Below are 72,089 nucleotides of genomic sequence, written 5' to 3' on the forward strand. Positions count from 1 at the left end.
AGGAAATAGATTTTGAGAGATTTGGGAGCTATATTAAATAAGATTTGGCAACTTATTAGATATAAGTAGTAAGGATGAGATTAAAGAGTAAAGGATGTTCCCGGGTTATTTATACCTTCTGAATCCAATTTTCCCTGTGCAACAAGAGAACTGTTCGGTTCTAGGATATACTATAACCTATTTAACATGTAAAGGACTGCTTGCCATCTGAGGGAGGGGGTGGAGCGAGGGAGGGGAAAAATAGGAACAGAAGTGAATGCAAGGGATAATGCTGTAAAAAATTACCCTGGCATGGGTTCTGTCAATAAAAAGTTATTAAAAAAAAAAAGAGTAAAGGATGGAAAATTTGTATGAATTAATATAGAGTAAAGTGAGCAGAAAAAAGGAGACCAATTTATCCCATAACAGGATATTATACAGACAAAAAGCTTTGAAAGATGTAGTAACTCTGTTCAACACAATGAAATTCCAAAGGATTCAAGATGAAACATGATACCAGTCTCCTGACAGAGAACTAATGGATTCAGAGTACAGACTGAAACTTGTTTTTAGCATGGTCAATGTGAGGAATTTATTTTGCTTGATTATGTCTGCTTGTAACAAAAGTTTTGTTTTTCTTACTTTTTCAATCTGGGAAGGGAGATAGGAAGAAAATGAAGATCTGAAAATAAAATAAATTTATTTAAAGAAGGATTTTGAAATTGAAGACTCACGTTTTTTGGAGAATAGTGATACTTCAAAAGAGACAGGGGAAATGGGAGCACACAAAGGGGTGGGAAGAAGGAAAGTGGGAAGGAGGGAAGAATAATTTGAAAAGAAAACAAAATTTAATTAGATTTTTTAAAAAAGAATTATAAAAGGCAATTTCAAGATGGAAGATCTAGATGTCTGGGAAAATAGAGAGGCTGTCAATAGAAATAAGGAAACTGAGGAAACAGGTGGGATGGGGGAGGAAGAAAAATAGTTCTGCTTTGGACATGTTATTTTAGGATGCTTAAAGGACATATAATTCATAGCTGATTGGCAGCTGGTGGTGGTGCCAGGCTCATGGAGTTCAGGAAAGGCTCGGGCCGAAAACAAGTCTATACGAGCACCGCATATAGTACTTATGCGTAGTTGCACATAATACATGTGGATTCAGCTCGAGTCTTTCCTGAACTCCATGAGTCCGGCACCACCAGCACCTAATTGCATGTCATCTCTGCACAGAGGTAACTGGTGAGCTCGGAGAGCTGATGAGTTTACCAAGAGGCAGTGTAGAGAAATGCAGAACAGTATCGTGTCTATGACAGGTGAGTCATCAGTACTGGCCGAATGAATGAACGGTCTCCCCTTTCGGGGGAGCAAACAAGACAGCTTGATTCTGGTGTCTATCTATTCCCACACTTGGCTGGATGACGTTGAGAGGATCGCTTAGCCTCTCTGTGCTTCGAACGCTATAGGATCGAAGCCCACTACCAAGGAGCGTCTAGAACACCTGAGAGCAGAGGTCTATAGCAGCCTCGCCAGTTCGGTGCAGCCACACCTCCGCTGCCCTCCCGGCAGCCCTGGCTCCGTAGCCCCACCCCCGCTCAGGATTGGCTGCGCCTGGCTTCGCTTCTCGCTCAGTGATTGGTCGTGGTGACCGTCGGTCTGGCGAGCTGGGCCCCGGCGGCGGCTGCTGAAGACGGAGCCATGAGCGGAAGGGCCTGAGCTCCGTTCCCAGCTTCAAGCTTGTACCCACTGCGGCGGTGGCGGCGGCGGCCCGGGAGCTGGGGCTGAGCCCTGAGCGCCGCCCGCCCGCCAGCCCGGACAGCCGCAGGGAGGACAGGTGAGGTGGCGGGGAGTAGCTTGGCCGGGGCACGAGAGCAGGCGGAGAGCCGGGGACCGCGGCTGGAGGGGTGGGGGATGAGGCGGAGGGTTCTTCTGTAAGAGGGGGAGGGGATGAAGCAGGGCATGAGCTAGCGGCTGGGCCCGGGGGGCTACGCCGGCCGGGGCAGCACCAGGGCGGCTGCGGGCCTCGGGAGGCCGGCTGCTCCTGGCACCGTGCCCCGCTCCTCCTCCCCGCCCGGAGAGTGCCGCATTCTGTCTGTCAGAGGCGCCGGAGGGACCCATGCTTGTGCCAGCGCCGCGGAGCCGGGCCAGGGCCGGGTCCGGGGCGCAGCATCGCGAGGCGGGTCCCCAGAACCGCCCCTCCCGTTCCGTCTGCCTGTGTGACCTTGGGCCAGCCCCTGCCGGCCCCTCGCTTAGCTTCTGTATGATGAGGGGGTTTGCCCTCGAAGATCCCAGGGCCCCTGTAGCACCAGATCTTGGCAACCCAGCCCCCTCAGGACTCCCCTGCTGGGGCGGCTGGACATCCAGGTACTTTTATGTCCCACCCTGGTGCCTCCCTTCCCAGCTGTCACTCGTGGGCTCTCTCCTTCCCTCCCCCTCCCCATCTGGAGCCTCTTTGGGGACTGATGCCTCCCACTCCAGACTCTTGTACTTCATCTTGGAAAAAACAAGCCCTTGTGCTTTTCATCCCTTACTCATACTCGTTCTTTGAAAAGGTGAAATGAGAAAAACATTGTTATTACCTGAATTAAAATCACCTAGATTTAAGTCTCTTTTCCCAAATTCTTCAATTTTTGAAACATGGCATAAAAATTTCAGATTCCGTTATTATTGGTGATAATTCTCATTATCGTATAGCTGTGTGAAGTGCTTTCCTCGCAACAACCTTGGGAAATACGTAGTGTAGATATTATTATTCTCAATTTATAGAGTAGGGAACTTTGAGATTTTAAATGAAATGGCCTAAGTCACACACTTTAGTAGGAAGCAGAGTGGAGAATCAAATTTTGATCAAACCATATTGACATCTCCTAGCTTCAGTTTTCTCAGAAAAACTGCTGAACAGGACTTGGAGATATCTGAAATGAGAGAGTGACACTTTGTAGAGTGTCTTAAGAGAGGCCTTAGGCAAAGTTGTGCCTTCCTAGATTTTGAGCATCTTGAATTAGGTATGTTGCCAGTCTCTTCTTAGGGAACCTGGCAGACCATTTTAGTGAATGAGGCAAAAAATGTCTTCCATGAAGAATCTTGTTTGTTAATTATAGGCAGAGACTTTTGGGATTGTTTAAGAAGAGAAATGGTTTAGCCCTTTTTAAAAATATCTTATTTGAGGCCATCTTTTTTATGGATTTGTTAGTAACTTGTAAGTTTTTCCCCCTTGTTCTGGCTCTTTGAGGCTCTTCAGCACAGTGAAATTCATTTTAATTTGTTGCTATTTTTTAGATCTTGATACATTTCCTTTTGTTGGTAAATTTCCAGAACCAGCAGTAAGATGAATGTTAGCATTGACAATCTTTTAGCTGTAATTTACTACAGTGCAAAAAGGGCATTTAATCCTGATTCAGTCAGAGTTCTTTCTTTTTTTTTCTATGCAGTCTCTCTCCACCCCCCTCCTTTTCAGAGGGCTCATTATAAGTTTAAAATCCCATTTTTAGCATTGTCTTCCCTAAGGAAATCATGATTCTCTTGTTCTCAAACTGTTGCTAATTTAAAAAAAAAAAAGTTGTCAGACATGTAAATATGAGATACATTTAATCTTTGAAAAATTCATATATTTGTCTCAATAGTAACTCAAATCATATTTCTTCCATTTCATAGCATCAGAAATTCATTGTCCCAGATGTTAAATATGGAGCATTTATCAATTCTACAAAAGTTTCCAAAGCTAAGAACAATTCAGATTTAAATTCCAACTTTTTTTCCCCTTTATAACAATTGCTGATCTAACAGTTGTGAAGCCTGTTTTTCTAAGCATATGGGGACTAAGATGATATATATATATATCATAAGTGAATGGTAATAGTACATAGATACAGGTTCTTCTGTGTTTTCACCTGTACTAAGAATATTTTTTAAAATGTCTAAATTCTTGTGAAATTTTCCCATGTTTTAAGGTGGGGATGGAGGAGGAAATCATGCAGATATTTTCCCCCAGAGTTTTCTATTACTAATTGAGTTTGAAAAGTCAAATCCCATGCGATTGAATTATTTTTGAAAATATCAATTTTCTTAACACTTAAAAAAATTAAATATTGAACATTAAAGTAACATTTGATGTACATTTGACTTTATTTTAAATATTTCTTTAGCAATCCAGATTTTTTCACATATTTTTAAAAATTATTTATATCTGACATATTTTATTTTGATAGGATGAATTACTCAAAACTCTATCTACCTCCATAGTTCCCTATAAAAAGTTAAGCAACACTTCCTAAGATAGTCATCGCAATTGGCAGTATGTATCATTTTCCATTTTTGTGTTTTGTGTAACAAAAATTAAGGTTGTATGCTTTGACTTTAATAATATAAAATCAACATTATCTAGTGTATTTAACTTTAATTTTGCCACGACTTAAGATAAAAGTATTATCTTTTTTTTTTTTCTTTTAGGTGAGGCCATTGAGGTTAAGTGACTTGCCCAGAATCACACAGCTAGGAAGTATTAAGTGTCAGACCACATTTGAACTCGGGTCCTCCTAACTTAAGGGCTTATGCTCTATCCACTGTGCTAGGTACCCCAGTATTATCTTTAAGATACACAATGACTTAGGATCATACATTTAGAGTTGGAAGAGGCTTCAGAGGCCATCACATCCACTTCTTTCATTTTACAAATTTCTTAAATATTTGAGAGGAGTTTGGCTTTCTTGACTAAAGATCTTTCTATATTTCACTGAATTTTTCATATTTTCTGTTCCCTCTGGTGTACTATCTCATACACTACACCACATTTCTTTCAGTCATTCCTTAGTCATTAGGCTCAAAGCATGTAAATGGCAATTGTTTCTGTTTTTCAGAAATCCAAGGGTCTTCCCCACCCAGTTTGACTTGTGTATATGTATCTATGCATGCTTGTATACTTTTTTAAAAAACAAAAACTAGGTAAGAAACCTTTCCCTGCCGTCTGGGCGTTTTTTCAAACTGACCTCTTAAAGACTTTAGCTTTAAAAGGCTAAGATCTCCCACTATATCCAGGCCTATCTTCAGTTATCTTGATCTATATTTTTCCACTGGACCCAGATGGTTCTGGAGGAGAAAGTGAGACTAGCGACTTTGTACAGCCCTCTCTTACTTAAATCAAATTCAGTTGTATATCATGGCATCATTTCCCTGATGTCATGGTCCTCAAATCCAATTCACTTGGACGTCATAGCATCATCTTCCTGATGTTATTAAGGTCCTCTTCAAGAATGAAAGACACAGAAGTCATTGGGCACATAGTTTCTTTCCCTTTTTGACTTAAAAATATTATGACTATGGCTATTTTAATGCATTCACGTCCTTTCTTTTATTGATTTCCTTGGAAAATACATCCAGTATTAAAATTTCTGGGTAAAAAGCTATAAATGGTTTATCTTCATTTCTTGAATAATTCCATCCTGTTTACCAAATGTGTTGGACTAATTCATACCTTAAGCAGTGAAGTAGGGTGCTTTGTCTCTCTTTATCTCTCCAGCATATTTTCATTATTTCATAAGGAAAGATTTTTGAGAAAATGTAAAAAAGCAAGTATTAATTTTCCTGGAGCAATATAGGAGAAGAAGACCAGGACTTGGAATTGGGATTTTGATATTGTTGCCTAGCTTTGGATATTGCCCATGGACAAATTACTTAATGTTTCAACTTTACTGGGTATATCTGTAAAATGGAAATAATATCTATATTACTTTAGATATTATTTCCATTTTGCAGATTAAAAAACTAAGGTAAAGTGAATTTATACAGCTGATTCTGAAATGCAACCAGTTGTGACTTCTACAGTATTTTACCCCATTGAAGGTTGGGTTGGGGAAAGGATATTAATCTATAGTTCTATAATTGAATTTTGATTCATGTCATCTGTTATAAAACAAAGGCAAATGAATCATGCTGAATGACCTTGGGTAGGTAATTTTAAATCTCTGGCCATAAGTCACTCAAATAAAGGAGTGAGTAAGACTAGCTGATGTTCCTTCTAATGTTAAAACTTGATATAGTAATCATTTTCTTTAGTCTTAACAAATCATCTAGAATTAAAATTTTAGAGTTGAAACGGATCTTAAAATTTTAGTTCTACTACAGCTATTAAATGACTTGTCTTGGATTGGACTAGTGGATGGGTAGAGAATAAAGCTCAAGATTACTGCCCTTGGCCATCTTCTTGTTTCTCCTGCCTTCTTATTTAAGAACATCCTAGATTACAAAAATGTACTTTTAGATTTTTAAAAAAATCTTGTTTATTGTTTCGCAGAGTTGTTCATTCTATTAGTTCATATACTCCTTTTGTTAGATTTTGCATAGAATAGTATAAATATGTATGCTATTTAGTGCATTTTCACTAAAGTCCTTCTTGAATATCTCATCAATGTATGGAGATGACTGTATTCTGTAGAGATATTTCACCAAAATGAAAACTCCAGTAAGTCCTACTAAACTAGAATGGATTTATTAGTCCAGCAACACAATTTCTGCCTATTGACTGAGGAGTGTTCTACCAAATTTAGAAAAGTTCATCATTAGAAATTTGGCTACCATATGGTTGGGATGTGTTGTTTATTTTGTTTTTGTCACAGCAACTCATAAAACATCCATTGAGACATGAAAGAGTAGAGGATCCATTTTGGAGCCAATCCCCAAATTTTGCAGTCACAGTTCCTTGCAATATTGAACTAATTAATAATATATTTGTAAAAGAAACAGATGGTCATTATAGTTTCAAAGTTATCCATTGCAGTTATCCAGTGGAACAGTAAACATATTTTAGGTCACAAAAATGTTATTGTGCTAAAGATATTTTTGGACCTATTTGCCATTATTTAGTAAATGAATTTTAGCTGCTCTTTGGGGATAAGGTATTATTGATTCCTGGCCTCTTTCCCCTATACTGTTCCAGAAAAATTAATACTTGATTTTTTATATTTCCTCAGCCTTGTTTGCCTTTTTCTCAAATATCTTTATGAAGCAATGAAAATGTGCTGGAGGGATGAAGAGAGACAAAGTACCCTACTTCATAGTATAAAAGAATCCAACATAATAAAAGCATAGAAATCAGAGAGCAGTAATGGAGAAGAAAGGAGAGGGTGTGTTTTCGTGTATGTATGTGTGCACGCCCACATGCATGAGTGTATGTATGCACATGCATGTTCATGTCATCCTCACAAATGTTATAAAACCCAAATAAAACTAGATTCAACCAATGCTATAGTTTGTGTGGAGTGAAGCAAGTCACAGAATTAAGTTCATACCAAGGATTTACTCTTACCCCATCCTACCCTAGAATAGGGGATCAACTAGGATGAGTCTAGATTTAACTCAAACATCTATAGTTTCTATGTCCAAATTAGTCCATATCAATATTTAGTTTAATAATTAGTCCAGATTAATAATCAAGATTTTAAAATTGTAAGTTCCTTGATCAAAGATTTAGGAAAGTAATTTCATGTCATCCTCACAAATGTGATAAAACACATCTGCAGCAGAATGAAGATAATATATGTAAAGCACTTATTATAGCGTTCTCAGGCACTTTGTATTATCACATTTTACATTTTATTTTCTATAGTAAAGAAATTGAGACATGTACACAGGACATGATGATTTTGTAGTGTCTACTATGTGTTAGTAAATGCCAGAGACTGCTTTTGAACTCAGGAAGAGGATTTCTTATTAGGATAAAACCACAAAAAATTGAATAGAGGTAAATATGAAACCCACACTTTTTGAATAATCAGTTGTATAAGTATAGAATGAGAAAGGTAAGGTTTCTCAGCAGTAGGTGTTTACATAAGAACAGAGACTAAGGAAGAAAATTAGGATTTTAGTTTGAGCCAAAGTTCTATATGAGTCAGTGTAATATGATTTCAAAAGAAACTTAAATCATCAACTGCCTTAGCAGGAAAATTTCTATTTTGCTGACAATCCAACTATATTCTGATATGATAGAAGACATCATGTTTCTTTCAGAACCATATTTTAAGGGCGACATTGACAGATCAGCATGTACTCAGAGGAAGGATACAGAATGATGAAGAAACCATGCCCGTTGACTAAGAGTTAAAAGAATAAGCTATGTTAGGAATAAGCTTAGAGAAGAGAAGATAAAGAACTGTTGTGGTAGTTAAATCCAAACATTTGAAGGATTGTTACATACATGAAGAATTAGGCTAATTCTTCATTTCTTGAAATTTCTAAGCATTTGATGTTACAGAATATAATTTTGGCTCTCGCCATATAAAGATCTTTAGAATCTATAAAGTTCTCTAACATACTGCAAAAGGGTTTCTTCTTGAGGCTGAAGGTTTTACTACATTATATTTAAGGCTCCTTCTAATGCTAACATTGTGTCATTCTGATGGGAATAAAGAAGAATGGTAAAGAAAGGTCTTAGTGTAGCTCTAGATAGATAAGAGCTATTGAATTTGAAGTCTGTCTTCTAAATATTTCCCCAAGTCCTTTTTGTCTAGCATAGGCCCGGCTGGGCATCAAGATATAGTAGGTAGAAAGTCAATCTTAAAACCAGAGAAATTTGAATTTGGCCCTGCCTGACACACATTACTAGCTATTTGTTCCTGAGCATGTCACTTAACTTCTCAGTGTTGTAAGTAGTTCTGTAAGATTATAAATTGAAAAAGTGTTGATCTTCCTTGGTAGAGGAAGTTTACTTAAATTGAAGTTCTTTATACTATTGAAATTATAGGGTCAGCCCCTATTTCCTATTCTATAATTTTTGGCTGATTTTTAATTTGCTGCTTTGAAGTTTTACTTTGTTATGGTTCTTTCTGATATGGGTAGACTACCTACCTACCTTGAAGACACTTATTCCTTATGAAAATTACTATGTAGTTATAACTAATTGTTAGAGTTGAGCAATAAATCAGAGGCAAATTAATTTGAAAAACTGTGTCCCACTCCTGACCTAAATAGTTGATAGTTGTTTCTGTATTTCTATTTGCTGTTAATAGCTGAAGCTGGTACATTCTGCTCCAAGTTCTGGCTCTCAATCTGGAAGAAAAAAAAAATTAGATCAAATCCCATAATTTTTTGTTAGATAAAGTAGAAAAATATCCAAGCTTCAGCCAGTGTTCTTCATTTTAGCTGAATAGAGCAATGTTTGTGTTAGCTGATATGTCCATTTTTTAAGCACCATTTTGTAGGTATTTTCTGTGATGCTCATGAAGCAGCCAGAATTGAAAATATTGTCATATAAACATGGACTAGAAGTTGGAAAATCTGGGTTCGAGTTCCACAATTGTATGACCTTAAACAAGTTATTTTACCTCTTTAGTCTTTTTCCTTTCCTGAGGTCAGTAGGTGTCATAGTAGATAAAAGACTGGACTTGGAATCAGGAAGACCTGGCTTTGTCCCTTTCCTCAGATACTTTTAACTGCATAATGCTGGGCAAGTCAGCCCCTATTTGCCTGCGTTTCCTCCTTTATAAAATAGGAATAATAATAGCACTTACCTTCCAAGTTTGTTATGAGGATCAAATGAAATGATGATATGTAAATTGCCATGCAAACTTTAATGTGCTAGCTTAAAGACACTAGCTATTAAATATCAGACATTTTTAAAATGGATAGTGCATTATCTGCATAGTAATATTTTGCAGAAAGCACCTTTTAAACCACACAATGTAGTATTTTGTACATTTATTACTATTATTATTTGTTGATGGTGAGAATGGCTAGACCAGAGAACATCTGGAGTCTAGAAATTATAAAGCCACAGTACCTCTACATTGACATAGTTCAGAAAATCAAGGGAAATGCTGGACTCAGATGCAGCACAAGGTGCAGAGGCATTCAGCAATGTTCACCTTCTCTACACGATATTTCAATGAGACAATCCTTAAATTTAGGGGGAGCTGTACCACATCAAGTTTAGTCATATCAGTGTGCTGATGCATTTCATAGATTTTCCTGTTAGCTATTTCTGCCTATATAGTTATCCCTTCTCCAATACTTTCTATACTCTTCTAATTTAAGTGCTAATTCCTATTCCTTTATCATCTAGAAACATCTGCCTTCTGCTTTTTAGCATAACTTTTATCTGGTCAACTGAGGTAAGCGAGCTAACTTGTCGACAAGTATTACTTTCTTCATTTTTATTTAGTCATTCAAGAACAGGAAGAGTAAGAGCCAAACCACTTCACAGTTTTTCCAGCAATTTTTGTCAGATAATGAGTTATTTTCTTAAAAGCTTGGATCTTTGGGTTTATCAAACATTCTATTACTGTAGTTACTTAGTTCTGTTTATTGTATACCTAATCTAATCTACTGATCCACTACTCTGTTTCTTAGCCAGTAACAGATTGTTTTCATGATTGCTGCTTTATAATAAATTTTGTAATAAATTTAGGCTACCTTCCTTCATTTTTTTTCATTTATTCCATTGATATTCATAACTTTTTTCTTTTTTAAAAATTTTCAATAGTATTTTATTTTCAAAATACATGTAAAGATAGTTTCCAACATTTGTTTTTATAAGATTTGGGGTTCCAAATTTTTTTCTTTCCCTCCCTTACTTCCTTCTCCCCAAGACAGCAAGTAATTAATGTGTGTATATATATATATATGTATGTATATATATATATATATATATATGTATATAGTCTTTTTTAAAAAATACAATTTTTTTTTTTTACTAGCTCTATAAAATAAGTTCTTGGTTGTTTGCTTGATATGATACTGAATAAATTAGTTTAGGCAGAATTGTTATTTTTTAAATAGTGATTCAGTCTACCCTAAGCAATTAGTATTTTTCTAATTATTCAGATATGACTTTGTTAGTATGAAAAGTGTTCTGTAATTGCATTATAAAGTTCCTGGGTTGTTTTGGCAAATAGGTTTCTGAGTGTTTTCTATTTTCTACACATACTTCCCTATTTCAATATAAGTCACCACTATTCTTCACAGGGTTATTTTTTGGTTGCATTTTGACTTCCAACCCTTTCAACTCCACATTATAGAAGGCCAGCATTTGACATACACATATATATGTGGAGCTATGCAATCCATAATTTTATATAACAATTCTTTCTCTGGAGATCGGTAACATTTTCCTTTGTAAGTCCTTCATTTGATTTCAATATTCAAGTTACTCAGGATAGTTTAATTTTTTTACAGTTATTCTTTGAACAATATTACTGCACAATTTATTCAGCCATACCCTAATTGATGGGCAGCCCCTTAATTTCCAGTTTTTTGCCACCACAAAGAGAACTGTAATAAATATTTTAGAACATATAGATTCTTTTCTGTTTTCCCTGATCACCTTGGAAAACAGACCTGACTGGTGTTGCTGGATCAGAGGTACAGTTTTTTTTTCTTTTCTTTGTTTTTTTATTATAACTTTTTTATTGACAGAACATATGCCTGGGTAATTTTTTACATTATCCCTTGCACTCAGTTCTGTTCCCATTTTTCCCCTCCCCCAGATGGCAAGCAGTCTTATACGTGTTAAATATGTTATAGTATATCCTAGGCACAATATATGTGTGCAGAACCGAACAGTTCTCTTGTTGCACAGGGAGAAATGGATTCAGAAGGTAAAAATAACCTGGGAAGAAAAACAAAAATGCAAAAAAAAAAAAAACATTCATTTCCCAGTGTTCTTTTTCTGGGTGTAGCTGCTTCTGTCCATCACTGGTCAATTGGAACTGAGTTAGATGATCTCTTTGTCGAAGATATCCGCTTCTATCAGAATACATCCTCATACAGTATCATTGTTGAAGTATATAATGATCTCCTGGTTCTGCTCATATCACTCAGCATCAGTTCATGAAAGCCACTCCAAGTCTCTCTGTTTTCATCCTGCTGGTCATTTCTTATAGAACAATAATATTCCATAACATTTATATACCACAATTTACCCAATCATTCTCCAATTGAGGGGCAGCCATTCAATTTCCAGTTTCTAGCCACTACAAAGAGGGCTGCCACAAACATTTCGGCACATACAGGTCCCTTTCCCTTCTTTAGTATTTCTTTGGGATATGGCCCAGTAGAAACATTGCTGGATCAAAGGGTATTCACAGTTTGATAACTTTTGAGGCATAATTCCAGATTGCTCTCCAGAATGGTTGGATTCATTCATATCTCCACCAACAATGCGTCAAGGTACATATAGTTTTAAAAATCTTTGGGCAAGATGATTGGATCAGTTCACAATTCCACCAGCAGTATGTTAGTATCCTAGTTTTTTCATATCCCCTCCAACATTTATCATTTTTCCCTTCTATCAATTTTAGTCAGTCTCATAGATATGAAGTGGTACCACAGAATTGTTTTAATTCACATTTCTTTAATTGATGACGATTTAGAGCATTTTTTTCACATGATTGTAAATAACTTTGATTTCTTCCAAAAACTGCTGTTCATATCCTTTGACCATTTACCAATTGGGTAATGGTTCATACTATAAATTTAATTCAGTTATCTATGTATTTGAGACATGCCTCAAATTCCTTTATCCTAGAAACTATCAGTACAATATTTTTTTTTTTTTTGCCAATTTCTTGCCTTCTGAACTTGGTTACATTGGTTTTATTTGTAAAAAGCCTTTTCATTTAATGCATATTTTGGTAAATGATGTAAGATATAAGATATTAGCCCATACCTAGTTTCTGCCAGATTGCTTTCCAGTTTCCTAGCAGTTTTTCAAATAATGAGTTGTTATTCCAAAAGCTTAGATCTTTACATTTGTCAAATGATTGTATTATCTTTTAATTGCTACTATGAGGCTTTATCAAAAGCTTGTATGTGTATACACACATACATAAACACATATGAAGTTAATAATTGCTTCTTGGAGGCAGCTGATGACACAGTAGATAGAGCACTGGGCTTGGAATCAGGAAGATCTGAGTTCATATCTGGACTCAAACAAGTCAGTTAACCTCTGTTTCAGTTTTCTCAGCTGTAGAATGGGAATAATAATGGTACCTACTTTGCAGTGTTATTTTTGAGGAGCAGATGAGAGGGAGAGATTTGTAAGAAGCATTTAGCACAGTGTCTGACATATCAAGTGGGTGCTATATAAATGTTTATTCTCTTCCCTTCCCTTTCCTTTTCTTACTTAGCAGAAGACTCCTAAGTAAGAATTAGGTACACCTTGGGAAAGGATATATTCCTTCTCTTGTTAGGAAGTGTAAGAATGGGAGCTATTGAAAATTACATTATTCGTCTAGAAGATGTGGGTAGTGATGCTATTAAAAGACATGGAAGAGCAACATTTTCCTTGTCTTTTAGATAATTCTAAAAATAACAGTTATGGGTAATGAATTAGTAATAGAAAGGATAGAATTTTATTAACTTGAAGTAGGTTCACTGTTTGGATTTACTGTTTGACTCCTCTCCAAAAAATGAAAGTTTGAAAATTATTACAATTAAAGCAAATAAATCATTATCCTTTGGGGGCTAGGATGGAACTATACTTTCTTATGTAAGGAATCATAATCCAGATCATTCTGGGTTCAGTGATTGGTAGGTAGATAATGAGTCCCAACCCAAGCTTCAGTTGATCATTGTTGGGGTTTTGTTGGCTCAGAGAAAGTATAAATAGCAGTCATTTCCAGGCTGGAAATCCTGAGAGTTTCCCCTCCCAGATTTTTTTTTTATTAAAGTAGGTAAAAGAGGCCATTCTTTGTCACATTTCTTACCTAGCCTTAATCATTGAATGGTGGTTGTCTCAGATAATCAGAGACCTGGGAAAGATCTTAGCTTAAAAAGGCCAAAGTCTCCCACTGCGTCATTCTGAATGTGTGTCTTGCCATTGGACTCAAATGGCTCTGGAGAAGAGACTGAGGCTGGTGTCTTATTAAATTCAATTCACTTGCAAGTTAAGACATCACTTTTCTGATGTCATTGGTTCTCTTCAAGAATGAAGAAAAAACAATAGCAACAGAATAAACAAGGATAATTCCTGCTATGGTCAACCTGGATAACATATGAGATTCTTGGACAATAGGTAAACATTCTTTCATTGGTCCTTTTTTATGTAAAGCTTAGTTGTCTTGATTGGAATATTAATCTATATACTTCTGTCTCTGAATGTTTGAGCACCCAGGGTCATTGCTGTTAGACTTAATGAAGTCAATCTCGTATCACTTCCCCAAAACACTCAACACAAAGAAGCAGCATTAGGAGGCAATCTGGTTTCTGTTGAAAGAATTTGGAGTTTTAAAAAGTGGGTTTTAATCCCATCTTTCCCAAAATCCTATCCTCTTGATGCTAATACCTCCTTTTCAAGATTATCTTCAATTTATCCTGTGTATATTTGTGTTTGTGGATAGTTTGCATGTAGTCTTTCTCATTAGACTGTGAATTTGAGAGTGAGAACTGGAGGAAGTTGGAGGTACCTTATTTTTTTCCCCAGTTCTAAACTTATGATTTGTATAGTTCATTAAATGGTGATTTAGAAAGTGTCTTCCACCTCCAATTGAAACAGAAGATCAGTTGATTATATAAGGAAACTAATAACAAGAAAATAATAATCCCATATAATCCCATTATGGTAGTACTAACAGTGCTAATAATAATGTGTCCCTTGTTTCTCCAAAGGTAGTTTCTTGAATTCCAGTTTATTAAAGTTCTACAGGAAAAGAATTACTTTCATTTCATAATGAAGGGATTTATTCATGAACCGTCAAAATTTCTTAAAGCAGGTCTCAGTATTAGTATGTTTCTTAAGCTTTTCAGTAAAGCTTATCACATTGTTTTATGTTGTCTAGTTACATACATATAGGTAAACCTCAATTCTGAAGTGGATTATATTCTAAAAGTTCCTTGTGTGGCTAGAAAGTAATTTCATATAAATAATATTTATGTAAATTAGGCTCAAGGCCTACTTTATAAAAATGATAGCATATGCACCTGCTTCTTTCAATTTTAAACCATTGTAGTATTGCCCACTTATATTCTGGAATAGTTATTGACAAGGTACAGATCTCATAATTTGGTATCAGACAGTGGAGGTTAGAGCTGATTGAGGTGGCACACCAATGGAGAGGCAGCCAATTGAACCTCCTACTCCTCCTTCCTTCTTCCATAGATCTGGAGTTCATTCAATTCTAGACAATAGAAAAGTAACTGGGATAGGATTTTTCTTTAGATATGAGGAACGGAAATAGATGTTTCAAGGATTTAGAGAAAGAAAGTATAGAGTCTAAGATTATCTCCAAGACTCCTATCCTTTCTATATATTGCTTCTGACCAAGATCCCTCTCTTCTCTTTGGCTGTTAATGTCTGAAAGAAGGACTTCTTTTGTGATAACATTTGTGATTTTATGTTTTTGAGGGCCAGAAGATACCCTAATTTCCATCTTCATTGAAAATTAATTCTCATAAGTAGTTTTTAAAAATAGAAAAATACTAAAATAGATAAGAATAAATCATAAATTAATAAGAATAAATATTTATTTTAGTAAGAATCCATGTATATTTTGCTTTTCTTAAAGGAATTCAAACGGTACCAGATCTTTGGAAAACTACGTGGCTCTGCATCATGAGTGACAATAAATGTGATAGTCATTTTTATAGTGTGCAAGTTGCAGATTCAACTTTCACAGTACTGAAACGTTACCAGCAATTAAAACCAATAGGATCTGGAGCTCAGGGAATTGTTTGGTAAGTAATAAACTTTGCTATCATGAAATGATTGGGGTTCAATAAAAGGTAAAGCTGACTTGCCAGAATTTAAAATGCTTAATATTGTAACGCTCTATTTTCTTACTACAGGATTATGAGCTAAATTGAACCTACTTCTTGCTGTAATTAAACATAGTGAAATTATTTGCAGGATACAAACTTCAGTTCTTAGACCTCTACATAAATTATAATAGGTGGTAATTTTTCATTTCTTATTTCCTTTTTGTTTTGTTATTTTCCCCTATTAGTTATAATAGTAAAATATATGATTTAACAGTGAGTTGGTGAGAGTTTCTGGGGTTTGCTCATTTCTTCATCATGGCCACCTTTTTTTCCCCCTTACCCCATTTTATTCCCAATCACTCCTATCCATTTCTAGGAGCCATCAATGCAGTGCCTTGCCAGTAACTGGCAGGATGAGGCAAGTCAGTATCATTATCACTCCATGGAATAACCAGGAAGGGATGCTGTGTGAGGGGTTGGGCTGGCCGTCTCCTCTTTGGTGTGTTACCTCAACTATGTCCAGTCTCTACTGTCTGATCCTGAACCTTAGTCTCTTGCTTGGTAAGACAATGAGCTGCCACTACATCATTGGGCCAGCTAAAGGTAAAGTTTTTCAAATTTTTTCTAGTCTACAGCTACCAGCAATTCCAAAACACTCTTTTTGTCCCATATTTTACTGGGCAACAAGTTCTTTTTCCTCCTCCCTAAAGGCAAGAATGGTCTTCACCATTTTTAAACAAAAATAAAATTAAATACAAACTGGTAACATAAACCTAAGGTGAAGAAGAAAGCAAATTAGTTGAGTTCTAGTTTGAGTTTGTACCCTGAGGCAGTGGTTAAAGAAGAGCCCTTTGGACATTTTAACTGGGGGTGTTGAGTTTGATTCTTTTGACTGATTATTTAATAAGAAGTATATTTAGCTTTTTTTCATCTGTTGTAGTTCCTGGGTGATCAGGAAAAAAATATTTGGAAGAGATACAATTTACAATCCATAATTTAAACAGTTTATAAGAAAAAGGGACAGATCTTTGGGAGTCGTTCATTGGTGGTTTCTAAAATGATAGTTTTAACTTTCAAATGGTATCATTTTGTATCAAACTTTTTGTATCCAATGTGTTATGGAAGAGTTACCAGGGAATTCATGAACTTAAGAAAATTTTCTTATTCTTAGTGTGACTTTGTTTGAGATGAAGCAAACTTTTGGTTTATAGTCCATCTTATTTTTTAGAGCCAAGCCATTTATTTGACTCACAGATGTATTTTCCTGAGAATAATCTTGAGGTCATTTAAAAATATTTATGGCCTGACATCTATAAAAGGATTTTTAAGTGTTTAACTATGGTGTTAACTATAAACTAGTTAAAGGCAAAATCAGTATTTAATTGTCATAGTGAAAGCTTTATACTTTTATAAAAGAGAAAGTGAAAAAGAACTACCTTATTAGAACAGTGGTATTCATCACTAATAAATCATACTAAACTAACAGAATGTTGGTTTTATTTGATGATTGGTTTTTTTTTTTTTTTTATTCCTGGCATGTGCCAATTATTTTAATTTTTTTTAAAAAAAGGAAATTTTGATGAAATTCTTCATTGTGAATTTTTATTTGAACAGAATAAAACAAATCAGAAATTAAAATATGTAAGGTTTATTACCTTACCTTCTTCTTCCTCAGAAAAAAACTCCTCTAATATTAGTAGTTTAAAAGGCATTTTTAATTTTTCAGAAGTAAATAGAAAGATTTTTTTAAATTAGAAGGTCTGGGTATAGTTCTAGGTTCTAATACTTTCTGACTTTGAGCCTCAGTTCCTTCTTCGATGAAATAGCAATAACAGTGCTTGTGCATAACCCATCTCACTGACTTATAAGAAAAGTGCTTTTTAAATCTTAAAGTGCTATAGAAATATGAATACTTTTTATTCAGATATTTACAATCATGTAAACACTGAAACTAATGGGTAAAAATGCCATAAACTGACAGTATTAATCTTTAATAGAGGCTTCTGATGCTATATTCCAAGTAGAATTTTGAAAATTTTCATTTTTTAATAATTATTTTGCTTTAGAAACATACTAATCATTTTTATTAGAGTATTAAGATCAGAGTGAAAGAAGAATCTAAGGAAAGGAAAGATCGATACATTAGAATTAGAGGGTTTTTTCTGGATCACATCCCCCCAACTTACTGTTTCCCTTTTTTATTGTTATTCTTATGGTCCATTGAGTTTTCCCTATCACAAAATCTTTGTTCTTTACTTTTCTTTCATCCCTCACTTTAATTTTCCATATTTATTTCTACCTTTATACTTTTGATTCTTCTGCTTTATAAAAAAAAAAAAAAATGGGAGGAAGGGTGCTTCTTCATTTAATCTACCCTTATCCTACCCATTCTTTGCAATCAACTTTGTGAAAGATTTACACACCTTAGGGAAACAGTAAGGTTTCCCTTACTGTGAAGATCTTTGGCATGTACAGACAATCTGTAACATAGTATATTATATTTACTTATAAGCATACATGATGGAGAAACTGTACCACCAACTATGTATGTTATTTTAGATATCACTTCCTTTCCTCAGGGCTTCAGAGACCTTTTCTGTAAAATTGAGGAGATTCATAAAAAGATTATTTGTTCCAAGCTCTAATATTCTTTCATATGAATGATAAGTGAGAGAGCCGGTAGCAGAACCCATCTTTCTGATACCCAACACCAAGATGTTTCTCAACTTAAGAGAAATAGAAAAAGATGTTAACACCATTTTCAGTCATATATTGATAACATTTTTTTGGCTGTTGGTTCTAGGGAAGAGGGATATTATTTTTATCACTTTTGTCTTCTTGTTATACATAAATATTCACAGAATTAATAGTTTTCTATCACCAATATTTATTTCAAATGTACAAATATTCAATTTCTTAATCCCTCTCCAAAAATCCAAGCTGTTGAATCAAAATAATGATGATTTGGTTTCTAACTCAGTTTTATGAAGTATTTAATCTTTTAAAAAGTTATTGTTAGATTTTGCAAAATTGGAAGATGTTATCAGGTTCTTGTCACAAAATGCCTAATATATCATTCTTCTTTTTCCTTTCTCCAATACTATATAAGTAGGAGAATCTTGTGCTAATCCTCTTGTTACTTTTGCATTAGATTAACTATTCTTACATGAAAAGAAAAAAAAAGCCATGGGCCATGGTTTTCTTATATGTAAAATGACCTATATATAAAGCTCCTTCTAATCATACTATGATTTTTTTGGTGGAAGTTACTACCTGTTTTATGTGGTTCAAACTCCAGATTCTACTACAGAACATACTTTTGTGCAGGAGACTCATTGTTTCTTTTACATTTAACTTTATATGTAGTTTCTTGATGTTATAGAAAGAACACTGGACTGGGTATCAGAAGGTTTAGTTCATAGCTGCAGCTCTGCAACTGTAATAATATAGTCTTGGGTAAGATACATCATGTCCCAAGCCTCAACTTCGTTATGCATAAGATGAATATCACCTTTTTTGTACTAGGATTCTATGATATTCTATTCTAAAGAAAATAGTTTACTATTGCTTTTAAGCAGCTTGTCAAATTGAGCAAATGGTACTTTGGTTTATACTATTTTATAAGCCAAAAGAAAAAAATTTACAGAGGAAAAAAACAGGAACTTTAATTCGAATAGATAATTCAAGTCTATGTCATTGTGAATATATCTTTGATAGTTTTGGTTCTTCTCTTTTAATCATCTTGGACTTTGGTTAAGGCAGGAAAAGAAGTACTAAAAGAAAAAGATCTTGGAATTGATATCTTATATTTCCCAATTCATGGAATATGAACATATATTCATTATATGTGGAGAACATACTATTTCACTTCAAAAGCTTGGTAATTTCAAATATGGATACTTCCTCCAGTGCAGATCAGATCACAATTCCTTGATGACTTTCATGAATTTGTGTTTTTAAAAAAATGAACACTTTAGCAGTCTGTCTTCTCATTCTGTTACCTAGAATGACCTGTGGATAGCAGATGGCCCTATGGCCTCATTTTCAAAGCCTTTCTTGATTGATAGGACCTTTCCTGAATATTTGTATGTGTGTTTAGTTTGTATAGCTGTTACAGACACTACTCTAATTCTTCTTTGGCACATGGGGAAGTCTAGAATCTCAAAGGCCATGCCTCAGGAGTACAATTCTGATAAGTTTGGGCAAAAAGTAGAGGAGGTACAGTGTAACTATTGTCTGAGTACCAGCACAATATAATTCTCAGAGACTTATTATCAGAAAATTGCCCACAGGATCATGAAAGTATCATTATCATTATTACTATTTTGTTACAGCAGTTTATGAAACTGCACTAAGTGTACAAAGGGGTTGTAGTCTGTCTTAATGAAAGGAATCCCTTAATTGATAAAATGATAGCTATTTTGAAATATTTTCAAGTACACATGCTTTTGTGTGTGTACATATACATAAGAACTACACACACATAGGGGTGTGTGTGTGTGTGTGTGTGTGTGTGTGTGTGTGTTGTGTGTGTGTATATGTGTGAGAGAGCGACCATGAGCGAATGTGAGTGGGGGGGAGAGAGGGGGAAAGGGAGGTGGGGAGAGAGAGAGGGAAATAGAGAAATCTTGGTTGGAGTTTTGGTTTTTTTTTTTTTTTTTCCAAACTATATCTGATACTCCCTGTGTAACCCTGGGCAAGTCACTAACCCTTCCTGAGCCTTATCTTCCTCTGTAAAATGAGGAATCTGGATTAAGTGATCTCGAAGGCTCTCTCCAGCTTGGACACATCCCTGAACAAGTCATTGAATCTTAGTGCCCTCAGGTAACTATCCAAGACTGGACTATATGGAACAGTTGATCTACATTGGCAGGGGAAGTGTCCTCAATGGCGTTCTCTACATGAATGATATGAAATCATAGATCCAGACCGAAAAGAATTTTTAAAAATAATCATGAAATAGGTAATCCTAGTATATGTCTACTTCCTGGACCTTTAACTTTATTTTAGAAAATGCTTGCATTATGATATTTCTCATTTCTATTTTTTCCTATTCCATATTTCATCTTAGACGGACTATATTATGCTTCTCTTTCTCTTCTTTTATAGTTCCTAGGATGTATAAAAATATTTCTTTGCAATAATAGATGCTTTTCTCTGTTTGAAATTTATAAAACTAAGATCTTTTGTACAATATTATATGCTTTATTGGCATAAAGTATATAATAGGTAACTCTTGACTTGAATATAGTTTCAGTGGCCTAAATTCACAATTCCACATATAAAAAGTAACCAATTTAGGCACTATTTTTTGACATAGAATTGTTATACTTACAAACTAATTACTTTTATACTTGGGAGAAAGTAGGAATGGTGTAGTACTTGGGAAACTCACTGAGTTTGACTCTTGGCTCTGCCATTTGTTCATGGGGCCCTGGCAAGACCCATCCTCAGTAGAGTCAGTGTTGGAGTCAGAAGAGCAGGAGCCTCCTTTGGAGGGAAATTAAGTAACTTGCCTAAGATCACACAATCAGAAAATGGCAGAGCAGGACCTCTGAAGTGGGAATGATTGTATCTATATTTTCTATTTTATGCAGTTGTTGTGAGATCAAACTCACTGATATGCAAAGGGCATTTGAAAATGTAAAAAGCTAGCTGAATATAAAGTTATAATTACTATCTGCTAGAAGACAGTATACACAGAAGGTCTATAAGTGGTGTTTATTTTAAATAGAGGCAATTCTAATAGAACTCAAATTCAAGTAGTCTCATTTAAAATGTTACCTATGTTTGATACTCTAAGTTAACATATAATTGGTACCTACCCTGGGGCCTTACATAGTAGAGTTAAAACAAATGGTCAGAACCTCTCCATTTCCAAATACATTTCAGTGGTTCAAATGATTGTTCTTATGGGGAAAAAATTTATATATTGTTCAAATCTTTTATCCAAAGCTGACGGTGAACTGTTTATTATGTTTCACAATTGCAGTGCTGCTTTTGATACAGTTGTTGGAATAAATGTTGCTGTCAAGAAATTAAGTCGACCATTTCAGAATCAAACTCATGCAAAGAGAGCTTATCGTGAACTCGTTCTGTTAAAATGTGTCAATCATAAAAATGTAAGTTATTAATATTTTCATGAATATATAATATTAGATAGCTTACATTTTGTTATGCTTTTACAATCCCTTAAGTAAAGTTTATTACTTTCTCTTCTAAGTTTTCTTCCTTTAGTTCTTTTCTCTGTAGTTTAAAATTGTTGATATATTTCTTTCTTTCTTTTTCATTTTTCTTTTTTTTTTCCCTGAGGCAGCTGGGGTTAAGTGACTTGCCCAGAGTCACACAGGAAATGTTAAGTGTCTGAGGTCAGATTTGAACTCAGGTTCTCCTGACTTCAGGGCTGGTGCTCTATCCACTGTGTCACCTAGCTGCCCTAGTATATTTCTTTTAGGTATTCAAGTAGTCCTTGAGGAAAATCCATTTTTTATTTTGTATAACAGTTGTTATGAAGTTAGTCCATTAGGGGAATGTCTTAGTTTACAATGACTTTTTTATACTAGCAAGTGTTTTCTTTTATCTTTTCAGCTTTAGTCCCTGAATACTAATTTAGTCCCTAATTTAGTCCCTAAATATTAATCCTTTGTGTCAGGCTCATGTTCCACCCCATGCTGTTTTGCTGGGTATGATGGCTGGCCTTACTTTAGCTTGCCACAGGTCATCTAGGTTTATGTGCTCACCTACATCTCTGAGTTAGACTCTCCTTTGTATCTTTGAGAGTCATATCACTGGATCCTGAGGACTTTGGGTAACATTGAAGGGCAAATTGTTAAGGATCTAGGAAACCTAGAAGCTTGGGCTATCCCAGTATGAATGCTGCTGCTCCTTTGAGTTTTCAAGGGTTTTCATCTCCCTAACTCTTTTTTGGTGGAAGGGTGGGAGAGAGCTTTATATGGTCTTACTGATTATTTAATTCTTGCTCTGCTTTAAAATATTAATTATCTATTATACACAAAAGATGTAGCAAAATAATTGATAGTAAGTTTCCATTTTTAAATGAATTTTCTGTAAATGTTTAAAAGTAAGATTTTAAAAATATATCGTTATTCTAAATGAGAATGAATTTTCTCTTCCCAGATAATTAGCTTATTGAATGTGTTCACACCACAGAAATCTCTAGAAGAATTTCAAGATGTGTAAGTATTCTTATTTCTACTCATATCTTTAGCTAATATATTTTTAAATAACTAGAGAAGTGTAACCAAAAGACTAAGAAAGGCAACTATTTTCCTACTTGTCACTTTTTAAAAATATCTAATAAAAATCTCCTAAGGATAGAGTCCTTGTTTTGACACGTCCTCTGTTGAAATGAAAATTTTGCAATTATATTGTTTATTCAATTTTCTTTAATCATTAAGATTAGTTATAAATGCATCTCTGTACACTATGGAGAAATGCCTGAAAAGACTTAATTTAAAAAAAAAGAACTAATTACCTTCTTTAGGAGGAAGCACATTATAACTACAATATATGAAGCTTTGTTCATAATCAATGTTAATAACCAAATAATTATAGATCTTTTCTGGAACATTAAATTATGCTATTTCTGATCAGTTACTGTATTATATACAAAAGAAATTACTATTTGTAACTGATTAGTAAATAAAAATGCTTTCTTCCAAAAATCATGAAGAAGAATCTTAATTTTTTATATTACTATATGTTATGTTAATACTTATGACATATGGAAACCTTTGAAAGTAGCTTGTTGTCATAGATAGTGTTGAGTTTGGAATAGTATGCACAGGATTCAAATCCTGTTTCCAATATTTATTCATTTTTTGAATTTAAATCGATCACTTTGTGCCTCAAGAAATTCCTAGGATTTAACTGCTAAGTTTAGTAGGCATTATAATCTGCCCTGATTGAGTTGGAAGGAGGTCCTGAAAGCTGCCAAAATTACATATCCTTTGCATTTTCCAATATTGGGGACCTGTATCACATGACATGTTATTTAATATAATAAGCTATAGATTCCATTTATGTTCTTTGAAATACAATTTTTTATTAACCATGACACATTCTTCATTTCTCTGATACTTGATAGTTCATTATGTTTCTAGAAAACTCAAAAAATAATTTTATTGGCAATTTTTAAGCTAGCCAATGTAATAAATAGCCAGATAAGATTTACTGTGATTTTCTACAGGTTTCAGTTGAATATACATTCTTTAAATAGACATTCAACTCTGCTAGTGTACATATGTGTAAGAAAAATTTCTTATTCCTTTCTAGGTATTTGGTTATGGAATTAATGGATGCTAATTTATGCCAAGTGATTCATATGGAATTGGACCATGAAAGAATGTCTTATCTTCTTTATCAGATGCTCTGTGGTATTAAACACCTCCATTCAGCTGGTATAATACACCGAGTATGTAATGATATAACATTGATTGGAATGGTTTTTTTAAAATATTAGTGGTTTACCCTCAAAACAGTGGAATATAGATTATTTACAGAAGTAGTAGTACTATAATACACCAAGTATGTAATGATATAACATTGATAGGAATGGTTTTTTTAAAATATTAGTGGTTTACCCTCAAAACAGTGGAATATAGATTATTTACAGAAGTAGTAGTACTAAAATGTTTCCATTTTCATTACTTTTATTGTTCTAGGTCCAAGATTTAAATATAGGATAAATTACTTCAACTAACAGAGAACAGGGATCCTGAAAATTGACAGTTAATAACAGCTGAAATCAGAGAATTTCAGAATTAGGAGAGACCATAGATATTTTCTGATTCAACTTACACAGTATCCCTGACAAGTAGACATCCAACCACTTCTTAACCACCTCCAAGGACAGAGAGTTGACTATCTACCTAGGCAGTTCATTGTTTAAGGATGTTTTCCCTTTGTTTTGAATTAACAGCTTACTCTCTACAGATCTACTTTGAATATTGATATGATATCCTGTAAATGTTATTCCTGTTAAACTTTTCCACTTTCTACAACAGATTCTTTCCAATATCTTTTCCCATCTTAGTTACCTTCCTGGTTTTGTTTCAATTTAATATCCCTATTAAAAAGATATGCCTAGACCTGATCATATTGCTATAAATATAACATGACTATGGCAGAAAACACATCAGACCCTCCACTACTTTAGTGGCTTTCAAGCTACTTACAAATAAGATAGGGTTTATGGCATTTCTTGAATTGTTGCATTATTGTTTTGAACCATAATTGAACATTTTAAAAAGTTTCTTTTTGAATTGCACATGCATGGATATATGTACATATATGTTAAACATACATCTACATTTAATTGCATATGCATACATATGACATATACTTGAACAGATAATTCTCCCTTTATGATAATTCTCTCAAGACATTTTGTAATGAGATTTTGGAGTGGGAAATTAAATATTACATCAAATGTAGAACCAGTGATCCTGAGCCACAGGAAACACTCCTGTGGTGGTCTGAAAAGCATCAAGAAAGGAGGAGAGTAATTATGTAAGACAAAGTCCTTAAGTTTGAAAAAGGCTGCAGGGTCCTTAAAAAATAGCATCTGATTCTATAGGCAACATACCCAGGTCTTCCCTCTCTAGTAATTATTTTCACCACAGTTCTCTGGAGGTTCTGTCCCCCTTCCCTCCTTTCCCCCCCTCCACCCCAAGAAATGTTTGATGCCAGTGAAGACAATGGATTTGCTTCGTATAAATTCTAGCCATTTTTCCTATACTGTATTTATTTCATAAAACAAGGAATACTTGTTTTAATAAATAGAAGTTTTTTCTAACTTGTTTTTAATATTCTGTCATCTGATTACTGCGTACTTAAACTTTAAATTAATGAAAAAGTAATTGTTAGTGTTTGTCATATGTAAAGCAGTGTTAAACTATGAGGAAGCAAATGGAAAAGCAAGACAGATTATGAGTATTTTTGTCAAAAAATATTGTGTAAGTCAAAATATATGTATTATTTTCCCATTTTTAATTCACTGTACTGATTTAATTCATTGGTTTATTAGGATTTGAAACCCAGCAATATAGTAGTAAAGTCAGATTGTACACTCAAGATCCTTGATTTTGGCCTGGCACGAACAGCATGTACTAATTTTATGATGACTCCATATGTAGTCACACGATATTATAGAGCACCTGAAGTTATCTTGGGAATGGGATACAAAGAAAACGGTAAGTTCCTAATTTTAATGAGAAAGTTGTTGTTCTTTAAAATTATGCTATTGGCTTTATGATTTATTTATTAGTGATTTTAAATTTGAATATACAATTGTGATTGCTTATGTTACTTATTTTGGTTTAAAAAAATGACTTCAAAATTAATTTTAAATCTGAAAATGTGTGATTCCTAAAATAAGAAAGATGTTTTCTCAATTTTTAACTTTTGTTTTCTTAAGATTCTATATTATTTTAAAAGGAGTTAAGCCTATTTTAACTTGCCCATAAACAATAGAAGCCTAAATTCAGTGTAGTCACAAGTAACAAAATGAGTTTCTTCTTGTTTCCATAAACATTCTCCAACTTATTCCCTCCCTCATATTGACTTAAACTCGGTCATAACAGACCTGATACTTATTTTTTAAAATGCCCCACACAAATAAAATAATGGTTACCAGCTAACCCTTTCTTATTTATCCCTGTCTCCTTATAAATATTGTATTCTTGGACAAAACTTTTCATGCCTTTTGATGATGAGTTTATCCTGGGCTTAAAAGAAGTTACATTATTTTATCATCAGTAATTGCTAAAGAGAAATACTTGACTGAAGTTACTTCTTGGATTTTAGGTTTTTTATGTTTTAAAATGAGGAAATTGTACTTACATGATTTCAAAGGGTTTTTTTGACTCTAACTCTTATCAAATTGGGATAAACTTCTGGAATTGCTCTGACATTGTAGTCCTATATGGATGCATATAGCTAAAGAGAGCCCCCTGCTGGATGTTGCAGTTTGAAATATTTCCATTTGAATCTGAGATGAATACTTTAAGAAGTATAAGAATGCCAAATTACCAACTTAATCATTTTTCAGAACATTGTAAAAACTCTAAATTGAGTTATTTTAAGTTGTTTGAGATAGAGTGAGGATGATGGGGTTCTTTCTATGTTTTTGTTGTTTTGAAGATGTGTTGGGGACAAAGGAGGTATGGGGTATCTTTGGTTAACTTTTTAATCTATGTTCTCATTGCACCTGGCGTTGGGTAGTGGATATCTGGTCTGTTGGGTGCATTATGGCAGAAATGGTCCTTCATAAAGTCCTGTTCCCAGGAAGAGACTGTATCCTTCACAGTGATTTCTAAATTTATGAAGTAAATTACTCAGGATGGAAATTGGTCTTCAGATTAGTTTATCATGTACTTAATAGCATGTTTTAAGAGAAGTATTAAGTATTACAGTCAATACTACAATTCAATTTTTATCAAATTGAAAACGATAAAAAAGCAGAGTTCATGCTGTGTCTTTAGCTAGTTGTTTATTTTTCCATATTTATGTGTCTAGTATAGAAGCTAGAATTCCTTTTTCCCGCCTTTATTTTGTTCATGGCACTTCATAATTTTATCATTTCATTTTATTTTCAGTTGATATCTGGTCAGTGGGGTGCATCATGGGAGAACTGGTGAAAGGTTGTGTGATATTCCAAGGCACTGATCGTATCCTTCCCCAGTCATCCTTGAACCCCAGCCATACTTTCAATAACCATCAAAGACAAAATGACTGTTTGTCTACAGTAGATGAGAATACAAAAAGGAAAACATCATACTTCTTGAGTATGTGTTTGAAATGATCTTATTCTGATGTTTGTTAAATTAATATCACTAACCAAGCTGCACATATTTTAACTTTCATTCCTAAATTCTTTACTGTGCTAAGCTCTACTGCTTAAATATTAATGTCTTTACTCCAGGAGCTATTACAATAAATAACACATTGGCATTTAAATGCATTTTAAAAGCATGTAGATATATAGGAATACAACCATGTTAAAGAATAAGATATAAATTGCCCATCAGATTAGTTAATTTGTCTAGGAAAGTGGCTATTTCAAACGCAGTCAGGATGTTGTGCTTAAAAGATTCTACTAATATGCTGTGTTTGTTAAAATTATCAAAATGCACTAATAATCTTCTGTTTAGAAACTAGGACCAACAGCACATTAAGTGAGACCCAAACAGGAACTATTCCAATGAGATTAAAAAGTTGTGGCAAATTTTAATTTTAATTCTTACTTGGGAATTTTTTTTTTTTAAATCACCCCAGTGTATGTGCTTGTTTTTTTTTGTTTTGTTTTTCTTTTTAACAATGGTTATTTTGCTCTGGCATATTACAAATACAATAGGAACATAAACTTCAAATTTTAAAATTAATAGACAGTCAAGTTATTCATGTTAACATCATTAAGCAGGGGAAAAAATCAAATTTAACATTTTCTGTATGCCATTTCTTGTATGTAGAGTCATGCTTTCATCATGTGAATGCTTTTCATCCTAACCATTTCTCATTATGATAATCATTGAATATTTTCATTAGTTTTCATTTTAAAAAATTAAGATAGTTTGTCAGTTGACAGATATTCTTTGTTTTTCTAATTAATCAACCTGTCTTCAATATCATATATATTATGTCAACATACTTTTTTTTTAGATCTTTTTATTGGGGTGATTTTTCCAGGTGAAATAGAGAGAAAATTCTTAAGCAACAGATACTGTTTTGAAAGGGCATTTTGTTTCATTCTGATTGACTTTAGGAATGTTTTATTTATTAACTATTTTAGAAATATCACAAAGTTAGATGTTGTGTTATATTTTAGGATTTCTGAGTAATTGTCTAGCAGTTATGCCCTATTTTAAGTTCACCTATTTTAGTGGTTAAATAGACTTTTATTCTGAAAATCAGCTAAAAAAAACTTCAAATAGCATAATAAAAAACAATGTTTCATCTAATATTAGGTAAATTAATATCCTATTTATCAATCACTTTTTTGTTTTTGTGCATTTTATGTCTTAGCTTGTATTGTATGAAGAGATAATTGAAACTTTAGGAAGTACAGAAGTGAAAAAATTGTACTTTTTAGCAAATGAAAAAAATTGTTAGGAGTTAGGTTAGACTTCACAATTCCACACGATTAGCAAATAATATTATTGTAGAAAAAATAGCTTGGTGCAGAGAGGAGAATCAGTTTGGTGCATTTTCAAAAAAAAATAAAGTATTTAAGTTTTTCTGTCATAGTTTAAATGAAAAAAAAAAAACAGATTTTATAGACTCTTATTCTGTCAGTAGATGTCTGGAATAGGGCAGTATGAGAGTAAGATGTTTGAGTCTCAGCTCTTCCCAGTCTGTGATCTTGAGGTAATTATTTTACTTTCCTGGGGTGAGGACTTTCTTCATCTCTGAAACAGTCAGTGATACTTGTCTTGCCTTCACCTGCAGGGCTGTTATTGGAGTCAAGCAAGACAGGAGGCATGAAGTACTTTGTTAACTATAAAGTAAGCCATGAGTATAGATTCCTATTTTTGTGAGCAACGATAATAAGTGAGATTACTGAAACCTGGAAGAGCTTGGATTCCATTGTCATAGTCTTTGGAACCCATAGTGTGGTATTTTCAAAGAAAATTTTTTTAACATTTTTAATGAAAGTTAACTATGAATTATGATAGGCATCTTGGCAGTAGAGGTGTGAAAGTCATCCCCAGAGCTAGCAAGGTCTGCATCTGTCATACACTGGCAACATGACCCTGGGCACGTCATTTAATTTCTAAAACTTTTTAACTTCTTATAAAGCAGGAACCAGATCTACTTTGGAAGAGGAAGTTTCCTTACCTGTGATCCTCTATATCATTGAACAGTTCTGGTTGTCTTTCTTCCCATCCTGCAAAATAAATACCCCAAAAAACCCAAGTTACTTACAACTTTTGGCTTAAGCTCTAATCTTCAGTTAAAAGAAAACTATCTCATTGGCATCCCAATGGCAAAGCACTATTCATTAGTAGGTAGCATGATAGGTTAAATCAGAAGATTACAGAAAATAGAGAATTTCAAAGTCATAAGGATTCAGGTAGGTAGGGACAGAGCAAGAACTAAAAACTGGGTTTCTTTCTACCTGAATTGCTACTTTTCCTTTTAAGTTTATTATATGCTATGTCATATAGTTTGTACAGTGACCCCCATAGTTATATCTTTCTCTTGGATAGTCAGAACTTGGAATTCTGCATGTTCATCTTTAGATGGTATTTTAAAGTTGCAGAGTGGGATTTCATTCATTACTTGTTGGTTTGCACAAATATACTTTAGCTTTTTTCCCCCGGGTTATATTTTGTATAATATGGTTGTTTCAGTTATATTTTCTTAAAGAGGTCCTACAGATATTGATCAGTGGAATAAAGTAATTGAGCAGTTAGGAACACCATCATCAGACTTTATGAAGAAATTACAGCCAACTGTGAGGAATTACGTAGAAAACAGGCCGAAATATCCTGGTATCAAATTTGAAGAACTTTTCCCTGATTGGATATTCCCATCAGAATCTGAACGAGATAAACTGAAAAGTAAGACTCTTTCTTATACTTGAATTCCCTAATCCACATGAAGATTTTTTTTTATTATTTATATTTACATTCCACAATATAAATGTGATATGACATATTTACTTCATCTGTAAAATGAGAAGAACATCAGAATACATTGAAACCTTATAATTATACCAGCAATTGAAATCCTCATACCTTGCCACTTCTCAAGGACAGAGAAATCTCAGATGAAGAGAATCAATATCAAAATGAATACTTAAAACCTGAGATTAAAGTCTGCCTTTTTAAATTCTTCAAATAAAATTAGAAAGCTTCATAAATTAATTTGAAAGATTGTGTGTGTGTGTGTGTGTGTGTGTGTGTGTGTGTAAAAATTACAGAAATTGGAGTTATAAAGATGGGAATTTCATCCTTTGCCAGAGGTTCCAAGTAAAGTGTATTTTATCATACCAAATTTTCCCAATCATTCTAATCATTGCCTTTTTTTCAGAATCCGACCTTTTTTTCCCCCTTCTGTTTGTTGTTTGTTTTTGTTTTTAATAGCTTTGTGTGGAGTTGAGACCAGGTTATGTATGTTTAATACCTAGCATAGTTTCTGACACATAGTAGACCTCTTTTTGATTGGTTGATGCAATCTTTTTCAGAGAAAACATTACATTTCTTTTCTAAAATTGGGCCTTTTTTCCTTAACTTAGAAAATAAGCATTGTGAGAAAATGGCCCGTTTTATGGATTTGTACATTTTGATAGCTAATGATTGTTTTCATTGTGCTTCAGTAGTCTATTCTCAGTTAATCAGAAATTCATTTTAGGCAGAATCCACAATTTCTGATCTTTCTGATTAATAAGTTTTTAGAATAATTGTTTTTCAAGTTTTTGTGTAGCTATGGGAGAGGAAATAGCTAGAGAAATAATACCCAAGATTTTGTTTTATTCCCCAGAAGATTGAATCAGAATTGTCAAACCTCAGGACAGTTCCAGTTCTTTGATCCTTTTTCTTTCATTCATTGTAAGAAAGTGCTGATCTTTCCAGCTATTTAGAATAGATATGTAGCCTGCACACAGCCCCATCCCATGAACATACTATTTATTATTTCTCACAAAAAGAGTCAAATAGGTTTTAGTGTGTTTTTTCTTAAGAAATATTTCATGATTGTTTTAATGATTGTGGAAGTAACTTTAACTTTTTGAAAGTCACTTAGTTTTGATCTTGATGTTTGAAACTTGTTTAAAAGTGGGTACTCTTAGCATTTCATAATCTAAACTTTTGATCTTATCCTTCCCTGTACTGCCATATTAATTTTTTATCATGTATTTTTATTTAATTTTCAAATTAAAACTTTTAGTTCTAAAAATCTGATTCATCATATGCTTAATTTTTTTCCCTAGCAAGTCAAGCTAGAGATTTGTTATCAAAAATGCTCGTAATAGATCCTGACAAGCGAATTTCTGTTGATGAAGCCTTAAGGCACCCATATATTACTGTTTGGTATGATCCTGCTGAAGCAGAGGCAGTAAGTATTGATTTAAAGACCAAATGGATCTTTTTAAGCTCTGATTTTTATAGTTAGAAGCAAGATATATCCTGGAAGTTAAGAAAGTTTATTGTTGATACTTGAAGATTTCTCTGTTCTCATGTCTTTTTCTTCTCCCTTCTTTTCATCCACTCCATCTCTCTTATAAATTATACCTTTTATATCACATAAATAATATATGTTTATGTAAGTAAAATAAAGATAGCCAGTCCCTGGTTTGTGCACAACTTAGACATCCATATAGGAATCAAGAGTGTCTTCAGTCTAAACTTGTCACTTCTTAAAAGAAGCAGTACTTCCTTTTTATTCAATTTGTAACTTTCATGTGAATACTCTGCTTTCTTTTATGTAGATGTAGATGTTTAGATTGTAGCCTTCACTTATACAGATATAGGAATGTAGAGAGTTTATAATTTGCCAATGCCAGAATATATCTATTACTTATTCCTAGCAGACTCTAATTCTCTTCCTTTTCCTGCTTCCTCCACCCCTGCCCATTCTAATGCTGAGTTTGAGAAGTATGAGTTTGCCAATTTGTATCACAACTGGAAATCCATTACCTTCAAAGAAACTTTGAACTCTCTGCATGCTGTGCACACTTCACTCTCCCTTCATTTTGGATACTCTCTCTTCCTTTGATTTTTGTAGCACAGCTCTGCCATGATTCTTCTTCTACTTTTCTGGCCATTTCTTTGTCTTTGCTGAATTGCAATCCAGGTTCTATTTCTTCATTATAGTTGTTCCCTAAAACTCCATCCTGATTTTGCTTCTCTTTTCTCTCAGTCTTCTCTTGGTGAATTCTTCATTTTCTGTATCTTCAATTATCTTTATCATCCTGGTAACTTCCAAATCTAACATATATCTTTCCAGCTTACCTACTAGACTGCAATCAGTCTTGCTTTAGTAACTGTAGGATTAGACATGTCTATCTGAGTTTTCAGTAGATAATTCAAGCTCAACATGGTCAAATTAGGACTCATTATCTCCTTCTCAAATTCATCCCTCCCTATTACCTTTTCTTTCTAAAACCATTTTTAACAATCATTTTTTTAAAAATTTGGGTTCCAAAATTTCTTCTTCTTCCCTAAGACAGCAAGCAATTTGATATAGATTGTATTTGTTCAATCATACAAAACAGATTTAAAGTAATTAAAATTAGCCACTTTGGCTAATTACACCCCATAATGCTCTCTTGCTTTTGTTTAATCCTAAATTTTTCCCTTATCAATATATGTGACAGGCAAACTATTCCATACTTCCCTAATTACTTATGGTATCATCCTTTATTTTAAATCATCTTTTTTTTGATGTTATCTTGGTATATGGTATGAGATGTTTTATACCTAGTTTCTGCCACACTGCTTTCTAATTTTCCTAGTAATTTTTTTCAAATGATGAAGTCTTGTCCCCAAGGCTGAGTTCTTTGGGTTTATTAAAAATATGTTATTATGGTCATTACCTACTGTATTGCATATCTAATCTGTTTCACTGATCCATTCTTTCTTAGTCAATACCATTTGTTTTGATTATTACCCCTTTACAAAATGACTTAAGATCTGGTACAGCTAGTTCACTTCCTTCACAATTTTTTTCCTGTTAATTCCCTTGATATTCTTGACCTTTTATTGTTCCAAATGTAATGTTATTTTTTTTCTAGCTCTGTGCAATAAGTTTTTGTACTTTGGTTTGGCACATTGATTTTGGTAGAATTGTCATTTTTTTATGCTGGCTTGGCCTACCCATGAATAAATATTAGTGTGAAAAGTATTTTGTAATTGTATTATATAGTTCTGGGTTTGTCTTAGTAAGTAGACTCCCAAGAGTATGAGTTACAAGCCTTATCAGTTCTACCATCACATCTTTTTTATCCATCCCTTCATTTCCACTAACATGACTACCCCAACAAGTTCAGAATCTCATTACTTCTCACCTGGATTATTATACTAACCTTCCAATTGGACTCATTGTTTCTAGTCTCTCCTCACTGCAATCCATCCTCCACATAATTGCAAAAAATCCATCTAAGGCATATCTCTGACCATGTCAAATCTCCTATTCAGGAATCTCCAGTGCTCCTAAATGCCATTAAAATAAAATAAAAATTCCTTCCTTTTTCTTCCTAGACATTTAAAGTTTTTTACAATCTGGTCCTAGCCTTTTCTAGACTTATTTCAGATTACTCTCCTTTATGCATTGTATCCTAGCCAAACTGACTAAACTTGCTGTTTTCTAAACAGTATTCTATCTCCCACCTCCACACCTTCGCACATAACTAGAATGCATTCCATTCTTGCCTACACCTCTGAGAGCCATTAACTTTCCTTTAGGTCTACTTGAGGTACTGTCTCCTTCTCATGATTTGTATTTACCTATGGACAAGTTAGTTGCTTCTTCTCAGTAGATTGTAAACTCCCTGAGAATAGGGACTGGTTTTTGTTTTTTCTTTTGTCTTCACTTCTTTGGAGGTAGTACATATTTAATAGATGCTTATTCAATATTAGACATTGGGTAAGTCTCTTACAAATTCCTTACACCCACATACGTGTGTGTGTGTGTGTCTGTGTGTGTGTTAGATTTTTGAATAAAACTTGTTTTTTTCCAATTTAATTTTTAGCCACCACCTCAAATTTATGATGCCCAGTTAGAAGAACGAGAACATGCTATTGAAGAATGGAAAGGTAATGAACTAAGTTATTTTAGGCATTTTTTTTTCAATTTTTTTGGGTAAGTGTAGGGTAATTTGTTCATCAATATTTCTTAATACAAATACCAAGAGTCAATTTAGTCTCTATTTTCTAACACTGTGGGGATAGTTTTATCCCCAAATTCTTATGCTAATAAGTAAGTTTCTTGAAATAGGGTTTTTATTAGCTATGTTGAATTCAATTCTTTTTATCTCAGATCCAGGGAAAAAAAATTCTGATCATTTTATATGACTTATTTTTAACAAAGAAGATTTTTTTTAATGGTTTTTACTAAAATAGCATTGTTTTAAGACTTTGAAGAGGTATGATAGATTTTGAGGGGTTTTTTGATTATTAATAATAAAAGCATATGATACCTAAACATCTTTTCTGTTTGTGACTAAATATAGTATCTTTCAAAAATTAGTAAAAAATCTTAAGGATAATTTAATCCAAGTGCTCTCATTTTTCCAGAGAGAAAAACTTGAGGCCCAGAGAAAGCAGAAGACTTAGCAAAATTGAGCAGTATAAAGCTCTTAACAGAAAGAACATATTGGATGTGGAGACAGAGACCTAGTTTGGATTCCAACTCTTCAGCTTAATTAGCTATGTATCCATGAGGAAGTCATTTAATTCCTCTGACCCTAAGATCTCTAATTTATAAAATGAAGTGCTTGGATTAAATGATTTTTAATATTCCTTCCAGCCCTAAATTCTGTGTTCCTCTTCAGTAGATCAGAATGAGGTCTTGGGTTAAAATTGATAGTCTTCTAACTTCTAGCATAGAACTTTTCCCCCAAACCACACTGTGCATGATAGATAGAAACCTCAGAAGAGTATGAGTACATAAAATTTTCTCACAATAGAACAGTAAATTTAAAACAATGGTACCCATTGTATTTTATAGCTGTTTAATCACTTTTTAGGTGCCATTGGATACTTCATTTTGTATTCTTCCTGTGATGTTCAAGTCTGTTTGATAGCATTAATTTAGTTACCAGTAAAAACATTTTGAAAAATTCATTAGCATATAAAGATAGCATTAATGATTATTATTCCTTGTTTTATTTTCTTTTGAGCCTGACCAATGATTTTATTGGTATAGGAAATTCCCTCTGAGGACATTGGTCTATATCTGTTCTGTAACCCTAGTGCACTGAGAGATGAAATGTCTTGCTTAGGGTCACTCAGCCAGGATATATCTAAGACAGGCATTGAATCCAAGTCTTACTGATTCCAAAACCTGTTCTCTGTCTCCTATGGTATATTGTTTCTCATTATTTTATAATATTATCTTGTTAACTATTCTAAATTCTAAATTTTTCATTATGTTTTAGAAATATTACTGTCTTGGTATTATATTCCCCAGTTGTTGTTTTGTTGTAATTCTAGACAGGTAAATTTGTCAAAGTGTACTAGACTAGGTCTGCTTAAACAATCACAGCACTGAAATGGAGCATATGTAATACATACAACTATGTAGACTAACTTAATATTTAATTCAGGGATGTCAAAAATAAGCCTTTTATTGTAGTGAAAGTTAATTTTGAAATAGTTTTTAGAAATATAAGGAAACTGATAAAGAATTTTAATTTAAATTTCTATTTGAAGAACTAATATACAAAGAAGTAATGGACTGGGAAGAAAGAAGCAAGAATGGTGTGGTAAAAGATCAACCTTCAGGTTAGTGATTAGTTTAATAGTTTTACTTCTAATAGTCTTTCCTTTAGCCAAATTAAATACTAACAATGTTCTGTGCTAATCATTATGGTTTCAGCATTTTTTTTGCCTCTTCTTAGCACTTCACTCATTCTAATAAATGTGAAGCTATCCTCTGAGAATCACATAATCCTCTGTAATCAAACCAAGCAAAGAATTAAAGCAGTTTGTTTAAGGATAAATTGGCCTTTATTTCTCTAAATATTTTTGCCCAATTTTTTCAACCAATTGCTAATAATCTTTTTTTCTACTATTGGTAGTCTGGGACCTATGAACTCCCTTTTATTTGAAAAATTGTAATAGTGTATATAATTTTTAAAGTACAGAGGCTCAATAGATTACTTTTACAAGGAACAACTAGGTGGCATATTGGATAGAGGGCTGACCTGGCCTCAAGTACTTATTACTTATGTGACCCTACAAAAATTGCTTATCCTTCTTTGCCTCAGTTTCCTCATCTATAAAATGAGCACAGGAAACTACTCCAGTGTCTTTGCCAAGAAAACCCCAAATAGGGTCATGACAAATCAGACACAATTGAAACAACTAACAACAGTAGCATGCAGAGACACTTGTGAACTGTGGTTTGATATGCTCTTTTCCACTACCCTTGCTGCTATTATATAAAAAGTATGTATGCAGAATGTGGTGGTGACTTCATTTTTGGATTAGAAACCAAGAAGTAGTGTTCAGTATCAAGATGACAGTGCAACTAAAAAATGTACACAATTTAAGAATTCCATACGTGAAAACTATACTTGTTCAGAGTCCTCTCCTTGTCAGACTGAGTCATAAAACTGAGCCTTAGAACTGAAATATCCTGGGAGTGCTTTAAGATATGTGATCCTTGACTTTTTAAAAGAAGATCCCAAGTCTCTGGAAATCATTTTTGGGGGCAAACTAATCTTCATTGCAGCTAAATTTGTCATCACTGAAACTTAATCATAAAGTTGGGGCTTGTTGCCTTAGACTTTAAGCAGATTATACTGGTGTGGATTTTGAACTCTTATTTTCCACAAGCTTTTTGAAGAACAATGATATTTGGACAAATGTAGTGATTTTCTTTTTAAGTCTTAGTAAAATGAAAGTGTATTTTCAGCACGTAACTGAGTGTACTCTTCTAGATCAGAGGCAGAATAAGTAGAGAATCAAGCCAGCTGGAGTTTGAGTCCTGCTTCTGACACATCCTGGCTTTGTGACTCTGGGCAAGTCATATAACCTCTTGTGTTCTAAGCAGTTCTCTGAGCTGAAGAGGAGGGGCTGACCTACACAGGGAGAGGCTTTTCTCATCTAACTTACAATAATGAAATTGAAAGTCCAGGCTCTAGCTCCATATGTAGCCATATACTTGATGCTAGAAAATTCAGTCTGGAGAATGAGGAACCTAAGAGTGGAGAGAACTTGAGAAAATATCTAACAGTTAGTCTTACCTAACTGCATCTCACTGATTAACTACTTCTTAAGATTGCTTTCCTGCCTCCAGAATTGGGATCCAGGAATTGTCATAATGGGTTGGGAAATAAAAGTCATTTATCCATAACCCTCACTGTTTTGTTTGTTTTTGTAGCAATGTTTTGCCTCAGATTTTATTATATTTGGTTTACTTAGCACAGATGCAGCAGTAAATAGCAACACCACTCCTTCTCAGTCCTCATCTATCAATGACATTTCATCCATGTCAACAGAGCAGACATTGGCTTCAGATACAGACAGCAGCTTGGATGCCTTGACAGGACCCATTGAAGGTTGTCGATGATAAGTTAAAAATTGCAAACTTGCAATTGGAAAAGAACTCTTGATTCCATGATTGTAAGTTCATGGAACCAAGCAGGGAAACTCCATGTTCTGCATGTCCTAGTCAGTGCAATGCCTGTGTTCTTACTAAGCTGTAATTTGATTGCCTGCTTGATGTTATAAAAATGAAAGCAATGCAATGTCTGACAAAAAAAATCACAAGCCACTCATAGAATATTTCAGGTGAGCAATTATAGTTTGTTGGGGGAGGGAGGGGAAGATAATTGTGATATCAGCAGTGACCATGTATCTTTAGCAAACTTCTGGACTTACACACATGTGCCATCAGAAGTTTGCTTTATTTATTTAGCTTGGCCTGTCTCACATTCAGAAATGTGGTGTGTAAGAGTTCAGTGATACTCCAGACAGTGTATTTTTTCAAGCCATTTCTTATTCCTCCTGAGTAATGTGGTGACTACAGTAGAAGAAAGAAATAGTCCTGTGAGGTTTAATCATCTATTATTGCCTATTTTGCTCTCTATCATTGTATGCTTCATCCTATACCTTTTTTTTCTTTCAAGAGAACAGGCATTTTAAAAGTATATATTCAATAATTTTTTAAAAAGGCATTTGCTTTCCACGAATTAATAGCATTCAAGGTTGAGGATGAATCATTGTAATTAAAAAAGATACATACATACATACATACATACATACATACATATATATATGTTGATATTGACCACTATCCAAACAAAAATATTTACAGGGACATTTATTCTTCTTAAATTGCTCTGTGTTGATATGTAAATTTGACTTCTTGGTATGCCAAAGGATGTTTTATTACATGCAAAGTCACATCTGACTTTTAAAAGCCTGTCCATTTAACTTATCCTTGATCTATTAGTACTCCGGATAACTTAGTTTGCAGTGCTTTAAAGAGCCCTGTGTATCCCAATATATAGTTAGTTTTACAACACTATTATTATGGTACATGGAGTCTTAAATTTATTATCTTCATCACTGATAGAGTAGATTTTTTCAAAATTCTGGCAGGGTGGGCAGAGTGTTGGGATTTGGGGAGTCAGGAAGGCTTGGTTCTCAATTTTGCCTCTGATGCTCAATAGGCACGCACTTCATTGTAGACTAGTCACTCAGTATCCTTGAACCTCAGTTTCTTCACCTATTAAAAGAAGAAAATAATCCACATAATGCATGTCTCACAGGATTGTTTCCAGGGTCAAACATGATCATGTATAAAAGATGTGTTGGAGATTTTTAAATACTACAATAAATGACTTGTGTGAAAAGTCAAATTGATGTTCAATTTGAAGTTAATAGTGATTTCTAGTCTAAATTAAGAAAAACAATGATTAGAATCCCTTATTCATACTTTTATCATGTTTTTAAATGGAAGATACTTAAAATATTTTTTAGAAACTTTTGGGTTGTTTTTTTTTTTAATTTTTTTTGAAAGACATATAAAGAAGTCTATCCTGGGTACTTTTTTTTTAAACTAGCAAAATAATTACTGAAGTATGACTTTGGGATTTGAGAGGGCATGCTGAACTACAGTTCATAAATAAACTGATAAGAGATTTGTAATTTGTAATTAAACTGCTCACCTGAAAGAGATACATTGAATATTATTAATGTGTTTTTATATATGTATATATACACACACACATATGTATATATGTGTGTGTGTGTGTGTGTGTATATATATATATATATCAAAGTTCATTAAGACACTGAATATCTAAATGGCATTGCAGAAATGGAGTCAATTAAAACAATTGCATTTCAACTATGTTGCTCATAATTTTTCCCCCTCAAGAGCTTATTTTTACAGACTAATATCTTGTTTTTAGTCATTTTGGAAGCTATGTGGACTGAGCATTCGGTAGAATATGTTTTGAGGAAGTATTTTAATAAGAAAAGTCTTATAAATATTATATAAAAATGAGAGGTTTTGTCTACACCAGTTATGTCACATGGTTGGTCTTATCACTGGAAACTGGAGCCTTTGCTGGACAAGAAAGCAAACTTACAAGAATCTCTGAAATCATTAATTGTGTATCGAATGTAAAAAACCAGTCAAAGTCAGCTAAGAAATAAACACTTTGGTGACTCTAGGATGCCAGCAGAAATATCCATTATAAAAATTAATCATTAGTTGTTCTTAATGTGTTTGAGGGGAAAAAAGGATATCACTATGCATATTAGGATGGCCCTTTTTGTAAGATTTATTGTTTGAAGAGCAACAAATCCACCATGCCTATATTTCTGTCTTTTTTTTTAATGCACTTTAAAATAATTAATGACACTTTGGTAATTTTTCTGCTTTGGAAGTTTGTCTGAATAGAAGTACCCTAAAGCTTAAGAGGGTACTTCCTCCTATCATCTACCAAAGGATATTTGTGAGTGGTCCATTGTTACTTGTCCATAAATTACACTGCTGCCCATTTATTTTCAGGTGCAATTCCAGATGTTCTTTTTCATTGACAAAGCCCAGTATGATTTGGATAATGATTACTGTTGGCACCATCTTTCTTCTTATGTTAGCATTGCAGTAGAATTCTGTGAATTTGTTCTACATGACAGATCTAAGACTTAAGACCCTGTGCTGGAAGCAACATATTTTTCAGAGTGATACCTCACTGCAGTTTTAGAATTCCTATCCCAAACCTTGGGCTGGCTGATCTTTTGGTTCTCGTACAATGTGAATTGTTCTAGTTGGAAGATTACAAATTTTGCATGTCTTTTTCATTTTTGCTGTTTGTCTTGTTTAAGTAACCCTTTGGGAAGTGCATTCTTATAATACAGATAACTTAGAAGAATTTTGAAGTTGGAAATTTGGACTTTTTTATTGGATCACTTTTTAGTCCAAAAGAAAAGTGTTTCTGCTCTGATTTCACATGCTAGTTCCCAAGCATGAGAAACTCTCAGAGCACAGTAGCAGGTCAGCTCCACAAACATCAAGTGTGGACCATGTTCAGGGCACAAATCTGGCACAGTGGGTACCAAAAATGAAATAAGACACATGTGCCTTCCCTCAAGGAGCTTAGAATGTAGCAAGGGCCAAGGAAATTTGAAACACTGATTAATTTTTTTAATAGTAGTTTTTCTTGGCCTTGATCATTGGCACGTGGATTTCAAGGCAGCAATAATGAAATAACAGCTAAGGAAGAAAATTATCTATGGAATACTGAATGTAACTTGATTTAATCCAAATTTAATATTATCATTTGTGACATTCATCTGGGTAACTTGTCTGATGACTACACTAAATATGGTCATAGCCACTCATGACCAAACATATATCCTGGCGATTAATATATATAAACTTTAAATTTGCACATCCCAAAAGTAAATGAATTTGTCTAAGTTTTTAATCATTAAAAAAGAAAAAGTCTATCCATTTGGATCAATGAAAGTTTCTGAGGTCAAATTTTCAAATAGGACCTCTTTATTTGTACCTGTTTATGGTGGCAAATTGCATCAGTAGATTGTGACTGCATAGATTTGCAAGTATACACTTATTCACAAACATAATTTGTAGGCGTTCCTTTTCCCAGGTGAAGCCTCCTTAAAAGATTGTGACCAATGGAGTTCTTGTTAGCTGTCATTTGTGTTTAGGTCTTGCTGCTTAAAAATCCTAATGGTGCTTGCAGTTTTGCACATGAACCATTTCAATTTCTTTTTCTTTTCTTTTTTTTTTTTTTTTTTTTTTTTTTTTGAGGTACTTTAATGAGATGCTCTTAGCTTAGCATCATAGATTTGGAAGGTTCCTCTTTCTTTTCTTATAATTGAAGGACAGAACTACCCCCAACTATCCCAGACACATGAGCACAGTATCTATTTTATTTTCAAATATGTAGGTGAAAAATCAATTAATATAAGCTTGGCTTTGATTTCTCTCTTGTTGTCCCCTTACTGATCCCCCTTTTAAATTTAGAAAATACTGTTATTTTCACCTGCATATTAAAGAGTCCAATTCTAGTCATCAATTTAAAGCATACTTTTGTTTTATTTTAAAGAATTAATCTAAAAATTAACTACTTGATCCTGTCCAGAAGACTTTTGATTACGTGTGATGAATTTAAGCACTAGTTCCCTAGTTGTTACTAATTGTGTTTTGCAAAAACATAATTATAGATTTTAGAAAGCCATTATGTTGATACATGTTAGTTTCCTTGATTTTAAGAATGAAATGTAGAGCTACAATATATCTCCCCTGTTTTTGTCACAGCCTCTGTTTTTTTATATGTACTTCAGGCAAGGCTGCCACTTTTCTTGGGGAATTTTAAGAGAGGCTTTAAGTTCAGATATGGTCACTTTCTTTGATTGTGCATAGAGTGCACCCAGGTCAGAGAGTGACTCAGTAGCTATAAAGGCTTTTTTTTTGGTCAGAGAAACTTAGAACTGGAAAGGATTTTAAAGCATCTGATTTAAATCCTTCATTTTATAGATGAGGACATCCAAAACCTGACATGAATTAATTTCAATTCAGTATCATATTTCTGCTCAAACCTTGATAGAACCAGGACTAGAGCCCATTATCTATTGATTCTCTAGAGGCTCAAGGTTCTTTGAATTAAACTACCTACTATGCAGTCTCTCACTGTTTTTATGGCTCCATGGGAATGCTATTTCTGAGGTATTTAATGTTGATACTAGAGCCAAGATAGAAGATTTACTAAAACCTCCTAAGTTCATTTTTTACTATTTCTCTCTCCTACAACTTTTTTATCTTTAAGTACAAGGAATTTTTAGAGTCCTCATTCTAGACCTTATGACAGGTGGGGTTCTTATTGAAGAGTACAGGAAGGAAGGAAGCTCACTATAGGTCAAATGTCCCTTTTCCTTTTACCTTTCCCACCTGTTATTTAGTAGTGAGTTTGCTAGTGGACAAACCTTAATCTTGACATTAGAGCTTCGTGAAAATATGCATGAAGCAAGGTGTTAACTATATGGACCATCTTCATTATGGGTTTTTTGACTAAATGGAATATATAATTCCTTACTTTCATTTTAAATCTATGCTTTTCTAAGAATGTCATCTTCTTTACTCCCCCAAAACTTTCCCATATTTTAATTCCAATGAAAATGGTCTGCCTTTGTCTTTGTGCCTCATATTTGAATTTTATAGAATTTCAGAGTCGGAAGATACCTCAGAGGTCATCTAATCCAACCTATAATTAAACAAAAAATCACTTTTATTATATCTTCAGTAATGGGCCATCATCCCTCTATTTGAACATTTCCAGTGACTGAGACTCGCTACCTCACAAGCCAGCCCATTCCATTTTTCAGCAGTTTTAATCGTTCTAGATATGTTGAGCTAAAATTTGCTTCTCTACAACTTTCACCCAGTGATTCTAATTCTGGCATTTGGTGCTGTATAGAATTAACTCTTATTCCTCTTCTATCTGAGAGCCCTCCAGGTATTTGGAAAGATACAACACTTCCTTCCCTTCCTTAAGCCATTCTTCATGTAATTTGATTCATCCTACTTAATTACTTCCCTCATATCCTAGTTTACTTTCTCTACATACTTCATTTTATCAATATCCTCCTTAAAATGTGGCATCTGAACCTGAAACAGTCTTTAGCTGTGGCCTGAATAGAACTCTACACTTCTATTAATAAAGCTCTTAAGGTTGTTTTTATCTTTTTTTTTTTTTTTTTTTTGCAATTATCTAAAACTGCAGTTCTTTTTTAATGTGAAATTATGTTAGGCTTAGTCTAAGTGCAAAATGTTTAATTTGTGAGCCCATTCTTCCAGCCTATGTAGATAATTTTGGATCATATATTTTCACCTTCCATTTTATCTCCCTCCCAAATTTGTGGATGATTTATCCATCTATAGATTTGGTGACCATGCCATCCTTTGTCTTCACTCAAGTCAAAATAAAATTGTTGAACTAAGTAAGGCTGGAGACAGTGTCCTATTTCTGTGATTCAGATGCCCCTAAGGCATATTACTAGAAACCTCCCTTGAAATTTTGCTTACTTAATCCAGCCAACTAACCTTAATATAATCATCTAGGCCACATTGTTCCATTTTTGTCCACAAGACATCTTGAGGCCTTTTGTCAGAAGTCTTACTGAGAATGCACACATAGAAATACACGCAAACATAAACATACGTATGTGTGTTATGTATATCCACATATGTGTCTATTTCCTAATTATCAGTCTAACCTATTTGAAAAATAAAATGAGGGTAGTTTGACATAAGTGCTTCTTAGAATCCAAGTTTGATCCTGGGGAATCATTGCTTCCTTTCTTTCTTTTTTTTTTTTTTTTTGGTTGGGTATAGAGAGTGGGGAGGAGCACCAGCTTTTTACTTTAGTATCACAGTCTACTTTGGCTTTATCCTCTGTATAAAATGCACATTGTTATTCAATAGTTCAACTCATCCCTGTGTATTTTAGTCAATGTGCAAATTGGGGGGTGGTAGAGAACAGGACAGAAATAGTATTATGTCCTAATACCACTAATTTATATTCAGAATTTTTGACTTTATTTTCGTTACACTTTGTGATTTTAAAAGGAATGATGTGTGCTTTGAAGTCTGTAATACTTGTAGAGTTACATGAAGTGGCTTATATTGCCTATTCCATTGGGCTTTGTTGATGCTGCCATTTTGTCATTCTTGTTGCCTGTTCAGTACAAAAATGTTTTATGTAATGGCCTTGATGATTTTGTCTTATGCTGGATATAATTTCAAGAAGTTTTACCACTTAAAATACATTGTTTTATAATGATGGCAGTTGTATTTCCTTGTTTTCATTTGATTTTAAAGTAGGCTAGCATTTCATAAAGAATGTTGTTAATAGTTAAGTTTGAATTGCTAGCTATGTCCTATGAACTTTTATTTCTTAAAAGCCTTTTTAAAGAAGTAAATTATCTTACTAAAAACACTGTAAAAAAATAAATATTTGAATGGCAAACATTCAACTGTCTGTGTTGTTTATTTAAATCCTTTTCAAAGTTCAGGGTCCAGAATACTTGCCATATCTGTGATCCTGTGGACCAAGGAAGGATTGCATAGATAATTTGAATTTACAAAGGATCCTCAAAACTTAATTTAGTGTGTAGTTATCAGTCACCAAGCCTTTTTTAAAAGCCAGAACTATTGACAAGAATAGACTAATTTGAGTAATGTCTTTTGGTCCTTTGATAGAGGTTCTAATGATTATAAAAATGCTTAAAAGCAGTACTTTCCACCAAACAATACTTAAAAAAGCAGAGTAAACCATATTAATTGCCTGAACTCTAGTCCAGAACAGACCTTGGTATTGATTTCTCACTGAATTGAATAACCAAACCCGAATTGATTTCCTCTTTCCCATCAATGCCTCTTCCTCAAAAAAGGCACTTAATGAACCATATCAAATTAAAATAATCTGTAAAGGATGATAGAGGTTTAGAGCTGAAAGGAGGCTCATCTCTGGTCCAACTTTTTGTTTTACATGTGAAAAATCTAAGGCTCAGAAAAATGAATTTGTTCAAGGCCCCATATGTGATAATGGAGAAGAGATTTGAACCTAGGTCTTCTGACTCCAAATCCAATAATTGCAGAGCAGGTAGTGAAAATTACATTGGCTATGATGATTTATTGACAACCACAAAGGAATATGTATGTTTACATGGTATAAAAGAACACTTAGTTGCTTTTGTAATTAGATAATTTCTTCCTAGGATTCAGGTGTTCTTTTATTACCTTTGTATTAGCCTGAGAATCAAAACAAAATTTTGACAAAAGCACTTTAATTCAGCTAGTAGAACTCAGCGTAACATGCTCCAAGTGAGGAAATCTAGACTTTTTTTTCTGAAGGGTTTCAAATAACTAAACCTATTACTACAGAAAATCTCCAAATGCGTGGTAACAGAAGTGCACCCATATCTTTATTTATTTAAAAAAAAAAATCTCTAAGAATTCTGGAATTACCTGCTTTGAAGACCTGCCATCCTTAGAACTTATCTTAGTTATCAGAATTGTATCCTGCTACAGATAGCCTATTTATTAAGGTAGGCTGAGAGATGAAAATGGATAGAGGAGACTTTAGGTGTAGGAAGCCTATTGAAACAATAGATGGCACATTTGTACAATGTTTCCAATGTTCCCAATGTTTGAGGGGGAAAGAAAAGGGAGTAGAAGTCAGTAGAGGGTTGGACCTGAAGTACAGCATTTCTGCAGAATATTAGAAACTTGTCACAATGAATCACTACTGTTTTATTGTCTATATGAGATATTTTAAATTTTATCCTATTTTCAAAATTTTCCTATAAAAAGTGGCTATCGGACATCTTTCATAATTTCATATAATTCTTATGGGTATTCATAATATATATATATAGGATAATAGTACAATAGAATAAATTTGAAACTGATTGAAAGACCAGATCCTAAATGGTAATGTCAACTTAGTGAGATGTTTTTAATGGAGCATCCCAGTGATTAGTCCTTGCCCTTATTTCATTGTGATTAATACTCACTTAAATGATGCCAAAATGGCAATGCTTATCAAAATAGGACGGTTTAAAGAAAATTGTGAAGGATTTATTAATAAGTTAGCATGTTAGTAGATATATTATTAATCCAAAAGATCTTTTTTATAATAGCATTTTTTTAGATACATGCAAAGATAGTTTTCAGCATTCACTCTTGCAAAACCTCATGTTCCAAAATTTTTCTCCCTATTCCCTAGAGAACAAGTAATCCAATATAGGCTAAACATGTGCAATTCTTATCAACATATTTCCATATTTATTATGCTGCACAAGAAAAAACAGATCAAAAAGGAATTTTAAAAAAAGAGAGAAAAGCAAGCAAGCAAACAAGAAGTAACAACTATGTTGTGATCCACATTCAGTCCCCACATTCAGGCCTCTCTCTGGCTACAGATGGCTTTCTCCATCACAAGTATTGGAATTGGCAGTAATGAATTGAACCAGCTACACCCAGCGAAAGAACTCTGGAGATGACTATGAACATACTACATAGAATTCCCGATCCCTCTATTTTTGTCCACCTGCATTTTTGATTTCCTTCACAGGCTAATTCTACACTATTTCAAAGTCTGATTCTTTTTGTACAGCAAAATAACTGTTTGGACATGTATACTTATATTGTATTTAATTTATACTTTAACATATTTAACATCTTTTGGTCAACCTGCCATCTGGGGGAGGGGTTGGGGGAAGGAGGGGAAAAATTGGAACAAAAGGTTTGGCAATTGTCAATGCTGTAAAATTACCCATGCATATAACTTGTAAATAAAAAGCTATATTAAAAAAAAAAGTATGGGAATTGGCCTGAATCACATCATTTTTGAAAAGAGCCAAATCCATCACAGTTGATCATCACATAATCTTGTTGCTGTGAAATATGCTTTCTTGGTTCTGCTCATTTCACTTAGCATCAGTTTATGTTATATCTCTCCAAGTCTTTCTGAAATCAGCCTGCTGATCATTTCTTATAGAACAATAGTATTCCATTATATATACTATAACTTATTCAACCATTCCCCACTTGATGGGCATTCACAGTTTTCCCATGGCTCCTCCAACATTTATCATTATCTTTTACAGTCAGCCAATCTGAAACCTGTGAAGGAATCCACAAGGTCTTGACAAGATGAAATGATGGGCCGATCCTAATGAAGTGAAATTTAGTAAGGATAGGAGGTTAATAGAGAAAGGTTACAAGGTAGTCACAGGTCATAGCTTTTAGAGGATAGGAACTGTGGAGAAGTATACTTGAAACAAGGTGTTAATTCAGTGGAATTGATGAGGTAGTGGTTGTCTAGTTCACATATATACTTAGTACTTAGCATGGTGATGTAATGGTTCTCTAGTTCACACATACTCAGTATACTGTAATGATATAATTGTAATATGGTATTTAAATTGAGGACAAAGTCAGACTCAGGGGGAGACTGATTGAGACTGGCAGACTATCAGACTCCTAGAGGGGACTGGTTCAGACTATGACAGACACAGACTGTGTAAGAGAAAATAAAGACTTTGGACTCTATTCTTGTGCATTTTCATGATATCTATCCTGCTGAGACAAAGGCCCTTCTGGAGGACCTCCAGAAAGCTAGCCTGAACATTACAATAGCCTCTTTCTAAGTGACAGACATTGAAAAGAAGCAAAACTCCTTAAGAAATATAAAAGAAATAAATGGACAGAACTGCCCTTGTATAATAAAAAAAAAAAAATATGGATCAGTTGAAAGGACCAACGTATCAGAAATGTTGCAAAATATATTGAGAGACGGCCTCAAACAAGATTTAACAGATTCAAGCAAGAATTCACATTGGCAAGAAAACAGCACTGGGAAGACCTAAAACTGAATAAAACTTTAAAAAAAGTTAAGATAGGGAAATATGAAAACTAATACAGAGAATATAATTGCCACTAAGAATAGACAACCAAGAGTAGAATTAATACAACTGAGGACAATCACTGTAATAGAAGTTGGGTGTGGGAGGAACAAACAGAAAAAATTAGAAGGGAATTTGGAAATTTCTGTTTCAAGGAATAAATCTGGACTATATAGCTTGAGATCAATTTATCACAGTCTGGAGAATTTAGGAAAAGGGAAGAATTTGATCTCAATATTCCATTATGTCAATTTTTTAAAGATTTGTAGAATTATCTAGATATTCTTACAAATAGCCATTAAATGTTTTAAGGAACTTAAATTTTAACTCCTCCAGACACATTTTAGTCCAATCTTAAAACTACATTCACAAGATAATGATCATTCAGTCCTCAAGAATTAAAAAAAAATATGGGACATTAGTTAAGATCATAGAGCACTTTTTCTTTCTTTTATTGACAGAACTCATGCCTGGGTAATTTTTTTTACAACATTATCCCTTGCTCTCACTTCTGTTCCAATTTTTCCCCTCCCTCCCTCCACCCTCTTCCCCAGTTGGCAAACAGTCCTATATATGTTAAATATGTCACAGTATATCCTAGATACAATATATGTTTGCAGACCTGAACAGTTCTCTTGTTGCACAGGAAGAATTGGATTGAGAAGGTTAAAATAACCCGGGAAGTAAATCCAAAATGGAATAGTTTACATTCATTTTCCAGTATTCTTTCTTTGGGTGTAGCTGCTTCTGTCCATCATTGCTCAATTGAGACTGAATTAGATCTTCTCTTTATTGAAGAAATCCACTTCCATCAGAATACATCCTCATACAGTATCGTTGTTGAAGTGTATAATGATCTTCTGGTTCTGCTCATTTCACTTAGCATCAGTTCATGTAGTCTCTCCAATCCTCTCTGTATTCATCCTGCTGGTCATTTCTTACAGAACAATAATATTGCATAACATTCATATACCACAATTTACCCAGCCATTCTCCAATTGATGGGCATCCATTCATTTTCCAGCTTCTATACACTACAAACAGAGCTGCCACAAACATTTTGGCACATACAGGTCCCTTTCCCTTCTTTAGTATCTCTTTGGGATATAAGCCCAGTAGAAACACTGCTGGATCAAAGGGTATGCACAGTTTGATAACTTTTGGGGCATAATTCCAGATTGCTCTCCAGAATGGTTGGATTCGTTCACAACTCCACCAACAATGCATCAGTGTCCCAGTTTTCCCGCATCCCCTCCAACATTCATCATTATTTTTTCCTGTCATCTTAGCCAATCTGACAGGTGTGTAGTGGTATCTCAGAGTTGTCTTGATTTGCATTTCTCTGATTAATAATGACTTGGATCATCTTTTCATATGACTAGAAATAGTTATAATTTCATCATCTGAAAATTGTTTGTTCATGTCCTTTGACCATTTATCAATTGGAGAATGGTTTGATTTCTTATAGAGTCAGTTCTCATAGAGCACTTTTTCAAAAAGGTAAAAGAATGGAGAAATTTTAATATAACATTTTTAATGGGCTCAGAACATATAATCAGCCTTCAGAAAACTTGACAATCATTCTTACCTTTTTGAAAAAAGTGTTTGCCAAAATATTGCATTGGCTAATTCACTGATTGTTTAAAAATTGTGGTTTATTAAGCAAACTAATAAGATTGTATGGGATGATCCTGAATTAAAATAATAATTTAAATTTTAAAAAACTTGCATAGTTGGAAGATAAAATGTATGAACTTTGTTTAATGTGTTTTGTGAAGGTAAGTTAAATAGTATGATACATTTTATATTCCCTTTTGCCAATTTTATTTATTTGTTTTGTTTTTTTTTTTGGTTTTGTTTTTTTGCTAAGGCAATTGGAGTTAAGTGACTTGCCCAGAGTCACACAGCTAAGAAATGTTAAGTGTCTGAGACCAGATTTGAACTCAGGTCCTCCTGACTTCAGGGCTGGTGCTCTATACACTGGGCCATTTAGCTGGCCCTTTTTGCCAATTTTAATTGTTAACTAAAAATAATTGAAACTTTTTAAAATTGATAGTCCAATTACAAGATTACATCATTAATTAAAAATGATCCAACAATATGTTGTCTACAGTAAATACATCTAACATAGGAAGATGTAAATTTTTGTTCAGCTTTTCAGTTTAATTTTGTTATATAACCAGGACAAAAGTGGAAATAACATTGAGATGTCAGATGAGTGAATTTATACCTGAAAGCATTGAGAGAAAGACTATGAAAGTCTATTATGCTTAAAGGCATTATTCAATTATTGTTCCATGGGAAATGATGAGCAGGATGCTCTCAGAAGAATCTGGAAAGTCCTCTACGAACTCAAGCAGTGAAATGTACTGTATACAGAGTAATAGTAATGCTATGGGATGATCAATTGTGAATGACTTTGCTATTTTCAGCAATACAATGATCCACAACTCCTCTAAAGGACTTCTAATGAAAAATGCTATCCATACCCAGAGAAAAAACTGGTTGTGTTTGAATACAAATTGAAGCATATTTTTTAAACTTTTTTTTTTTTGGGGGGGGGGGGGCGGGGGAAGATCTGTGTTTTCTTTCACAACATGACTTTTATGTAAATATTTTGCATAACTTCACATGTACCTTCTTAAAGGAGTGTAGGGATGGGGAGAAAGGGAGGAAATCTGGAATTAAAAATTTTTTTTTAAATTTTTTATTTAATAATTACATTATATTGACACTCATTTCTGTTCCGATTTTTTTTTCCCCTCCCTCCCTCCACCCCCTCCCCTAGATGGCAAGCAGTCCTTTATATGTTGGATATGTTGCAGTATATCCTAGATACAATATATGTTTGCAGACCGAACAGTTCTCTTGTTGCGTAGGGAGAATTGGATTCAGAAGGTATAAATAATCCGGGAAGAAAAACAAAAATGCAGATAGTTCACATTCGTTTTCCAGTGTTCTTTCTTTGGGTGTAGCTGCTTTTGTCCGTCATTTATCAAATGAAACTCAGGTCTCTTTGTCAAAGAAATCCACTTCCATCAAAATATGTCCTCATACAATATCGTTGTCGAAGTGTATAATGATCTCCTGGTTCTGCTCATTTCACTTAGCATCAGTTCATGTAGGTCTCTCCAAACCTCTCTGTATTCATCCTGCTGGTCATTTCTTACAGAACAATAATATTCCATAACATTCATATACCACAATTTACCCAGCCATTCTCCAATTGATGGGCATCCATTCATTTTCCAGTTTCTAGCCACTACAAACAGGGCTGCTACAAACATTTTGGCACATACAGGTCCCTTTCCCTTCTTTAGTATTTCTTTGGGATATAAGCCCAGTAGAAACACTGCTGGATCAAAGGGTATGCACAGTTTGATAACTTTTGGGGCATAATTCCAGATTGCTCTCCAGAATGGTTGGATTCGTTCACAACTCCACCAACAATGCATCAGTGTCCCAGTTTTCCCGCATCCCCTCCAACATTCATCATTATTTTTTCCTGTCATCTTAGCCAATCTGACAGGTGTGTAGTGGTATCTCAGAGTTGTCTTGATTTGCATTTCTCTGATTAATAATGACTTGGATCATCTTTTCATATGACTAGAAAATCTAGTCATAGATTTCATCATCTGAAAATTGTTTGTTCATATCCTTTGACCATTTATCAATTGGAGAATGGTTTGATTTCTTATAGAGTCAGTTCTCATAGAGCACTTTTTCAAAAAGGTAAAAGAATGGAGAAATTTTAATATAACATTTTTAATGGGCTCAGAACATATAATCAGCCTTCAGAAAACTTGACAATCATTCTTACCTTTTTGAAAAAAGTGTTTGCCAAAATATTGCATTGGCTAATTCACTGATTGTTTAAAAATTGTGGTTTATTAAGCAAACTAATAAGATTGTATGGGATGATCCTGAATTAAAATAATAATTTAAATTTTTAAAAACTTGCATAGTTGGAAGATAAAATGTATGAACTTTGTTTAATGTGTTTTGTGAAGGTAAGTTAAATAGTATGATACATTTTATATTCCCTTTTGCCAATTTTATTTATTTATTTATTTATTTTTTGGTTTTGTTTTTTTGCTAAGGCAATTGGAGTTAAGTGACTTGCCCAGAGTCACACAGCTAAGAAATGTTAAGTGTCTGAGACCAGATTTGAACTCAGGTCCTCCTGACTTCAGGGCTGGTGCTCTATACACTGGGCCATTTAGCTGGCCCTTTTTGCCAATTTTAATTGTTAACTAAAAATAATTGAAACTTTTTAAAATTGATAGTCCAATTACAAGATTACATCATTAATTAAAAATGATCCAACAATATGTTGTCTACAGTAAATACATCTAACATAGGAAGATGTAAATTTTTGTTCAGCTTTTCAGTTTAATTTTGTTATATAACCAGGACAAAAGTGGAAATAACATTGAGATGTCAGATGAGTGAATTTATACCTGAAAGCATTGAGAGAAAGACTATGAAAGTCTATTATGCTTAAAGGCATTATTCAATTATTGTTCCATGGGAAATGATGAGCAGGATGCTCTCAGAAGAATCTGGAAAGTCCTCTACGAACTCAAGCAGTGAAATGTACTGTATACAGAGTAATAGTAATGCTATGGGATGATCAATTGTGAATGACTTTGCTATTTTCAGCAATACAATGATCCACAACTCCTCTAAAGGACTTCTAATGAAAAATGCTATCCATACCCAGAGAAAAAACTGGTTGTGTTTGAATACAAATTGAAGCATATTTTTTAAACTTTTTTTTTTGGGGGGGGCGGGGGAAGATCTGTGTTTTCTTTCACAACATGACTTTTATGTAAATATTTTGCATAACTTCACATGTACCTTCTTAAAGGAGTGTAGGGATGGGGAGAAAGGGAGGAAATCTGGAATTAAAATTTTTAAGTAAATGTAAGAAAAATTGTTTTACACGTAATTGGGGTAAATAAAAATATTAAAAAATAAAGGCATTTTCAAAATGAGCATAAATTTAAAACTTTATATAACAAATGATGTAGATTTTATATGTCAAATGATGTAACAGCAATGTCTATAAAGGAAAAGTTTTGAATTTCGAATACAAAATTAACAAGAAATTCCATTATCAAAGTATAATAAATTTTACAAAAATATCACAATACTAATGCATGTTTATAGAGTAAACTCTTTCAAAGTACTTTACTCTGAATTAACTCTTATGGATGAGGAAATTGATGTTCAGAGAGATAAAATGATTTGCATGTAGACAATTATGTCAGAGTTGAAATTTAACTTTTAACCTGCAAATCTCCTTCTGCAAATTTTCACTTCCACAATACCTTCCTATAGGGTGTGGAGAAGAATAAATAAGAAATAAGGAAAAAACAATGAGAAAACAAAGAATGTACATTTTTCCCCAAGTACATGTGAAATGCTCCAAAAAATAGCTTTCTGAATTATATTAAAATTTTAGAAAAGAAACTGTGTAATTCAGGTGGAAAATAGAATAACCAGAATGAGAGTAGAAATTAATAAAAATTGAAAATAATAAGTTAAATAAAACCAAAACTTCTAAAATGATTAAAATGAAAAGGATAAAAATAACTAAAATTACCAAAATTAGGCAAGAAACAGCAAAATGAGTACAAATGATTTGAGAAAAGTATCATACCACTGTGGTAGATAGCTTGCTAGATTTCAAATAAGGAAGATCTTTGTTCTAATCCCAATACTGACAGTACTTATGTAACCAAAGACAGACCACTTCTTATCTGCAAAATGACATTGATGTTTCATGTAGCATCTATTTTATAGGATTGTTAGGAATTTCAAATGATCTCAAGCATGTGAGCTGTTTTGTACATTTCAAAGTGGTATACAAGTGGTTATTCAACAAATTTGAAAATTGAAAAGAAATGAATATCTATGAAAGTAATGCTCATTTCAAAAATAGGAAGTAGATACATGAACTGATGCTGAGTGAAATGAACAGGACCAGGAGATCATTTTATACTTCAACAACACTACCATATGATGATCAATTCTGATGGACGTGGCGCTCTTCAGTGATGAGATGAACCAAATCAAAGATGATGGAGTAGCAGGAAATAGTTCAGCAAGCTCCCTCTTCCTGCTTCCTCACCCCTTTTCGCTCCCCCCCTCCCTCAAAATAAACTCCAAGCAGAACTAGAAAAAATCCTGATGAGAAAATCCAGAAAAAGTCACATCGAATGATTTGTTCAGCCCAGTTTGACATAGTGAAATAGGTTTGTGGATCTAAAAGATAGTCTAGTCCAGAAGCATACTTCAGAGGGAGCACTCAGGCTCCCAGGGAGAAACTGAAATTGGGTAAGTGGTGGTCCCAGACCAGGGCACCATCAAAGCTATACAGTATGTCACCCTCAGAATAGATGCAAACCAGCAGCTTTGTCATCTTCCACCCAGTTCCCCGTCAAAGATGCAGGACAAACCGAGAAAGGGATCTATGCTTGGAACATTCTTGAGTAAGGAGGCCTTCATTTGTACACTGAGAAACGGGAAAGATCAGAAGCAAGCAGTACACTTCAAAAAACTGCTTAGATCTGTTAGAGCCTAAGTGCAGAGTGAAGTTAAAAGCACATCACCTCTTGAAAGAAGTACCTAAAGGAAAAAAAAAAGCCCCAGAAATATCATAGTCAAATTCCAGAGTTTCCACATCAAAGAAAAAAAATATTGCAAACCTCCAAAAAGGAGTTCAGGTACCAAGGAATGATAGCCCAGATCACAAAAGACTAGGCATCTTCTGCAATGAACTAGAAGAGATCTTGGAACATATTATTCTAAAAAGCAAAAAATAGAGGCTAAAAACCAAGAATAACTTACCCTCAAAGATGAGTATACAGAAAGAAATGGACCATACATGAAATAGAAGACTTTCAAGCATTCCCAAAGAAAAGACCATAGACAAATAGAACTCTGAAATACAAACACAAGAATCAAGAGAAACTTGGAAAGGTAAATTTATTTGAGCAATTAGAGAAAGCAAAGCTAGCATTCTATCAGTGGAAGAATACAACATGTATTCTTTCAGAACTTTAATTTCTCCAAAGAGAACTGAGGTAATTAAAAAGATAAGACACTGGAGTGGATTGGTTATATTCTGAAATTTTTAAGAGGAAAAAAAAGAAGGCAGGATCAAAAAAAAAAATACACTAGAGTAGAAAGGAATAAGAATTACTTTCATTATTTTCATAATTGGGATGCATGAAAAGGATAATATGTAAACATTTAGAAAGGGGAATAATAAAGGCAAATCAAAATAGCCCTAAAGTTTCAACTTACACCCACCAAATTAGCAAAAATGAAAAAGTATAGAAATAATATTGGAGGAATTGTGGAGAGATAGGCATATTAATGTATTATTGGTGAAGGAATAAATTAGTATGACTATTTTGGAAAGCAATTTGAAATTATAAAAATATTTTATTAATTATCAATTATTTTTATTTGCTTACAAATATTTATTTTTTCATATTTACATTATAGGTAATATATAAATATTTTTATAAATATTTATTGTTTTTAATTATTAAATAATTATAGAAATAATAGCTAATATTTATGTAGAATATACTATGTGCTAAGCACTTTACAAGTATTATCTTATTCAAACTTCACAACAACCCTGGGAGGTAGGTACTATTATTATCCCCATTTTATTGCCCGAGGTCACATAGATTTGTACTCAATTCCAGACCTGGTGCTCCAAAGTGACTAAAATGTCCATACTCTTTGGCCTAAGATTCGTCTTATGCATGTATCTCCAAGGAGTTTACTTATTTAAAAAATGTCCCTATCTGCAACAAAACATTTATAACAAGTTTTTGTGTTAGCAAAGAACTGGAAACAAAATAGTTATTGACTGAGAAATATATGAATAAATTATAGTTGATACGTGTAATGGATTACTACATGATAAGAAATACTGAATATTATTAATACAGAGAAGCATGAGAAGTGAAACGATGTAAAGTGACAATAGTCAAAATTCCTAGGTCAGTGAAAAAATACTTAAACACCCCAGAAAGAATTCAAGGATCAAGGAGTCACAATCAAGATAATACAAGATTTATTAGTCACTGAAGAAGAAGAGAATTTGGAATATGATGTTCCAGAAAGCAAAGGATGTAGGCTTAAAACCAAGAATAAAAAAAACACCCAGAAAAGATGAGTTTAATCCTACAAAGAGAGGGAAAATGAACTTTGAGTGAAATAGAAGACTTACAACCTTTCCTGATGAAAAAACCAAAACTGAGTAAAAAATTTTACATATAAACACAGGAGTCAAGAAAAACATAAAAAGATAAATATAAATGAGAAATCATAAGGAATCAAACAAGATTAAACTGTTTTGCATTCCAATATGAAGAGATAATACATGTAACCCCTTAGAACTTTTATCATTACAAAGAGTGATAGAGGATGTTTAATTAGTAGTCCTGGGTACAACTCTTCACTGGGAGAAGGGAGGAATGAATGGCTAAACAGGGGAAATTATAACATAAATGGGGTGCACAAGGAATGGCTTATATAATGAGAGTATGTGGGAAGCAAGCAATACTTGAACATCACTCTCCTCTGAACTGGTTAAAGGAAGGAAAAATACATATATGCATATAATTGAGTACAGAAATACATATTCCCTAATAAGGAAATAGGAAGGGATGGGATTAATGAGAAAGGGGAAAATTAGATGAATGGTAGATTGAGAGGCATTAGAAAAGATTGTTAAAGAGAAGTACAGGGAAAAGCTTACTTCTTTTCCTAGTTTTCTTCTAGCACTTTTATTTCCATTTTAACCTCCTTTGTAAATTCTTTATATCATCTCTTCCAGGAGTTCTGATTGGATGTATGCTGAAGAAGTGCTTTTCTTTGAAGTTTTGCTTGTAAATGTTTTAGAGTCATTTTCTTCTCCTAGGTTTGTGTCTTGGGCAGCTCTGTTACCTTAAAAACTCTTTAGGGTTGGATTATTTTTTGTACTGCTCACTCGTTCTTCCAATCTACTTCCTGACTTTTAACTTTATATTGTGGCCAAACTGAGCACTATTGGGATAAATTTTGGGGTCCTTCTGCTGCTTTCTTGGGGCATTGAGTGATATGTTATTTCAGGATCTCAGCTGTAATAGGGTATGCTGAGGTACAAGTTTTTAGTATGGTATGATTGAGGACAAAGTCTAACCACATTACCTTCTTGAGCTTTGCTAGTTTCTGATCTTGGTTTGGGTCTGCATCAAACTCCTATTGTCTTTCGCCTAATTGGAAGTTCCAGTAGACTGTTTCTGGACTCAGCCATAACAACCAGCTAGAAGATTTTTCTAGTTCAGAATGACAGCAATGCAGATCCCATCTAGGATCCCCCCTCCTTTAACCATATGCCTTATGTCTTTCAACCCTTCAGAAAATGTGGATCGGCTAGGAATCTTCCATATACCCTCAAATTACTTAACCCTTCACGGGTTATCTACCACTTCCTCTGACTGAATGCTTTGTATCTTCTATCTCCTGCTGGCTGTTAGAAGACAGTTAGAGGTCTGATGTCTTCCACTTTTCCTTCATCGCAAATATTAGAATCTCTACTCCTTCCATCTATTAGCTATTACTAAAACTTGCCCCAATCCTACTGCCCAATGACACAAGCTCTTTGACCACCCTTTCCAGATGTGGCTGCACCTTCACTCCTTAGTTCATTGGTTGAAGCAGGAAAATTGGAATTCTTCTCTCCACTGCCACTTCCAAGGTCTCTCCCTATCTTCATCTCTCACTAACCTCTCTTCCCTTGAAGTTTGTGCTATTCATATCCCACTGAAAATCCTAGCAATTATTCTCTACAGACCTCCCAGGTCACTTTTTTTTCCAATGAGTTTGATATATGACTCACAACTTTTCTCTACTCCCCAGTTCCTATTCTCATACTAGGAACTTCAGCATACATATTGACACTCTCAGAAAACCAAATCAGTAAATTCTTTCACTCATTCATTTTCTATGTCCTACTTCTCCACTCCACCTCAATCACATATAAAGATGATCATACCCTTAATCTTGTCATCATCTACAAATCACCAGCTTCATAAGAATTTCAAAATCCTTTTATTTGACCATAAGTCATTGGCTTTTCACTTCTCCCTCTGCCTGCCCTTATAATAACCTGTTCTTTGTCTGCACTATGACCTCCAAACCCTTGACCCCTCAATTCTCTTCCAGACCATCCTTCTTGCATTAACCACTTTTTTTCTTTTTCCCCCACTTGACTTCTTGCTGAACCAATTCACCTCCATACATTCCTCTTGAGTTCCTAGCCCCTTATCACTTCAGTCTATAATTTGCCAAGTCTCAGCCCTAGATCACTCCCACCATTTGCTTCTAAACATGTGCTGCCAAAAAAAGAAGAAGAAGAAGAAGAAGAAGAAGAAGAAGAAGAAGAAGAAGAAGAAGAAGAAGAAGAAGAAGAAAGAAGAAGAAGGAGGAAGAAGAAGAAGGAGGAGGAGGAAGAAGAAGAAGAAGAAGAAGAAGAAAGAAGAAGAAGGAAGAAGAAGAAGGAAGAAGAAGAAGAAGAAGAAGAAGGAAGAAGAAGAAGAAGAAGAAGGAAGAAGAAGAAGAGGAGGAGGAGGAGGAGGAGGAGGAGAAAATCACACAATCATTCTGACTGGGTCTACTACAAATGTATATTGTACCACCTCAACTGGGTCCTCCTCAAATCTCTCATGGCTTCGCCTTCTCCATCCTCTCTGCTGAGAAACTTGGCTCATATTTTAGAAGAAAAAAAATTAGACCATTTTCCATGAATTCCTTCTTCTTGCTTCCCCATCTTATATTGCTAAATTGCTTTCTGCTGCTAACTCTCCCTTCACTTCTGCCTCCATGATGAGAAAGTCTTACTCCTTATCAAGATTAACTTAGACTGCTCAAGTGATCTCACTGTATCTGGTCTCCAACAAATTTACCCCTTTGCCATCCCCATTCTATCATTTATTTTCAATCTCTCATTGTCTGCTGGCTCACATCTCTTTATACCTGGATTACTACAATAGCTTGCTGATGAATTTGCCCACTCCAAAGTGATTTTCCTAAAGTTCAGGTCCAACTATGTCCCTATCCTACTCAATAAACTCCAATGGTTCCCTATTTTCTTAAGGATCAAATACAAAATGTTCTCTCTGGTACTTCATAACCCATCTCCCTCCTACCTTTACAGTCTTCCAGTGATGCTGGCTCCTGACAAGACACTTCTGGCTAATTCATAAACAAGTCACTTCATCATGCAGCTCTGAGCATTACTTAAAATTCTATCTTGTACAAGAAGTGTTTCTCTACTTTTCTTAATTTTAATGCTTTCCCTCTTCTAATCACTTCTTATTTTTCCTGAATGTAACTTATTTGTAAATATTTGCTTGTTGTCTCCACCATTAGAATGAGAGTTCCTTGAGAACAGTAACTGCCTTTTGACTCTTTTTCAATTCCTAGTGCTTGGCACAATGCTGGCACATAGTAAATGCTTAATAAGTGTTGATTGATTAGTTAGCCCTTGTTCCACGTCAGCAATCAGAATCACAGTTATTTTTAACTTCTGAAGTAGTTCAAATACACAATTTTTGTCCATGACCACTCCTTATACTGACATACCATCATTAGTCCTTTGTTCTTCCTGGATCTGATTCAGAACTAGATGATGAATGATACAGCTACACTGGCATCTGTCCTCTCAGACTGCACAAGGTTGTGATGTCACAGAAGTCTATGACTTCTTCTTGCTCTTGGACACAGCCTCAATCTTCTTTTAATTCCTATACACATAATATGCTCCTTGTCCATAACCAGTCCCTAATGTCCATAGACTTCGCTGTCTGTCTCTCTATGACAACAAAATGATTCGTTGTAATTTTTTGTCTTGGATTTTTCGATCAAAATTCTATCTTGTCCTGTGGAGAAGTATTGAGGAGAGCTAAGCTGTTTTTCCTTCACTCTGAAATCCTGGTTCCCAACAACATCTCACCTAAATCATCCCTTACATTTTGATATGCTGTCTCTTTAATTTGATTTTCCTTTCTTTCCTTTTTTATTGTTTCTATAATCTGCTTCTTATAATTAGGATATTTAGTCTCCAGTTAATTTTAATTCTTTCTCCAAAAGCTTTTATTGAATATAATTTTATTGCATTGTAGTTGTAAATACTGTATTTAATATTTCTATTTTTCTGCATTTTGGGTATGGATTTTATGACTCAATACAAGATTGATATTTATAAAGGTGCTATAGATGGCTGAGAATTGTGTAAAATCCTTTCTGTTGTCATTCAATATCTAGAAATCAATCATTTCTGATATTTCTAAAGTTCTATTTAGATCTTATTTCTTGTTTTTCTTTTGGTTAGGGTTGTGTATCAAAAGGATACATTGAGGTCCCTCATTATTGTATTCTTTCTTCAGTTTGATTAACTTTTCCCTTAAGCACTTAAGTGTATATATATGAAGTGTTAATATTGATTTATTATCTTATGTTTTCTTTAAGCATAATGTTTCCTGGCTTATTTCCTTTTTTTATCCGAAACTGAGTGCTACCTCTGCTTTTTTTTAAGTTTAGCAGAAGCATAATATTTTTCTCCAACCCCTAATTTGAATTCTTTGTGAATTTTTATATTTTTAACATTTGTTATAAATGGATTCTGTTTTCTAACCTATTCTGCTATCCTCTTTTGTTTTATGGGTTAGTTTATGGGTTTGGGAATATGTTCAATGCTTATTCATTACTGGTTAATTGTGTATTTCTTTCTATTCTGTTCTCTTGTATTTTTTTCCTATTTTCAACCACCTTTTCCCCTTTTTATAAATAAGAAAGCAATAAAAGAGAGGGAGTTTGGCTAGCACTTGTGATCTCTAAATGAAATGAGTTGTTTCTACTCTGTTGCTCCTTTCATCTTCTACTTTCTCCATCACTAATTGCATGTTTTTCTTCTTCCTTTCCTTTTAATCCCTTGTTCATGCTTTCCTCCCACCTGCAACTGGAATTTGTTTTGCTTGTGACTATTCTTTGCCTATTCTGACCTCCCTTACATCCATCTCTCTCCCTCCCTTCCTACTTCTCTTTTGAGTTTAATGTATTTCTACACTGATATATTTATGTGTGTATGTATAGTTGTATTTGACCTTTTCTTTATTAAGCTGTATGTCCATTCCCACATTCCTTCCTTTATTTTTGAATACTCTTTATCTTAGATACTTCTATAAAGTGATAGTATTTTTTCCATCCTCCTTTCCTCCCTGTGATTTGTTTTCTGATCCATTCCATTTCAATCTTCTCCTAAGATATTCAAAACAGAGCAAAGCCAACTCCATGCTATCTACCTTAATTATCTTTCTGATCTTTGAAAATCTTAGCATTCTAGAAAGGAATTTATTTCTTGTCTCCTAGTTGATGTATTTTCAGGGCTCCTAATGTGGTATGATCTGGGATGAAATCTGTTCACTGCCAAGCTGGTTTAAGCTCTGAAGATGCCTAAGTTTTGTTCTATTAGTATGTCTTTGGGAGTTCCCATGGACTGCTGCTAGAATCAGCCACTATTAGCTCAATAGGAAGTTCTGCAGATTTAGAATAATTAAACTGTTGGCTCTTTTTTGGTCTGTGATTCCTGTATGTTCTGGGCTCAAGTCTAGAACTGAATCACTGCTCTACTTCTGGTATCAGAACCACATATCTATTGTTTGCTTCTGGAACTTTTTCCTTGCTCAGTACACAATATGCCCCACATTTGTGATCATCCTTCTCCTCCCTAGATCTGTGACTCAGAACTGGGTAATGGGTGACAAAACTGCTAGATGACAGTCAGTTTTGTACCCATTACTTGTTCAGGGATCCTCGGAGAAGTTTTTCTTCCCTGCTGCCCCATCTTTGTCAGTCTCTAAGCATACTGTAATATTCTCTCTGTCATATGCTTCTTGCCAGACTCCTATCTGTGTCCTTGGATCTCTCTTGTCTCCCTAAGCTACCCTGAGCTAGAAAAAAAAAATAACTCAATGACTTTTTTCTTTTCTTTCCTGATCAAAATTCACTCTGAATTTTCTATATCTTTGTCAAGGAAGAGTTTTAGGCAAGCTAGGCTAAAATGCTCCCTCTCTGCCATCTTAATTCTACCTCCCTTATTAACACAAATATTATTCGTCTCTTCTCCTCCTCATTCCACCATAGTCTCTTTCAAGTGATCTAATTTCTGTATTTTTCTGTGTTCCTCTTGACACCTGTTTCCATTTCAAAAATATCAACTTAGTTTTGAACTTTTCATCAAGAAGGTTTTGAGATCATTTCACTAAAGTTTTTCCTTTTTAAGATTATAATTAATTTCTTCAAATAACTTGTTCTTGATTGCAAGTCTTAATCTTTAGCTTTTGTAATATTACATTATAAGCTCTTCTCTCTTTTAAAGTTACAGTTTCCAAATCTTATAATATCCCAACTATAGTCTCTTGGTACTTGAACTCTTTCTTTCTGAATGCTTAGGTATTTTTTTTCTTTGACTTGAAAGCACTGGATTTTGACTATAATATTCATGGGGATTTTTTATTAAAGGTTTCTTTCAAAAGATAATTGACAGATTCTTGTATTTTCACTTTTCCTACTGGATTCTAATATATTCTAATAAAAAGTAGTTTAGGATTTTAAAAATATGATATTCAAGCTTTTGTTTGGTCATTATTTCAGATTGGGTCATTCTAATAATTCTTAGTTTATCTCTTCTAAACCTGTTTTGCATGTGATTTATTTGTGAGGTACAGTTACAATTTTGCCTGTTTTTCCAATCTCTCTGCTATCTCACTGAGTGCCTTTCTGTTTAGCTAATTCTAATAATCTGGATATTTGGTTGTTGGGGAAGACTGCCCATTGTCTGTTCTGAGATATTAAAAATCTTTACCATTCTTTCCTGCCTAGATATTCCATTTTGTATAACTCCTCCACAAAATGCCAGTTTTTCTGTCTGGGATGATATTTTCTCATATAATTCCTGACTTTCCTTTGGTAGATAGATTCCCAAATATCTTATGCTATCAATGGTTATTTTGAATGGAATTTCTCTTTGTATCTCTTGCTGTTGGATTTTGTTGGTGATGTATAAAAATGCTGAGGATTTATGTAGATTTATTTTGTATGAAATGATATTTTCTCTAAGACCCTAATTAGACTTCTTGTGAGGTTACTTTACTCTTTGAGGATTATATCTTTTACAAAGCATTTTTTAAATTTTATTTATTTATTTTAAAAATTTGGTAATTTTTAAATTTTTTAAGTTCTGAATTCTCTCCTTCCCTTCTGCCTTTCCTCCACTATTTGAAAAGACAAGAATATGATATCAATTAAACATGTGAAGTAATATAAAACATGTTTGTGAAGTCATTTCAGTTATGTCCAACTCTTTAATACATTACTTTCTAGACAGAGATATTGAAATGGTTTATCATTTCCTTCTCTATCTCATTTTACAGAAGAGGAAACTGAAGTAAACAGGGTTAAGTGACTTGCTCAAGGTCACACAGCTAGTAAATATCTGAGATCAGATTTGAACTCAGAAAGATAAGTCTTCCTGACTCTAGGCCATTGCCTCTGTCTACTATGCCACTTATCTTCTAAATATTTTCACATTAGCAAGATTGGGGGGAAAGAGCACAAAAATAAAATGAAAAAATTATGCTTCAATCTGTATTAAAATTCCATCAGATCACTCTTGAATATATATAGCATTTTTTATCATAAGTTCTAGTTTCCTTGCTTATCTCTTTTAATTAGTTCATTTTTACTTTTGCTTTGTCTGAGATCATGATTGCTATTCCTGCCTTTTTTTTAACCTCAGCTAAAACATATTAGATTCTGTTCCAGCCTTTTATTTTTATTCTGTGTCTGTCTTTCTATTTCACAGGTGTCCCTTTTAAACAACGTATTGTTGGATTCTAGTTTCTAAGTCATTCTGTTATAATTCAGAGTTGTAATTACTATTTAATTTTTCTTCATCTTATTTTTTCTTGTTTATTCTAAAGTCCATTTTGCCTTTGACTATTGCTTCCCTTAATCCTCCTCCCTTCTATCATTCCTCTTCACATCTCCTGATCCTCCCCCCCCCCCACACACACACACACCCCTGTTGAGTAAGATATATTTCTGTTTCCAATTATGTGTGTATATGTGTATGATGAGAGTAAGGTTCAAGCATTGCCCATCCCTTTTATTTTCCCCACCATTGTAAAAGTGCCTTTTCTATTCCCATTCTTCCTTTCTCTTTCCCCTTCTTCATACATCCCAGTACACCTCTTTCTACCCCTTTAATTTTTAAAAATCATCCCATCATAGTTAATTCACATCTGTATTTTCTATCTAGGTATACTTTAACTATCTGAAATAATGATAAAATTCTTAGGAGTGATAAGTATCATCTTGCCATATAGGAATGTAAACAGTTTAACAATCCTAAATCTTTTATGATTTCTCTTTCATGTTTATCTTTTTTATGCTTTTCTTGAGCATTGTATTTGAATGTCACATTTTCTATTTAGCTCTGGTGTTTTTATCAGGAATGCTTTCAAATCCTCTACTTTGTTAAATATTCATGTTTTCCCCTGAAATTATATTCAGTTTTGGTAGGTAGGTTATTCTTGATTGTAATTCTAGTTTCTTTGCAAACTCTCTACTGCTTTAACATGAAGATTACTAAATATTGTGTGATCCTGCCTATGGCTTCACAATATTTGAGTGGTTTCTTTGTAGCTACTTACAATATATTCTCATTGATTTGGGAGCACTAGACTTTCTGGGAGTTTTTTTTTTTTTATCTCTTTCAGGAGGTATTGATGGATTCTTTTAATTTCAGTTTTTTCCTCTGGTTCTAGAATATCAGGGCAATTTTCCTTGATAATTTCTTGAAATTTAATTTCCAGGTTCTTCGTTTTTATCATGGATTTCAGGTAATCCATTAATTCTTAAATTATTTCTCCTCTATCTGTTTTCTAGGTCAGTTGTTTTTCTGATGAGATATTAAACATTTTCTTCTATTTTTCAGTCTTTTCATTTTGTTTTGTTTTTTGACATCTTCCTGGAGTCATTAGCTTTCATTTAACCAATTGTAATTTTTAAATAATTATTTTTCAAAGAATTTTTGTCCCTCTTTTACTGTTTGGCGCTCTCTCTCTCTCTCTCTCTCTCTCTCTCTCTCTCTCTCTGGCTCGCTCTGGCTCTCGCTCACTCTTTTGCTGAGGCAATTGGGGTTAAGTGACTTGCCCTGGGTCATACAACTAGGAAGTGTTAAGTGTCTAAGCCAGATCTGAACTCAGGGCTTCCTGACTTCAGGGCTGGTACTCTATCCACTGTACCACCTAGCTGCCCCCAATTCTCTTTTTTAAGGTGCTATATCTTCAATATTTTTTGTGCCTCTTTTTCCAGGCTAGTTACTCTCTTTTCATAATTTTCTTGCTTTACTCTCATTTCTTTTTCAATGTTTTCTCTATCTCTCTTTTTAAAAAAAATTTTGTGTTCTTCCAAGTATTCTTGTTGGGCTTGTGTCTTGTTCACATTTTTTTAGGGGCTTTAATTGCAGCGATTTTAACATTCTTATTTTCTTAATTTGTGTCTTATTCTTTCTTGTCACTATAGTAGCTTTTAATAGTCAGGCTTTTTTCATTGTTTGATCATTTTTTCCAGCTTATTTCTTAACTTTTAACTTTATGTTAAAGTTGGCCTCTGCTTCCAGGTGGACAGGACACTTTTTTTTTTAACTTTTATTTTATTTAATAATAACTTTGTATTGACAGAATCCATGCCAGGGTAATTTTTTACAACATTATCCCTTGCACTCGCTTATGTTTCGTTTTTTCCCCTCCCTCCCTCCACCCAAGCATTCCTATATATGTTAAATATGTTGCAGTATATCCTAGATATAATACATATTCGCCGAACCAAACAGTTCTCCTGTTGCACAGGGAGAATTGGATTCAGAAGGTAAAAATAACTAGGGAAGAAAATCAAAAATGCAAATAGTTCACATTCGTTTCCCAGTTTTCCTTCTTTGCGTGTAGCTGTTTCTGTCCATCATTTATCCATTGAAACTCAGGTCTCTTTGTCATAGAAATCCACTTCCATCAGAATACATCCTCATACAATATCGTTGTCGAAGTGTATAATGATCTCCTGGTTCTGCTCATCTCACTTAGCATCAGTCCACGTAGGTCTCTCCAAGCCTCTCTGTATTCATCCTGTTGGTCATTTCTTACAGAACAATAATATTCCATAACATTCATATACCACAATTTACCCAGCCATTCTCCAATTGATGGGCATCCATTCATTTTCCAGTTTCTAGCCACTACAAACAGGGCTGCTACAAACATTTTGGCACATATAGGTCCCTTTCCTTTTTTTAGTATCTCTTTGGGGTATAAGCCCAATAGAAACACTGCTGGATCAAAGGGTATGCACAGTTTGATAACTTTTTGGGCATAATTCCAGATTGCTCTCCAGAATGGTTGGATTCGTTCACAACTCCACCAACAATGCATCAGTGTCCCCGTTTTCCCGCATCCCCTCCAACATTCATCATTATTTTTTCGACAGGACACTTTTCCAAGCTTCAAAGTTTTTTGGTGATGCTGTTTTCAGAGTTAATTCTGGGTTTCTCTAAGTTTTCAATGTTTCCAAGGTGGTGCGATTCAAGGAGAGCTGTAATCACTGCTCTCTTGGCCTGTGCTCTGATCTTTTCTCAGGAAGGGACTTTGCTACACTATAGCCACAAGTGCTAATGCTTCTTTCTGACTTAAAACCAATGCCCTCTTCCCTTGCAAATGACCACAAGCATTCTTCTCTGTCCTGAAACTGTGACCAGGGCTCCTGCTTCCAAGCAGCCACAAGCACCTACTGCTCCTCTTTGTCCTGGAACCGCAACCTGGAAATTTGTATAAGCAATGCAACACAGTCCTGCATCAGAATCAGCAAAAGATCCCATGTAATCTCTTTCTATTTATCTGACTTTCTTACCATCTTTGGACTGAGAGCTCCTGAAGCTTCTGCTACCACTGACACAGCTGCTTCCAAGAACTGCTGCTGTGTGTACTCTGGGCTTATTCCTACCCTAGTTAATAAACTCCTAACAATCTTCTAAGTTGTCTTGGGATGGAACTTTTTTTGAGCTCTGCCACTCCAAAATTCAATCTGAGCTGTTATTTTGAAATTATTTTAAAAGGAATGTTGAGAGAGAGCTGCTAAATTGCTGCCTATATTTCACTCACTTGACCCCCCCCCAATAAAGTGTTTTTAATAATAGTACTTGATGTTTTCTTTCACCTACTCATATTATTAGCCTCAGGATCTAGGTTAGGACTTTCCGATGTGTTGGATATTTTTGCGGAGCCTTTTCTTTTTTTTCTTTTTCTTTTGTTGTATTTTGTTGTACTATAAGGGATGTCTCCATGGGAGAGAGTGAAAGAAGACATATGTTACAAGTAGGTATTATAAAAACAAAAGCTATCTCAGAAAATTTATTTTTAAAAATATATTTCTCCAATTAATATTTCTTTAAAGGATGTTTTACAGTTGTATTAATATAATTCCTATGTATTTACTAATAGCTGGACTTCCAGATATTTCATATATTCTTTACTTTAAATGGAATTTCTTTTTTGTGGTGAGTCCAAATGTGGGGTGTCCCTGTTCGGGCGCCAAAATGTTGGGAGTTCAAATGTTGGAGTTCTTGTTCTTCTATAAAATATTATAAAAGTTCTCTCTGGGTGCCTTCCCTGGAATCAGGATTTTGTTGGTCCCTGTTCGGGCGCCAAAATGTGGTGAGTCCAAATGTGGGGTGTCCCTGTTCGGGCGCCAAAATGTTGGGAGTTCAAATGTTGGAGTTCTTGTTCTTCTCAAAACACAGCTGGTTTAGCTTAGAGCCCTCCGGATGTCTCCAAATCCAAAGGTTCTGTCCGTTAGCCTCTGCCTCTGCTTTCTTCAGCCTCCAACCAACACAGAGATGGAATGAATCTCTTGTCTCCTTCACTTGGGGCTCGGCTAGCTTTCTGGTGAGTCTTTCAGACCAGCTTGGTCTCAGTGGGGGGCATGCAGGAGCTCAGCCACCAACTCCTCTCCAATGCAGCTGAACTCTCTTCTGCGACCAGCCAGCCAAGTGGAATATATTCTCTCTTGCCTTGCCTCACCTCAGAGAGAGGGCTTCTGGCGTAACTCCACTGAAATCTGACCGAGAGCCTCTGTCTGTTTCTTTTATCCAAGAGGGAGGAATTGTGGGATACAAGAGAGAGGGATTATGGGTTTTCTTTCATAGTGCTCTCTGGCCCAAAGAGTTTCAAGGGAGGTGTGAACTCATAAAGGTACAAAGTTTACTTTGTGAAGCTGGCATACTTGTGAACTCCAATGAGTAAAAGTGTAAACACAAGCCTTGTATTAATTAGTCCTATTTAGTACCTTGTTTCAGGTTCTGCCCAAAACATCTTCTTGTAAGATTAGATCAACTCTAATTAGTTAGCAGTTTGTAAGGATTCCAACACTTTTTTATCTCCTTCTGCTGGGTTTTGGTTAACTGAGTAGTGTAGTTAAAAGGGTGCCAGGCCTGGAGTCAGAAAGATTCATTTTCCTGAGTCCAAATATGACCTCAGGCATTTACTGGCTATGTGAACTTAGCCAAATTAATGCCTCAGTTTCCTCAATTGTAAAATGGGCTAGAGAAAGAATATTTTAGTATCTTTTCCAAGAAAATCCCAAATAGGTTACAAAAAGTTGAACATGACTAATAGGACTGAACAACAATAATTGCTAGGTTTAATTGGTAATATACAGAAAGCCTGATGAGTCCTATAGATTGATTTTATATTCTACTACTTTAATGATTATTAATTACTTCAACTAATTTTAAAGTCCATAGCTTTGTTTTTTCTTTGTTGAAGTTTATTCATTCCGTTTCTTCTTGTCTTAATGCTCTAGCTAGCAATTCTACAAGTCTATCAAATAAAAGTTACTTCAATCTTGATCCTTTAGAAATGTTCTAAGACTTATCAATTATAGATAATGTTAACTCTTGGTTTTAGATAAGTACTGTTCATCATATAAAAGAATGATATTTTTGTTCCTCTGTTGCTTTAATGGATATTTTATTTTCTCAAATGAACTCATATAAATGAAGTGAGCAAAACCAAAAGAACATTGTACATAGTAATAGCAATATTTGGATAATGATCAACTGTGAATGACTTAGCTATTCTCAGCAATGCAATGATCCAAAGCAATTCTGAAGAACATACAATTAAAAATGCAGAGCATACTTTTTTTAAACTTCATTTTTCTTGTTTTTTAAATTTTCTTTTTGCTATAAGTTTACTTTCAGAACATGATTAAGATAAACTATGTTTTGCCTGATTGTACATGTATAACCTGTATCAAATTGTTTACTTTCCTAATAAGGAGAAAGGGAAGAGAGAAATAATTTAGAACTCAAATTTTTTTTAATGTTGCAAAGTTCTAACATCCAGTTGTTATTTTTTCTTTTTTTTAATAACTTTTTATTGACAGAATTCATGCCAGGGTAATTTTTTACAGCATTATCCCTTGCACTCACTTCTGTTCCGATTTTTCCCCTCCCTCCCTCCATCCCCTTCCCCAGATGGCAAGCAGTCTTTTACATGTTAAATAGGTTACAATATATCCTAGATATAATATATGTGTGCAGAACCAAACAGTTCTCTTGTTGCACAGGGAGAATTGGATTCAGAAGGTATAAATAATCTGGGAAGAAAAACAAAAATGCAAGCAGTTTATATTCATTTCCCAGTGTTCTTTCTTTGGGTGTAGCTGCTTCTGTCCATCCTTGATCAATTGAAACTGAATTAGCTCTCTTTATCAAAGAGATCCACTTGCATCAGAATACATTCTCATATAGTATCGTTGTTGAGGTATATAATGATCTTCTGGTTCTGCTCATTTCACTTAGCATCAGTTCATGTAAATCTCCCCAGGCCTCTCTGTATTCATCCTGCTGGTCATTCCTTACAGAACAATAATATTCCATAACGTTCATATACCACAATATACTCAACCATTCTCCAATTGATGGGCGTCCATTCATTTTCCAGCTTCTAGCCACTACAAACAGGGCTGCCACAAACATTTTGGCACATACAGGTCCCTTTCCCTTCTTTAGTATCTCTCTGGGTATAAGCCCAATAGTAACACTGCTGGATCAAAGGGTATGAACAGATTGATAACTTTTTGAGCATAGTTCCAAATTGCTCTCCAAAATGGCTAGATGTGTTCACAATTCCACCAACAACGTATCAGTGTCCCTTAGAACTCAAATTTTTTAAACGAATGTTAAAAATTATTTTAACATGTAATTAGGGGAAAATAAAATATTAAATATTTGAGAAAATTTTGATTTATTTTGGAATCAGACCTGTACTTTAGAAAAATTGTCTTGGCTGCTGAGTGGAAAGTGGATTGGTTTTAAGAGAGATGTGAGATAGCAAGAGCAATTTGAAAGCTATTGCAATAATCCAGATAATAAAGAATGAGAGACTGAACTAGGTCATGGCAATAGGAGTAAAAAGAAGGAGGTAATATTTAAGATACTGTGAGGATACAAACAGCAAGTTTGGCAATAACTGGAGATAACGGGAATAACTGGGAAGATGGCAATATCCTCATTTCAGAAGAGGGCTAGATTTTAGGAAAATATAATGAGTAAGTTCTGTTTTAAGCATATTGAGTTTTAAGTGCCTACAGGACATCTACTTAGATATTAGGAGAAAGATGTAGTCCTAGATCTAGGAATCATCTCCATAGAGATTATTATTTGAACCTGCTAATGATGATCCCCCCAATTTGTGCTTTGCCTTCTCAGAAGATGCAGATGATATAAAGACTCATAGCAAATTTGTCTCTTGAATGAGATGTTGGTTGAAAGAGATCTAATACCTCAGAAAGGCAAAAGCTTGCTTTGTATCAGACCTGAGTTTACAAAAAAGACCTCCAGTGGGGATAGTGTTCTCTGAAATCCTGATATTCTCAAGGAAAACCAGGATAGCAGATTAATGCAGAGCCACTTCATACCAAGTAGTTGAAAAATTGGGCAAGCTGCCAATCTTCAAAACAGCCTCATAAAAGAATTGGGACTTGCCAAGAAAGGACAATGCAATCCCCTACTACCTACTTACTGTTATTCACACATTGTACTCCATCTCCCATCTCGTATTTGCACTGTCTGCCTTCCAAGCCTGGAATGCTCTGCTTCCCAACCTCTGCCTCTTAGTTTCCCTGACTTCTTTCAAAATCCAGTTCAACTGTTGCCTTCTACATAAGGCAGTTCCCAGTCTTATAGTCCCCCACTCTTGCAAGCTCTTAGAATCTTCCCCTTTCGGATTACCTTCTATTTACTCTCTACATAACTTCTAAGTATCTAGTTATTTACATATTACCTTTCACATGAGAATATTAAGTTCCTCAAGAATGGAGACTGTTTGGCCTTTCTTTGGATCCCCAGCACCGAAGACAGTTCCTGACACATAGTAGGTACTCGGTTAATGTTTGTTGACTGACATCACTGTCACTCTTAGCATCCAGAAAGAAAAAAAAGTAACAGATCACCAGAGAGCCAAACTCTGAGAAGCAACCTTTCATTAAATTAGACTGCAGAAATAGGTGACTGTATCTGGACAGATCTAGAATGTGCTTTGCAATAAGACAAAATTGCCTGTTGGCACTTTCTGAAGTAGAAATTCAACTGAAAGAAACTCA

At 34.2% G+C, this 72,089-nt stretch overlaps 1 protein-coding gene across 3 annotated transcripts; it reads left to right on the forward strand.

Annotated features, from left to right (window-relative positions):
* The first annotated feature begins 1,660 nt into the window (after nt 1–1,660).
* On the forward strand, nt 1,661–44,859 carry MAPK9 (mitogen-activated protein kinase 9). 3 transcript variants are annotated; one of them, XM_051979090.1, is made up of 12 exons: nt 1,661–1,810; nt 15,471–15,639; nt 21,656–21,785; nt 22,801–22,859; nt 23,959–24,097; nt 25,712–25,877; nt 26,908–26,979; nt 30,063–30,245; nt 31,616–31,740; nt 34,376–34,439; nt 36,057–36,128; nt 37,778–44,859. In XM_051979090.1, exons 2-12 carry the CDS (start codon nt 15,518–15,520, stop codon nt 37,918–37,920), a joined length of 1,275 nt encoding a protein of 424 aa, XP_051835050.1. In that variant the 5' UTR covers nt 1,661–1,810; nt 15,471–15,517; the 3' UTR covers nt 37,921–44,859. The 3 variants fall into 3 exon arrangements, with proteins under 3 accessions (XP_051835050.1, XP_051835048.1, XP_051835051.1); XM_051979088.1 differs by lacking the exon at nt 26,908–26,979 and adding an exon at nt 27,282–27,353; XM_051979091.1 differs by lacking the exon at nt 26,908–26,979 and adding an exon at nt 27,282–27,353 and having other exon boundaries at nt 37,773–37,869.
* The last annotated feature ends 27,230 nt before the right edge of the window (nt 44,860–72,089 follow it).

This window comes from Antechinus flavipes, chromosome 2 (assembly GCF_016432865.1).
Source record: "Antechinus flavipes isolate AdamAnt ecotype Samford, QLD, Australia chromosome 2, AdamAnt_v2, whole genome shotgun sequence".
In the NCBI taxonomy this organism is placed as follows: domain Eukaryota; kingdom Metazoa; phylum Chordata; class Mammalia; order Dasyuromorphia; family Dasyuridae; genus Antechinus; species Antechinus flavipes.

Excerpts from the sequence above, each read along its gene's own strand:
- MAPK9 (XM_051979090.1), top strand. The coding sequence starts at position 15,518 with ATGAGTGACAATAAATGTGATAGTCATTTTTATAGTGTGCAAGTTGCA. Across the intron at positions 24,098-25,711 it reads CAGCTGGTATAATACACCGA|GATTTGAAACCCAGCAATAT; the intron begins GTATGTAATGAT and ends TTGGTTTATTAG. Across the intron at positions 26,980-30,062 it reads CCTGTTCCCAGGAAGAGACT|ATATTGATCAGTGGAATAAA; the intron begins GTATCCTTCACA and ends GAGGTCCTACAG.